Genomic DNA, 57,898 nt, shown 5'->3' with positions numbered 1-57,898 from the left:
CCAATGGTAAATGGTGATGTGACTACCTTGAGATGAATTGTAATTCGACTTTTATGCTACTGAACTGTTGCGTGTTTATGCAGCCATTCGGGAGGATGAATGGTCACCGAGATCTCATATTCCTGTGCTTATGCCTAGCCATTCGGGAGGATGAATGGTCACCGAGGATCTCATATTACGGTGTGCTTATGCCTAGCCATTCGGGAGGATGAATGGTCACCGAGGTTCTCATATTCGGCTGGGCTCAGCCATTCGGGAGGATGAATGGTCACCGAGGGTCTATATTCCGGTGTGTGCTTATGCCTAGCCATTCGGGAGGATGAGTGGTCACCGAGGATCTCATATTCCGGTGTGCTTACGCCTAGCCATTCGGGAGGATGAGTGGTCACCGAGGGTCTCATATTCGCTGTGCTTATGCCAGCCATTCGGGAGGATGAGTGGTCACCGAGGATCTCATATTCCGGTGTGCTTACGCCTAGCCATTCGGGATGATGAGTGGTCACCGAGGATTTCATATTCGGTGTGTTTATGCCTAGCCATTCGGGAGGATGGTGGTCACCGAGGATTTTATAATCCGGTGTGGTGCTTGTATTTGTGACAAAGGAACCCTATGGTGATCCCCCGATGTGACTTATTCTTGAGCTCCGTATTGGCATGTGTGACATTCTTATTCTCTTATGGAATTGTTGATGACTATCTTAATTGATCAATTTGAAAGGCATATTTGAAAGTTGTAACTTGACAAAAGACTTTATAATCGGTTTTGATAATTCTTATTAAGATACACATCGAATACTTGTTTTATATTGAGTAATGGTTTTGTAAACTTGTTTAACAAATGATATTAAGAATCAAAAAGTGGAATACAATTGTTTTTATGTCATCTTCTCGAATCGATTTCTTTATGTATTATTATATTTTATTTTTATAATATTTGTTGTCCCGAGACACCACCGAGTACCCAAAAGATGTACCATCGTTGTTTTTTGATGGTATGTTAGGTATCATCGAGGAGCAGTGTTCGTGATACGCCTACGACTTAAGAGAACTTCTTTGCTTCGAGACTATTCGGTGAGCCCACATGATTGTTCGTGGGGCACCATTCTATCTTTACTCTTCGCCTTTTAGTTTAGTTGCGTCCCGATGATTTAGACATTCATCATTATCTTAAGCTCCATAGCATACGTTCAGGTAGTTGTTGAGTTATTGATTAACTCTCGGGCACGTTATTACGTTTGACTAAGTATTTGGTGAATAAAGACTTCCGCTAATTTAATTTATATATTCATGATTTGTTACATTTACTTTATAAACTGTTGAGGTTTAATGTTGAACCGGTGGGTTCAAGTGTTATTATTGTATCGTTTAGGTTCTTCCGATGTTTTTCACACGTCGGATGCCGGTCACGTCTAGGTGGGTTTTGGGGCGTGACACTACGGGATAAGGCGTATCTTGGGCGTAGGCGTGCACATGAAATAGTCTTCGGCAATTAGGGAGTGGCTCTTTCAAGACGTTGCCGAGATACATGGCGCTCTACAACACTTCAATCATGGTACCGTTGTTGAATGGAAGCTCAAATCGAAGCCCTGGTGTGTTCGGTAATATTTTCGATTTTGTATTTTGGGCCTTCAAACCATGCATTGATGGGTTTGCTCATTGTCGGCCCGTAATATCAATAGATGGAACACATGTGTACGGGAAGTATGACATAAAGTCGCTAATAAGCATTGAATGATGAAACGGAGCTATATTCCCTCTAGCTTTTGCAATTGCGGCTAATGAGAGCATTAGTACGTGGGGTATGTTTTTGGACTACTTAAGGCAACACGTTATTAAGGATCGCATGGAATATGTGTGATATCGTATAGAAATGCGGCATATTGCACAATATGTTCAATTTGCGGGGTGGCAACCACCCTTTGTCTACCATCGTTATTGTTTAAGGCATTTAAAGGCAAACTTCCAAAAGGCATATCGAATCCCAAAGACTTTGCAATTAGATGTGGGTGGTCGCAACGCAGCATCGGGGAGAAGAAGTTTAACCCGCAAATGGACATTATTAGGCGGGCGAACGAGGAAGCCTTCCACCGGTTAAACGCAATCGATAAAGACAAATGGACATTACACAAGGACGAAGGTAGACGATGGGTATGCCGACAACAAACGGCTCCGAGTCATTCAATGGCTTGTTGAAATACGCGCGACTACCGTCACCGCAATGGTGAGAATGACATTTAAAGGTTGTGGAGCGGTTCGGCCGCAGATCAAAAGAGGCCAAAGCACATGCAAAGAAGGTCTAAGATGGATGCCAAAACCGTTAAAACTATTCGAGTACCACAAATATAAGGCTAAAACATGATCGGATGGAGTACAACCTGCCCCGGCAGAGCGCATATTTGAACTCACAACAAGTGTGCACCAAGGTAAAGGAGGTAACGTTCACACAATTTTGTGAGATTCAAGAACGTGCACACGCGGCAAGTGGCAATCATATCAAATGCCATGTTCTCATGCCTTCGAAGTGTTTTATCACAATGGGAAAGAACGCCTCCTCTTACATGGCCGAGGGAGTATACAGATTGAAAATTATGCAAAAACGTATCTTTCGAAGGTTCTATCCATTTGGTAGTGAGAATTATTGGCCACCGGATCCATTTTCAATGGTTGCAAATAAAGCATTTATCCGTAAATTCGTAAAGAATGCATACGCGTATTCATAATGAAATGGATGTTCCACCGGGAGATACACTCGAAAATGCTCATTTTGCAATTATGTTGGTCATGATAAGCGCAAGTGTCCCTTACGGCATAGTGGTCAAACTACATCTCGCGGTGGAAGTACCTCTCGGTGGAGGAAACTTTAGTGGTGGAAGTACCTCTAGTGGTGGTGGCACATCTCGCGGTGGTGGCGGAAGATCAACTCAAGAGCATTAATTGATGTATGTTAAGTATTAAGTTTTTTTCAAGAATGTTGTGGTTGTATTTTTAATATATCATGGGTTTCTTATTAATGAATTAGTGTGTTAAGTATTTTCATCTACTCAAGGTTATGAATGATGCAATTTAATTAAGTTTTTTTTTTTTTTGCATGAACGCTGCCATTTTGACTAACTTTTGATTAATTATTAATGAACAAATTTAAGTATTCGTAAAGAACTTCAAGCTAATGTCACCGATCCTCGAACGAAAATGGCGTTCGAGCACTTTTCAACCTCTAAAACGGTCATCCGAACTTTTGTGTGTCCTTGATGTGTTGATCCTACCTAATTAAACGCACAAAAATAAGTAGGGTTCTATATAAAATATTGAAATTTTGGGGTCCCGAAGCATGATTAATCTATGGTCAAAGTACGTTAAAAAGTGTAACGAAAAAAGGGTTAACCAAAAGAAAAAAAAAAACAAACCACTATAGCGCAAGCAAATTACCGCGCTATAGCGATTAATGCAGCCGTGTCCGTTAACTCTTTAGCGCAGTAATTTCGCGCTAAAGGCATTTTTCGTAACATTTTTTTTTTGTTGGGGTATTTTTGGTCGAAACTCGTTTTTTTTGGGGGCATTTTTGGTTCTAGGACCTCAAAAGTAGAGTAGCTGAAAAATATTTTTATGTTGATCCTAATTTTATAAATAAGCAGTCAAGGATAGAAGTGATGATACTAATCAACACTTTTTATGAGAAATAGCTTAAATGCCCTTAAATCTATTTACCAAAAAATATAAATTTAAGGTATCTTTACATCGAAAAGGACAATAGAGGAAATGTAATGGGGAGACCGGGGTTTTGTTCTGGAAGGGTATTTCGGGGACTTCAAAACAAATTAGGAATATAATAATATAAATCTTGTTTAAACTAAAAGCGCTTATAAGTAGAAAATTCACAAGTTATGAGTGACCAACTTATACCTTTGACTGATTTTGGCTTATAACTCTTTTAGTGTTTATTAAGTGCATAGATAAGCCTTTTGTTCGAAGTTTATTGGACATGAATAACTCTTTTTGGGTTCGTTTCATAATGTTACTCCATTTATGGAATTTGGTCTAGCTATATTACAAGCTTCTGTTTTTACGATCTTAATCTAATTATACCCAAAAAACCCAATCAACTTACAAATTTACCTTAAGACTTCTAAGCTTTTCATTTTCGAAATTTCAATTATGAGATACAGCGATAAGACTATGACCATCTAGTGGAGGGACACACCTGATACCAGGCAATCTGATTTTGTGAGCATTTCTTGAAACTAGCAAAGCTAACTTCATCAGCATCTGAAATATATTTTTTCCTTCTAAGTAACTACTTCCAAATGCTGTCCTTGAAATGATCTCTGATGTTAATAGCCTAAACTCTTCAAACACTTCAAATTCTTTATTTTCATAAATCTTCCACCTTTCCAGCATTTTCTCACAACTCATAATCATCACTGGAATCATACTCTGCATTCACAAACATTATTTTAAAAAAGTAGCACTTGGAGAAACAGATAACAAAAGGCATAATTTTGTTTCAAAAATTGCATAAGAATTTTACTTTTAGACTTTCTCCCTGAAAAACATGGTTGGCTAGTTTTCGCATTTTTGCCCATTTTTCGCCTTTAGATGACGAAACGCCGTCTCCTAAAAGCTTCTTGGAAAAGCCTTCAAGATCTATTTTGGGAAAATTGTTGTTTCTATTGCTCAGTATTTCTTTGAGAAGTTCTGGTTCAGTCACTACTAGTTCAGGTTACACTCCATACAAGTAGAGAAAATTTGCCCCTATAATGCGACAAGAGAAACAAAGAAAATATGACTTAGCCTTTTCTTATTCCAATTCTTTACACCATATAAGGAAACAAAAGGATTTAAGATATATACACTAACAGTGTAAAGATTTTCTTATGCTATTGGCGTGCTTAACCTGTGATGGTAGGTTACGTATCGTTTTTTTCAGGTTACAATTAATGCTTATCAAAAGATTTACTTGTAATTACCTTATAAATGATTGAGTGTGTAAATATCTTTTATACCATCATCGCATAGAACTTAAACTTGAAACAAAAACGTAATGAGAGAAGAAATAGTCTGAGAATCTTTTAGTTTACCGTATAACTTCGTCCAAGAAATTATATGAGGGAGAATTCTTGGAAATATCTATAGTGTTTCCATGTAGGACCTTGTATACCTTGAGATTTCATCAGAAATTGTACATGAACTGGAGTCCACCATAGCTTCTTAAAGATCCTAACAAGGATCACTGACAAAGAAATGAAAAGAAAACTTGCAACAACGCTGATCATCATCATATGATCGAAGGATGTTCGCGGTTTTTTGAATCCAAATATTGGATGGACATCATGAGTGATGTTGGTTTTCTAATGTACTTGACTAAGGTTGATCATATTAGCTCGAATTAGAGGACAAATAAATTCAGATACTGGTTTTGGCTTCATCAATAGCATTTCAAATTGGCAACAAAAAATTAAGATCACCATTCTTGTTTTGCTCTTGACAAAGATTTGAGATCAATAGACGGTGTGGTCCACGAAAGTTAAAGGTGTCAGCAATGACTACAATGGATTATTTTATGCCAAAACACAGTACAATAATTCCATATTATAAAGAGGAGATTGAAAATGAGAAGTCTCAAGGCAAGTGTGCCGAATCTTTTCCTAGTACATGCACAAGATCATTAAAACTTAAACAGATTTTCAACACGAGTTTATATAATAGTATATATGATTGCATTATGTTCAGTCAATATGACAGGTGTATTCTATGTGTTTTAGAAGATTCCTTGGGCCATATGAAGTATATGTTTGGTTTGGTTCCAACGTTTAAAAGATCGACTTAATTGATTTGGTATCCTTTTAAAGAAAACCGACTCAAATCAATAGTGAACACTCCTAGGTACAAGACAAGGCATTATTTCTAGCATTTAACTTTTATATTCCCTAATTTCATTATTTTTTCTCATACTACCCTCAATCTTAAATAACTACATAAAGTGTTATAAGTAAACAAATTCAGAGTTCCAAAGCATCATTAATAGGGTTAGTTTAGTAAAATACACCTCTAATAAAAGCTTGCTTAAGGGATATGCCAAATTAACATGGCCCAAGTAAAATGAAATGGAGGGTGTACATCAATACTATTACCTAAGATTTTCTTTTACCTTTTATTTACTCCCTTCGGATAAAAAAGAGTGTCCACTTAGCCTTTTTTATTGGGTCAAAAAGAGTATTCACTTATCAAATCAAGAAAGAATTAACCTTATTTTTTCAAAATTTTCCCTATTAAGTGCTATGATCAAATCACAATACTTATTTAATTAGGGACAATTTAGTCAAATTACTTGTTTTTTTTCTTCTAAAAATTAGTATTTTCTTAAGGAGGTGTGCAAATGGCTAAGTGGACACTCCGTTTTATCCGGAGGGAGTACAATATATGAATATAGGTTAATAGGTTATATTGTGTAATAGGTTTTCCAACCCTCTTCTTTGGCTTTTACTACTTAATAGGTTAATAGGTTATATTTAGAGTTATTTGACTATCGGTAAAAGCTAAACTAGATTAGATCCATTTAAGCTTTCTGGATTAGATCAACTCATTTTATCTTTGTTGACTGTGTCGATTACTTTAAGTTAGATATAGATGCAGGTCAGATAAATCTTTTATAAATTTAATTTGATGATATAAAGAGATAAGAACTTATATTATGTAAAAGTAGTGTGTGTGCGCACGCAGTAAGAAAGTTACATGGATCAATAGCGAGTTATAGACATGTTGGACAACACAACTCCAAGATAAAATCTGATGTTGACATCTTTCCTCTTTGTACAATGCGATACTTGTGAGGAAGTTATAAACCTGACACATATAATATATTAGACCCACCAATAACCTCTTTCAGATTGCACTTTAGTTCACTATGTAGAGGCAAATCTAAGTAATCTGAAATTGCAAATGCTTGTCTGATTTTGTAGATTTTAGTACTCCAACCTCCTTGTTAAATTCCTTAAAATCAGTGACTTGCCTTATTGCTCCTACTGTAAGCAAGGTAAAAGGAGGATCAATATATACGTCAATCTATTTAAATAGGCATAAAAACAAATTTAAAGAAAATGAAGAAACAAAGGCCTTGACCATGACACTTTCTAATTATTCGATTTAATTACATAACAACAACTGAGCGTCATGCATGCATATGAGTGGAACCAGAGAATATAATAAACTAATTACACCTAATAATATTCTCAGTATAAAGATAATTAGATATTAAGCAATTATAGGGGGAGAGAAAAAGATCAAGCAATAAGATGAAGAAGTAATAAATATAAATTTGAAGAAAACAAACCACTAAACAAATTTAAACATATAAAAGATACTCCACTGCATAGGGAAATGATGGAAAAATAAAGTTGTTGAAAATCACTTCTCCTATGGCCAAGCCTACAAGTCATAGTAACAATTTGTGAACTATACTAACCCTTGCATGTACTATCGAGTGCGTATTTGCACCAAAACTGCGATCTTTCTCTCAAACTTTATATTTCCCAAAGGAAAATACTCATATCTTTCAATCAACATTTATATTTTTTATAATTATACCAAACATAACAAAATGTGAAATCTAGATGATAGAAACTAAGCAAACACCTCACAAAGGCTTTTCTACATTAAGTTTTAATAAGAAATAAATCGCCAATCGGTCGTCTGTCTTTTTTATGAGGGTGGCATGTAATACTAACTCAAGTCAAAAGAGGTCTAAAACAAAGAGTAGGAAAAGATAAAAAAGAACACACATTTGGACCAACACTTCACGAATGCTTCTCTACATTAACTTTGAATTAAAAATTAACTTGCCGGTCTTTCTTTGTTTTAGAGACAGAGCATATTAAAGGAAATTTCAAGGTTAAATCATTTGGGCTTACGCAATTAAGTAAACGGTGCATTATTCTTTTCTCTCGTAATGATGCGTTGCCTTTTACCGAAGTGGTCAAGCGGAGTGTTTTCTGGAATAATGTCCTTTCCCGCAAAGACTTTTCTTTGTGTTTATGTAATAAGTTAAACAAACAAAAAATGGAAAATATTAGGAAAAAGGAGAAAAAAGATAAATGAGTTTCTTGGCTTTAAAGAGGGGATAACTACATGACATAGCAAACATATAGTGGGTATTGACATTTAATAGCTATAGTTTAACTTAATTACTTCTCATAGCAAACATTTGTGTATTAATGACATTTAGTAACTATATATATATATACACACAAAATAGAATACCCATCAAACTATTCATTTCCAACCCAACCCAACCCTCCCATCTCTCTCCCCCTCTTCTCCTCACTGCTCCGCCGCCGGCCACCACCGACTGCCGGAGCTCTGGCGAAATGCCGTGCCCCTCCACTACCATCACTGCCAGCCCCTTCCCCCTTTCCCTTTCTTCTCCGGCGGTACCCCTTTTTCCTTTCTTCTCCGGTGCCAAAAAGGAAAAAAAAAACTCAAATCTACGCCGGAAAAGAGCCAATACCGATGGATCTGAGCATTGTTGGAAGCAAAAAAGAAAAAAACACTAAGATCTATGCCGGAGAAGAAGAAAAAAACTCAGATCTACGTCGGAAAAAAAAAAGTCCAGATTTTCGCTGTATTCGCCGGAATTTTTTCCGGTCAGATCTGGAAAAAGTCCAGATTTTTGCTTTATTTTGTTGTATATTTACCGTGTATACAATATTTTTCGCTTGTATTTGTTGTATACATACCGAAAAATATGGCGTATTTGTTAATTTTTTGGTGTATCTATGTTGTATACAGTATTTTTTGCCTGTATTTGTTGTATACATACCGGACAATATGGCATATTTGTTAATTTTTTGGTGTATGAATGTTTTATACTGTATTTTTCGCATGTATCTGTTGTATACATACCGGAAAATATGATGTATTTGTGTAATTATTGGTATATATGTATTCAGTTTTTATTCGTTGTATTCATGACAACAATCCAATTTATGAATACAGATAGTTATTTCATGAATACAGTGGAAAAAAAATTATTGTATTCATGAATACAGCTAAAAAAAAAATTGAATACACATGTGGGAGCTAGGCTGATTTGCTACCATTAGCTATGCAGTTTGATTAAACCCCAAATGTTTGCTATTTATGTAAAATGCCCTTTAAAGAGTGCCACGTCAGCGGGCCTATGCCCTACAATTATATATATATATATATATAGATGTTTTGAAAATCTAAGTTTGACTACTAGCACTTTATGTAGTTACTTAATGATAATGATAACATTGGAAGAAAATAATTAATCTCTCTTAATTTACTAAAATGTATCAGTTAAAAAAAAATTCTAATACAAGGAACAAGTACAAAAAAAGGGAGTAGCTAAGTAATTGAGTTTTTAAAGCAAAAGATCGTTGTCATGAAAGGAGCATGAAAGTCTTATACTATACGAAAGAAGGAAAAGTGAATTAAAAAGTGAAAATATTACTACTAGTATTATCTTTTGTAGGGAAGAAAAATAAAAATAAAAAAGTAAACATGATTAAGAGCCTGTTTGGATGGGCTTATTTTAAGCAGCTTATAAGCTAAAAAAAAATAAAATAAGTTGGGGTAGTCAAACTTATTTTTTTTGGGCTTATAAGCTGTTTTAAATAAACTAAGTCAAACGGGTCAAATTATTTTTTTGAGCTTATTTTAAGCATAAAATAACTTTAAGGTGGCCAGACAAACACTCAAAAAAGCTGAAAACAGCTTATAAGCAACTTATAAGCCAATCCAAACGGGCTCTAAAAAGGATGTCGCTTTAATGACAATGCTCCAATGATGTTTCAAAAAAGTTGGGTGGAAGATGGGTCCCACATGGCAAGAGAAATAATATCATATTACTCACTCGGGTTCAAAAAGAGTGTCCACTTAGCCATTTGAATACTTAAGAAAATACTAACTTTTAGGCAAAAATAAGTAATTTGACTAAGCTATCCCTAATTAAATAGGTATTGAGATTTGGTCACTTAACACTTGATAAGAATAAATCTGAAAATATAAAATTAATTTTTTCTTGATTTGATAGTGAACAGTCTTTTTGAACAGAAAAATAAAGGTTAAGTGAACACTCTTTTTGAACAGGAAGTAGTATGAAACAAGAAAAGTTTTTTTGTGAGAGAAAAAAGTGAATCCACATCTTAGACTTTTGGGTCCACAAATTTTACGTCCACTTTTTTATCTCACAAAAAGAAGTCTCATATAACTAGTGTGAGTTGTGTGAGATATATATTAAACATCTAAGGTCAGTTGTGTAAGGCGCGTAGTAAATTTTTTCATTTGGACTAATTTTGGGGTAAACAACCAAAATTCTTTTCTTTTAACCTTATGAAAAAGGTCACCTGTCAAATTAGGTGCACTTTATTGTCACATAAGGGTAGGAATAAAAAATAATAAATAAACATAAGGCAACTTAACGATGAAGAATCAATGTGTAACTTAACGATGAAGAATCAATGTGTAAATAGCAACAAGAGTCAAGCTCAATGTCATGCATGTAAATGAATGGCCCCAACTTCTGGTCCTTTCATAAGTGGAACTTTGGAGTAATGGCATAATTGTCGTCGTATGATTTATAGATCACGGACTCAAGTCGTAAAACCAATCAGCAATGTTTGTATCAGGTCAAAATTAAACCTATATAAATACGATATACTTTGTGCATCTAACAATCCTTTTTCTTGATCCTTTTATAGTTTTCTTATTGCTTCTTCGTTTGGATTTCCCAAAAGCTCTACACATTTTCCGAAAAAGCGTGATGCCCATTTCCAGACTTGGCATATACATCTCACTTAGGGGTCGTTTGGTAGGCTGCATTAATCAAAATAGTCCTTATATTAAAATTTAGTCCATCCAATACATTATTTGGTTGCTTAATTCAATTTAATCATATCTAATACATGAATAACTTATACACCATAGGGGGCTTATCTAATACCGAGGAAACTAAGGGATTACTTATCCCAGGTTTAACTATACATGGATAAGACCCCCTAAAATGACTAAACTACTCCTCAAACCCTTCTTTAGGTTAATAAGGTGTTCTTTATGAATTAGATTAACTTACAGAAATATTTGTAGAGCTTATATTTGAATTGAAGCCAAGTTATATATTTATTATTATTATCTCTAGTAACCATTGCCATTCTTTTGCTCTTGATTGCTCTTTCAGAAGCCGAGCACTGATGGCAATGAAGGTTTTTTCTTGTATATGCTCATACCAGAAAAATGAGTTAAATAAGGTAGCTTTCATCTACTTGGTAATTGAGCAAATTTTCTTTAAAGTTCGGTACTTTTGTCTTCAGCTACGTTTTTTTTTTAATAGTTAACAAACATAGTGAGAAAATTGTTCTCTCTTAGCTAGTTTCATGAAATAGATCCCACAAAAAATAATACTACAATTTTTGTGCAGTAGTCTAATAGCTCGTACAATTAAATGAAATAGAAAATCCCACAAATATTCAAGGGTATAATTTAAAGAAGATTTTGTACTATTTTAAACCAAACACAAGCTTAGATTATACATTATTTATCTAATTTTTAATACATGAACCAAACACTAGATAAAAAATAAGCTCAGCATTACAATCTCTATATTATTAATCCCTGCATTAATAATACCTGCATTGCTAATACCTGTATTATTTGTCTTCGTACCAAACAACCCCTTAAAGTACCAGACTTCTCAGTCAACAGAGATAAATGCAAGAAGTAATGCCTTGTGCCAGCTTGTTACGATTAATTGACACTAGTAGAAAATAATTAATCCCTCCGCTTCAAAAGGAGTGTCCGCTTAATCATTTGCACATTTTTTGAAAATTATTAATTCTTAAGTAAACATCGGTAATTTGATCAAATTACCCCTAATTAATAGGTATTGAGATTTAGTTACTTAACACTTAATAAAAGTAAATTTAAAAAATTAAAATTAATTTTTTTTTAATTTAGTAAGTGAACATTCTTTTTGAATAAAAAAATAAAAGTGAAGCGGACACTTTTTTTAGACTGAAAAAAATAACTATGAAAAGATAACTCATTAATCTTTTCAAACCGAAAAGAATAACTTTGAAAAGAGAACTCATTAAATAGTCTTTCAAAAAGGAAACGTGCACATTCGTCAACTCATTAAATAATCTTTGGAAATGACTACATTACTGTTCAAAACGACGTGGCTTTGAGCAATACTTAAAAGTATTAAAATGTCCTAGTTCATTTAACTTCGAAGAATACTTCAATTAACTCTCGTAAAAGGAAAAAAACAACTCCTATTTTGAGACGGAGGAAGTAACAATTAGTGCATTTAGAATTTTTTTTTTTTATTCTCGGGCTTCGTCCCATTTTTACTTGTCACTATACTAAAAAATAGATGTTCACTTTAATTGCTTGTTCAGTTTGAAAATAAAGAGATAATTTACTACTTTATACATATTTCACGTACCCTTAAAAGTAAGTATTATAATTATTTTCAATTCATTCCTAAGTAAGTATTATAATTATTTTCAATTCATTCCTACTATATAATAACTAGGAGTGATATAATACAATTACTATTGATCTATATCTTGCTTCTTAAGGGGTGTGCTAATAAAGCATGAACAAGTATATATAGACGCGAAAACGACCGGTCCTTAATGTAACGTGTTTATTTTAGTCCTTCATATTTACACGTAATCGAAAAAGTCCTTAATGTATGAAAAAAGTGATCATTTTAGTCCTAAACCTTTAAACTTATGGTTCAAGTCAAAAAAATCTGTTAAACTTAACCAGCAACTCACGTGAGGGAAGCAAAAACTACCATTTTCCTCCCGCCACCACCGTGTACTCGCGCCTGAACAATGGAGTATACATTTTTCTTGCTTTCCTAATAACTTAGTTTTCATTCTTGCATCAAGAGACACAATTGAGTTATGATTTCAAAGGCAAAAACATACTTTAATTATTGGTTCAAGAATTTCCATTAAAGGTAGCAAAAGTTGATATTTCTTCACATCATATAAGATTTGGTTATGGCTGAAAGGTTTCGCTCCCATTTTTTATGTTTTTATACAACTCACTTGGTTAAGCTTAATATATTCTTTTACTTGCACCGTTACTTTTAAGGTTTAGGATTAAAACAATCACTCTTTTCATACATTAAGGACTATTTCGGTTACGTGTTATATATGAAGGGCTAAAATGAACACTTTTTTAATACATTAAGGACTGTTTCGATTTCATGGTATATATGAAGGATGAAACTGATACTATTTATGTTAAGTTATTTATATGTAGGACTAAAATAGTCCCAACTCCATACATTAATGGACGGAGGGATTCCGTACGTACTAAGTGACATGGTTCGGGGACCTACAGTCAACACCAAATTTTCCTATATAAGAAGCAACCACAAGTCACTCTTCCCCGTCAAAACAAAAACAAATCTAAGAGAGAGAGAGAGAGAGAGAGATAAAACTTATAAAAAATTGTTGTAAACACAAAATGAGCAAAGAAGGCAACAATTCTTGGTCGTCGAAGAACTAGCAAGTGTTAGAGGAAAAAGAAGAAAATGAGACGATAAGTGGAATAGTAACAACAGTAGGTGTTTTTGCAGCTGGTATGGCTTTTGCTGCATGGGGCATTTCTAAGTTAATTGATGAAACAACCGAAGAAAATAACAAGAAAATGATGAAAAAGCCAGGGGCAGATGGTTACATGTTTAGGGATGACTTTGAAAAAAAATCCTAAAACCTATTTCCGTGATCTTCATGGCAAGAAATGAAATCGATCCCATTTCGATTTCTACTCGATCGTATTACAAATATTCTTGTTTTGTTGTCGTATTTTCTAATTCCCTGCATGCTGCTTTAATTTAATATCGAACTAATGGTTGTTATCCCTTTTCTTATATATATAATATAAGTTGTGTACTTGTGTCTTAAAATGTCTTTGTTATTAGTATAGTAGTAAACAATATGTCGATCTTTTTGTTTCAATGGCAGCAATTTCAAGTCCTGTGTAATTTATAGGACACCAAATGAGTACCTTGACGCAATATCTATGTGGATCAAGATAAAATGAGGAAAAGCATGTTTGTGAATTGACTCTCCCTTTTATTCATAACTGATTTAGTATAGAGTTTCACCTTATATGATCAAAGATAAAATGAGAAAAAGTAAATATGCCCCTCGAAGTAACAGTGAAAGCCGTGCAGGGACATATTTGGACGACCTTTTCAAGTACTCGGGGCTTTTACGAGCCGATAAGTTAACGAATGACAAATATAAGACAAATCACAGATGTTAAGCGTATATTTGGCACTTCTCCGCTATTTTAATTTGATTCTGTGCTCTGCTTTATGCTTCCCGTGATTGTATGCACAGTGTTTGATTTTTATAAGAATTAGGCATCTCATAAGGTGAATCGAGAAAGAAGTTGAGCCAAGTGATTTTGCTAAGAGAGCATGTATAGCCTTTGTTTCTCCAATTTAGTCCTATGATGGTGTAGCATAGAAAAGAGTTGCGCATAAATTTAGTTGGCCAGCCAAACACTCAAAAAAGCTTCAGCAACTTATAAGCCAATCCAAACGGGCTCTAAACTTATAGGTAACCGTTATGTTCCATCCAGATAAATTTTCTGGTTTTGGGTTAGCGACGTAACTGATAGACTATGTAATAATGTAAATATTGTAAATCTTCCTTTCCTTATGTATTGTAATCAGGTCCTGTAATTTAGGCTAGTATCATTCTAATAGGGGATACCTACTTTTGTATATAAGAACCTTGATACATCAATACAAGTCACGGATTGATTTCCTACATGGTATCAGACTAGGTTTCCTTCCAAAACCCTAGCCGTCCACCTCTCTCTCTCTCTTCTAACCCTAACCAGGTACTCAGGTACTCTCACGTCTTATTTTAATTTGAGCAATAATTCTGGAATCATTGTTGGTAATGGTAGCACTATTCCAATTCGAGGTTATGGTCATACATCCCTTCCCCCACCTAATGCTCAATTACGTCTCCGAAATGTCTGCATGCTCCAAAACTCATCAAAAACCTTGTTTCCCTACGTAAATTCACTAAGGATAATAATGTTTACGAGTTTGATCCTCTTGGGTTTTTCGTGAAGGATTTACCGACGGGGAGCCGCCTAATGAGATGTGAGAGCACCGGGGAATTGTATCCTCTCAATGCCACGAACGGTCCACTCCACCATCCACCTTCCTTGCCGCATCACCTAGCTTGTGGCATTCCCCGCCGGCCATCCGGGAAAATCTATCCTTAGTTCTCTTCGTAGTAATGCCTTAATTGAATGTAATAGGGCTCGTACTTCTTTTTGCACCTCTTGTCCTTTGGGGAAACATGTTAAATTGCCATTTTATGATTCGTTGTCGTTTACTACTATGCCGTTTGACATCATTCATAGTGATTTATGGACATCTCCTGTTTTAAGTTCTAATGGGCACCGCTATTATGTTTTCTTTCTTGATGATTATAGTAATTTTCTTTGGACCTTTCCTATCTCTAACAAGTCCCAAGTGTATTCTATATTTCTATCTTTTAAGGCATTAATACAGACTCAATTCGAAAGAGACATTAAAAACATTCAATGTGACAACGGGCGGGAATTCGCAAATGGGCAATTTCAATCTTTTTGCGCCTCCAATGGTATAAATTTTCGGTTTTCTTGCCCACATACATCTCTCAAAATGGCAAAGCGGAACGAAAAAAAAAATTAAATCCATTAACAACATAGTGCGCACTCTTCTTGTCCACTCCTCCGTCCCCCCCCTCCTTTTGGCATCATGCTCTCCAAATGGCCACCTACCTCCTCAATATACTTCCCACCAAGGTCCTTAGGCATAAATCACCAACGCAAGTTCTCTATCAACGAACCCCCTCCTATTCTCATCTCCGGGTTTTTGGGTGTCTATGCTATCCACTTTTCCCATCTACGACTATTCATAAGTTACAAGCAAGATCCACCCCGTGTGTTTTTTGGGCTATCCGTTGAATCATAGAGATATAAGTGTTATGATTTGTCCACCAACAAAATCATCATCTCACGGCATGTCCTCTTTGACGAAACTCAATTTCCCTTCTCCAAATTGCACTCCCCCACCCCAACGTCCTATGAATTTTTGGACCATGGCATTTCCCCATATACCTTGCATTTTCTGTCTCCACCTGCTCCTCCCGTCGTTCCCTCGGTCAACCCCTCCACCGCTGCTGCACCGCAGACACGGGCCTTCTCCCCCACCGCCCCACCCGTCATCGCCGCCAGTCACCACCGGGGACACGGCCCGCCAGCCCCTCCCCCCACCGCCCCACCCGTGATCGTGCCCCACTCCCCCCCCACGGTCATCGCCGGCGCAGCCCTCCCGTATGGTTACTAGAGGCCAACGCGGGATTTTCAAACCCAAACAACCGTTCAACTTAAATACTTCCAGCCCTCTCTCCATCTCGCCTATCCCGCGAAATCCTGTCAATGCTCTAAATGACCACAATTGGAAAGCTGCCATGGTTGATGAATATTTGTTAATTAATAATAAGACGTGGGAGTTGGTTCCACGTCCCCCGATGTGAACCTTATTTTTATGTGGATTTTTCGTCATAAAAAGAAATCCGATGGTTCTTTTTGAGAGGCACAAAGCCCGTCTTGTCCGTGATGGCAAGTCTCAAAGTTGGATCGCGACGAGACCTTCGGGTCCGGTCGTCAAACCGGCTACTATTCGCACCGTTCGAGCATCGCACTTGCACACTCTTGCCCATTCATCACTGGACGTCAAGAATGCTTTCCTACACGGTAATCTTAATGAGACCGTTTATATGCATCAGCCTATTGGGTTTAAGGACCCACGCATCCCCATCATGTCCGGTTTCTTGAAGAAATCATTGTCTTAAGCAAGCTCCCCGTGTATGGTTCCAAATTATGTCTCCATGTGGTTTTTCACATAGCGCTTCGATCACTCTCTCTTTATTTATTGTGAAACATTGCTTACTATATGTTGATGATATTATTCTCAGCCTACTTCCTCCGATGCTCTCACGGAAATCCATCATGTCTCGCTAGGTGCCGAATTTGCTATGAAGGATTTGGGCCCTCTCGCCTATTTTCGGGTATCGTTCGTTACCCGGACTTCCCACGGCATGTTTCTCTCTCGTAAAAAAATTATGCACAACATTATAGAGCGTGCGGGCATGATCCCCGCCGACACCGGCCGACACCAAAGCCAAACTTGGTGCCACGGCGGCCTCCTTCGACGATCCCACCCAATATCGTAAGTTGGCCGGCGCGTTACGCACCTTACATTGACATCTCCTATGCGGTTCAACAAGTATGCCTTCACATGCATGATCCTAAGGTTGCCCATTGCATGCTCTTAAACGCATAGTCCGATACATTCAAGGCTATTGACTTTGGTCTCTATCCGTACAAGTCCTCCATCGCCTCTCTTGTCTCTTATCGATGCGGATTGGGTGGTTGTCCGACACTCGCCGCTCCACATCTGGTTACTGTGTCTTCCTCGGCGATAACCTCCTCTCCTGGTCATCCAAACGGCAGCCCACTATGTCTAAATCGAGTGCCGAGGCCGAATACCGTGGCGTTGCTAATGTAGTATCTGAGTCCTGTTGGCTTCGCAACCTTCTCTTGGAGCTCCGTTGTCCAATTCGGTCAGCTACATTAGTCTATTGTGATAATGTTAGTGCCATATACCTATGTGTAATCCAATTCAAAGACCAACGCACTAAACATATTGAGATGGACATACATTTCGTACGTGAGAAAGTTGCCCGTGGAGAAGTTCGTGTCCTTCACGTCCCGTCCCGTTACCAGATCGCAGATATCTTCACTAAAGGTCTTCCGCGCGTGCTCTTTGATGATTTCAGGGACAGTCTAAGCGTACGACAACCTCCCGCTTCGACTGCGGGGGTGTGATAGACTATGTAATAATGTAAATATTGTAAATCTTCCCTTCCTTATGTATTGTAATCAGGTCCTGTAATTTAGGCTAGTATCATTCTAATAGGGGATACCTACTTTTGTATATAAGAACCTTGATACATCAATACAAGTCACGGATTGATTTCCTACAGTAACCCTTTTTTTTTTTTTGGGTTGCGAATGGCAAAAGGTGCTGGTCCTGCTGCCAATTGGAGTGATATGATCATCTACGATCCCAAATGTGTGTGTTTTTATAAACTGTACTGTTACATTTTTAGTTCTACTCCTTGCTCTTAATTATGATAATCATTGTTGTTGTTAGTACAATAACTACTATTACTTCTCTATCTATCCCCCGAAAGTTACATTATAGCTATTTGAAAAGACAGTTTTTTTATGCTTAATATGAAGCATATACAGTACTCTCCAACTTGCACAAAAATCCCTTTTACACACCTTTTCTTTGTGCCTATCCTTTTACACACCTCTCTGAATTATTCCTTTGGTTGCTTTACGCGACCACTCTTTCTTGACACTAGCAGTCATGGAGGTATAGCCAGGGCCGGAGGGAGAAAGGGCCAAGGGAACCCCTTCGGCGGAAAATTATCCTGTTTATACATGGTTTAAATTATTTCTTATGTATATATAGTAGACGTTGAACCCTCTTTGATTTCTCCGTGTATTTACTTTTTCATATTTTGAACCCTTTTAGTGAAAATCCTGGCTCTGCCACTGGTTATAGCGTCAAAAAGGTCTGAAATATTAATGTCCTTCAATTTGGAAGACCGTTTCTGCTAAATCTTCACTATAAGAACTTTCAGCCAATTATAAAAAAATAAAAAAATAAAAAGAGAGAAGAAAAACATGCGAACCATGCACCAATCACAAAAAAGACAAAGAAGGATTGAAATGGATACATATATTCATATAGCTGCACTAATTAGTTCGGAATTGAGACTATTACATAAGCATAAGTCGTTACACAATCAAGTTACTATGTTTAAACCTTAGCAGAATAATTTGTATGCAACTATACAAAGGGAGCAGTAAAGGAAATTAACTCAAAAGACACGTCAAAACAATACACGTGTTTATTTGCTTGGACAATTATAAATATAATAATATATGCTTCAGACTAAACCAATAATGAAGTCCCCGTTCATCTTTATATACATCAAGAGACCCCTAAATCTTGTGGAGAATGACTTTAACTCCATGCTGTGGACGAAGCATAAAAAGCTGAACAGGAGAGTGAACGTAAGTTGGTGAAATAGTGAACATGTAACGTTGTAGAACCATTGAAAGCGTAACTTTTGCTTCAATCATGGCAAAGTTCAAGCCTAAACAAGTTCGAGGTCCATAGCCAAATGGCAAGAATGCTACTGGATTATTGTTTGTAGCTTTGACAACCCCTTCTGTAAATCTTTCTGGTTTGAAAACATGTACATCTTCTCCCCATATTTTAGGATCATGTTGAACGGCTAGTGGTGATATATAAAGTTGCATTTGAGGTGGTAAAGTTAGCTTCCCTAGCTGAACTTTCTCAACAACTTTCCTTTTGATGAATGGCACTGGAGGGTACAATCTTAGAGATTCTTCTAGAATCATGTTCATCTACATTGATAAAACAAAGTAAAAATTTCTTAGAGCATGTTTAGCTTGAAAGTAGCCGATGAGCATTACGCAATAAACAAAACTAATTTATAAATGCACAATTATGTATTTCAGTTGAAATTGATAATAAGCTGTTGATGTTTAAGCCATTTTTCTATTAAAATGACTAGGATGCCATGAGAATTATCAAAAACTAAACACTAAAAAGGTGAAGGAGAAGGACGAATGACATAAATAGAATGGAAAGGGTGTTAGGGGTTTTGTTTTGAGACGGGTATTTCATTACAAAAGATGTTAGGACTAAATAGTAAAAAACTTGTTCAAACCAAAGCACTAATAAGCAGACTTTTGGTTGATTTTGGTTTATAAGCACTTTGGTGTTTAGCAAACGTATATAATCCAAAAAGTACTTATAAGTTGATAACTTACCCAAACTCCATCTTAGTATATACTTAATATGCATGCGACATCTATAGAAATATGATTAATCCTAGATGCTTACGATTTTCAGTTTTGATAGGCCATCTGCAGTAGGAACTTTCCGGTCATATGATTCAAGAACTTCTTTTCTTGCTTTTTCTTGCCAGTTCTTGTTTGTAGCTAGCAAGAAGATTGTCCATCCAAGTAAAGAAGTTGTTGTCTCGTGACCAGCAAAATAAAATGTCTTGCACTCATCGACTATATCTTCTACTGATATTCTATAATCTTGATAAGCCTCTAAGAGTTTCCCAAGGAAATCACTTCCAAAGATAGGTCCTCCCCGATCTTTTCCTGTTTTCTTTTCTTTATTATTTGAGTAATGCTGTCACGTATGCCCTGCTCGAGTTTCTCTGACTCTATTTCATCACAGCTTTTCCATATTTGACTACACAAAAGATAACAAATATGTTGCATAATTTGGTATTTAAGCTAAAAGCTTAAAATGCATGTTAAGAGCCCATTTGACTTAACTGATCAAAAGTAGTAGCTAAAAAGCATTTTTATATGCTGATCCTGTTTTTATAAATAAATAGTCATGGACAGAAGTGATGATACTAATCAACACTTTTTATGAGAAATAGCTTAAATGCCCTTAAATCTATTTACCAAAAAATGTAAATTTAAGGTATCTTTACATCGAAAAGGACAATAGCGGAAATGGAATGGAGGGAGAGTCCGGGGTTTTATTCTGGAAGGGTATTTCGGGGACTACAAAACAAATTAGGAATATAATAATATAAATTTTGTTTGGGCAAAGGTGCAAATATACCCCTCAACTTTGCGATTTAGAGCAGATATACCCCTCATTACAAAAGTAGTGTATATATACCCCTGTCCTTACAAAATGGTATATATACCCCTGCCGTTACAAAATGGTGCCAATATACCCTTTTCGCTAACGGAATTTAAAAAAAAAATCATTTAGGTTATTTTTTAATTAAAAAATGTCATGTGACTTAAAAAAAAAAGTCTACCCATTTTTTTTTAGTAGACATACTTTTGTAAAGACACATAGTAATTTTTTTCTGGTGGGTCGGGTCTGGTTCGTTTAGAAAAATACTTTGTGTCTTTAAAAAAATAAGTCTACCCATTTTTTTAAAAGATCCGGCCCCAACCCACCAGAAAAAAAATTACTATGTGGCTTAAGAAAAGTATGTCTCCTAAAAAAAATGGGTAGACCTTTTTTTTAAAGTCACGTGACATTTTTCTTAAATTAAAAATAACCTAAATGATTTTTTTTCAAAATCCCGTTAGCGAAAAGGGTATATTTACACCATTTTATAACGGCAGGGGTATATTTATACCATTTTATAACGGTAAGCTTATATTTACATCACTTTCGTAACGAAGGGTATATCTGCTCTAAATAACAAAATTGAGGATTATATTTACACCTTTTCCCATTTTGTTTAAACGAAAAGCGCTTATAAATGGAAAATTCACTAAGTTAGGAGAGACCAACTTATACCTTTGACTGAATTTGGCTTATAACTTTTTTAGTGTTTATTAAGGGGCGAAAATCATTTTCGCCCCCATCTTTGCTTTAAAGATCAAACTCCCCCCTCAACTTTAAACAATAGTCATTCTCCCCCTTTAAACCTATGCAATGTCTGTTTCGTCCTTATTATTTTCAATCCTCCATTTATATAATACATTTTTATATTATATGTAATATTTATTTTTTTTAACTTAGGTATTTATAAATTTATTTAAATTCATTAACATATTAAGTGGAATAATACTTTTATGAATTTGTCACGAAATCTAATGCTATTTTTTATAATTGTTAGCTCAATTTTTTTTTTTTTTTTTTGTAACTGGAAATTTTATTATCAAAGTATAGTAGTAATATTTATAATTATGCATTAAATATATGTATTTATAAGCATGTCTATGTATAATTAAATTTAACGTCTCTCTTATTCTCTATTGTCCATAAAAATAAACAAGTTTTGGTTGTAATTAATGGAATATTTCTTAAATTATAATTTAAAATTCATTTACAATATAAATAAATAATTTTTAAGAGTTCGTCTCTATTGTATATTTTTTTTTGTTTGTATTATTTGCATTAAAATATATTTATAAAGTTATTATTACTTATTATTTTTAGTTATATAAATAGATATTAGAGTTTTGATTGTTATTAATAAAATTTATTGTTTTATTTTGCTAATTTATTTCATTATAAAACATTATTAACTTATATACTCAATTAATTTTTTCGACTTTTTTTCACCCAGAAGATAATATTTATTTTTTATAGGAAATTTGTTACATAGATTAAGAAAAATGAAGAATATCTTGATTCTAAAAAGTACAAAAAAAAAAAAAAAAGACAAGTTGATAATGTAAGGATAAATTAGGAATTTAACAAAGTCAATTAGAATAAAGGGAGGAGAATGACTATTGTTCAAAGTTGAGGGGGGAGTTTGATTTTTCAAGTAAAGTTGAAGGGTGTAAATGATTTTCACGTGCATATATAAGCCAAAAAGCCCAATCAACTTACAAATTTACCTTAAGACTTCTTAGCTTTTCATGTAAAAAATTTCGATTATGAGATACAGCAATAAGTCTATGAACATCTAGTGGAGGGACACACCTGATACCAGGCAATCTGATTTTGTGAGCATTTCTTGAAACTAGCAAAGCTAACTTCATCAGCATCTGAAATATATTTTTTCCTTCTAAGTAACTACTTCCAAATGCTGTCCTTGAAATGATCTCTGATGTTAACAGCCTAAACTCTTCAAACACTTCAATTTCTTTATTTTCATAAATGTTCCACCTTTCCAGCATTTTCTCACAACTCATAATCATCACTGGAATCATATTCTGCATTCACAAGCATTATTTTAAAAAATTAGCACTTGGAGAAACAGATAACAAAAGGCATAATTTTGTTTCAAAAATTGCATAAGAATTTTACTTTTAGGCTTTCTCCATGAAAAACATGGTTGGCTAGTTTTCGCATTTTTGCCCATTTTTCGCCTTTAGATGACGAAACGCCGTCTCCTAAAAGCTTCTTGGAAAAGCCTTCAAGATCTATTTTGGGAAAATTGTTGTTTCTATTGCTCAGTATTTCTTTGAGAAGTTCTGGTTCAGTCACTACTAGTTCAGGTTGCACTCCATACCAGTAGAGAAAATTTGCCCCTGTAATGCGACAAGAGAAACAGAGAAAATATAAATTAGCCTTTTCTTATTCCAATTCTTTACACCATATAAGAAAACAAAAGGATTTAAGATATATACACTGACAGTGTAAAGAATTTCTTCTGCTATTGGCGTGTTTAACCTGTGATGGTAGGTTACGTATCGTTTTTTTCAGGTTACAATTAATGCTTATCAATAATTTACTTGTAATTACCTTATAAATGATTGAGTGTGTCTTTTACACCATCATCGCATAGAACTTAATCTTGAAACAAAAAGGTAATGAGAGAAGAAATAGTCTGACAATCTTTTAGTTTACCGTATAACTTCGTCCAAGAAAATATATGAGGTAGAATTCTTGGAACTATGTCATGTGACAAGTGATCCATGGCTTTGCTTATGGAGGCCTTTCTCATTTCCACAATATCTATAGTGTTTCCATGTAGGAACTTGTAAGGAGGACCTTGTATACCTTGAGATTTCATCAGAAATTGTACATGAAATGGAGTCCACCATAGCTTCTTAAAGATCCTAACAAGGATCACTGACAAAGAAAGGAAAAGAAAACTAGCAACAATGCTGATCATCATCATATGATCGAAAGATGTTCGAGCTTTTTTTAATCCAAATATTGGATGGACATCATGAGCGATGTTGGTTTTCTAATATCCTTGACTAAGTTTGAGCATATTAGCTCGAATTAGAGGACAAATAAATTCAGATACTGGTTTTGGCTTCATCAATAGCATTTCAAATTGGCAACAAAAAATTGGATTAATCGTACATTAGCTATTGTAATATCTAGGATCACCATTCTTGTTTTGCTCTTGACAAAGATTTGAGATCAATAGACGGTGTGGTCCATGAAAGTTAGTCCATGAAAGTTAAGGCGTCAGCAGTGACTACAATGGATTATTTTATGCCAAAACACAGTACAATAATTCCATATTATAAAGAAGAGATTGAAAACGAGAAGTCTCAAGGCAAGTGTGCCGAATCTTTTCCTAGTACATGCACAAGATCATTAAAACTTAAACAGATTTTCAACATGAGTTTATATAATAGTATATATGATTGCATAATGTTCAGTCATTATTACAGCCTAATTCTATGTGTTTCTTGGGCCATATGAAGTATATGTTTGGTGCAAAATAAAACATTTTGAGGATGTCCTCTACTTCAAACCTGAAAAATCACTACAAGAAAGTACAACAATGGCAACAGCTCTTTTGACAACAAAAATAATATAGTTGACAAAATTCAATATTTGGCAACAACTTAGTTTTATTGTTGACATATGTGATGAATCTTTTAAAAATATATATATTTTTTTTGTTGCCAAACAATTTAATTTTGTTGCCATAGTATGGACTGTTGTTGCAAAAAGTACTTTTGGCAACAACAAAAAAAGTTGTTGCACGTTGTTGCAATAACTGTCGTTGGGAAAAGTTTATGCAACAACAAAAAAAATATTGTTGTTCAAAAGCATTTTAGAAGAATAGCCTATCTCTCCGCAACAAAAATATTTTTTGTTGGCTAATGTCTTCTTTCTTGTAGAGAATAGAATGTCAATTTTCATGATTTCATGCTTGGACCACATAAATATGTGTATCTTTTTATTAGAAAATGATCTAATTTCATATTTTAAAAGGTATTTCTGATGGCTATGTAAGGGAGACATCATGTTAAGTTGATTAATGTGTACTTCTATTCATAGAATATCATCTGATTTTCATATCTTGAAAAAATTACTGATGGCTATGTGAGGAAGGCATCATTTTAAAATCATCTTGATTTGATATCCTTTATCTTTAGTTTATCTGTATGCTTTCACAAAGAATTTAATAAAAGCTATGATAATATGAAATCAATCATCGTGGTACTTGTTAATATTGGTGCTTATGCAAGTACCTTGTGTCCTTTAGCTACGGTAATATGAAATCAATAATGGTACAGTTTGTTAATATTGCTTATTGCAAGTATCGTGTGGACCTCTTAATGACATTTTAAGAACCTTAGCTTTCATGCTTGATGTATGCTGCTAGTTGGAGATATTCGAAAGGTAAAATTACAAAATTGCAATTAGTTATTGAAGTAAGAAGTCTTGCCTTTATATAATATGAATTGAATTTCAAGATATGATTTTGAAATCAGACAAAGATAGTGTAGTTAATACAAGAGGAAGTTAATTATATGCCAATTGACCTACCGAAATAAGTTTGATCTCTCGTGAATGCTCAGTATTCTAATCCCAATCATGCATAACGTAATTATAGATCAGATTCATTGTAACTGTTAGACGATATACTTTTCCTTCGTCAATTGTGTAAAAGTTTCAAATTTAATGATTCTAGTTACTCCAAATAGTTTCAGTAAATACTGGAACTATTTATTGTGATCAGGGGGTTCTGGAAAAACAAAGAGTACTTCTTTTGCTAAAAGCAGCTCTCAGAAGCCTCTCAAATTCTAAAAGAGTAAAACAGCAATGTTAAAAACTCAGATCCTTCAAAAAGTTATATTCATCTTAGTTAAACTTAATAGTAACTCTTTAAGAGCTAATAAATCTAACATCTCTCTAATAACGGCAAAGCTGGTATCTATATGTGTCTGTCTTTATTTCCAACATATTGATTACCTACTTTGAGTAATGTAATCTCTAATAAGACACATCATTGTCACAAAATCTTGTTTAAATGTAATCACAGAGTTAAAACAGAAATACATTTCACTCAATTCTCAGATCACAACTGAATAACCTAAATATGGATTTAGGGGGAAGTATCTTTGTCTTCTTTTTCACTACCCTTTGGTTCTATCTCCTATGGACACTCATAAAATTCCTTTATTCAGTATGGTGGATGCCACTTCAAATACAAAATAAAATGATCTCTCAGGGAATCAAAGGTCCCCCTTATAGATTTCCTCGTGGGAATACCAAAGATATCTCCTTTATGAGAAGCCAAACTATGGACAAACCCATGGTAGATATTTCTCATGACATTTTCCCAAGAATTCAACCTCATGTTTACTCATGGACAAGGATTTATGGTAAGAAAAATACAGATTAGATTTGATGCACACAATAATTTATGGATTTAAGTTATATCCGGACCATGTCAATATTTCTTATTATGTCAGTGTAGTTTAATCTGTGATAACATGTAAGTTACTATTCTTATCAAGTTATCTATAATTAGGGATGGAACTAGAGGGTGCATGGGGGTTCGAACCCCCTTTGCTGAAGAATTACGCTGTATATATCAGGTCAATTTTTATTTTTATTTTGTATGTATATATAATGGAAGTTGAATCTCCTTGACTTCTTCGAGTGTTTACTTCTATATAATTTGAATCCCTTTAGTGAAAGTCTTGGCTCCGCCACTCCCTATAATTACCTTATAAGTGACCTGATTGTGTAATTGTCGTCAATTTATAGGGCTTAAACTCATCATTTAATTGTTTGTTTGGTGATGACAGGGAGGAATTTCCTCACTTGGCATGGCTCAAAACCGTACTTATTTGTCACCGAACCAGAGCTTATCAAAGAAATATTGGCCAACAAAGAAGATACTTACCCAAAAATGGACATGGAAGGCTATGCTAAGAAGCTATTAGGGGAAGCACTTATAACAAATGAAGGTGAAAAATGGGCAAAAGTAAGAAAACTGGCCAACCACACTTTCCATGCCGAAAGCCTGAAAGTAAGACTTCTAGCTTTACAATATCACTATTTCGTCTTTAAGATGATAAACTCTGACCTTAATATGAATGGATGAAATTATGCACAGCGTATGGTACCAGAAATGAGTGAAAGTGTTCAAACAATGCTAGAAAGATGGAAAGAACATGATGGAAAAGAGTTTGACATGTTCAAGGATTTTGGACTGTTAACAACTGAAGTAATTTCCAGGACAGCATTTGGAAGCAGCTACATGGAAGGCAAACATATCTTCGAGATGGTGGCAAAATTGACCGCAATAACTGTAAAGAACGTTTATACGGTCAGATTTCCTGGAATCAGGTAACCTGCATACTAGGAATCAAGATATCACAGTAATTGATGGAATTTCTGAAGATAATTGTAGGTCCTTTTTTTAATTTTGCAGTATGCTAATAAGAACAGATGATGAAATTGAAGCAGAGAGACTTGAAAGAGGGATCAAGAGCTCCATTCTCGAGCTAGTAACGAAAAGAGAACAGGTTAAAGATGGAATATTTGAGAATTTTGGAACTGATTACCTAGGGCAACTAATGAAGCTTTTGCACGAGCCGGACACAGACAAGAGTATCACAATAGATCAAATGATCGACGAGGTCAAGGCATTGTTTGGTGCTGGACATCTTACAACTACAAGTTTACTTGGCTGGTCTGTTTTTCTCTTAGCACTTCATCCTGAATGGCAAGAAAAAGCCAGAAAGGAAGTGTTTACATTCTGTGGCCTTAAAAACCCAACTTCTGATGCAATCGCAAGACTAAGAACAGTAAGCAAAGCTCTCAATAGTGAATTACGTGACCATCTCATCTGAAAGATTAAGCTATTAGAAAGAGTACTTTTATTTACTTAATACTCCTTCTATCCCAACTCATGTGGCACCGTTTGACTAGGCACAAAGTTTAAGAAAGAAAGCAACACTCTTGAAAATTTGTGGTCTAAAACAAATCTTAGATATTTGTGTGACTATAAATTATTTCATTACGCGTACAAGGAAAATTCTAAAGTTAAGTTATTTCTAAAACATTCTTTTGAGAGAAACTGAAAAGGAAAGGGTGCCACAAAAATTAGGATGGAGTGAGTAATATCTTCAACACACTCCTTCAAGTGTTGGCTTGATTCCTTTTGATGTACTAAGTGTGTGGAAATTCTTTTAGATAATCCGTGGGTGTGAGACTTGAACTGTCTGCTCTGATACTATATTGAATTGTGTGATCATCTCAACTAAAAGTTTAAACTGTTAGTGAGCACACTTTTATTTATTATATTTTCAACCGTTTCCGTTTTTTTTCTTCTTGCAGATGAACATGATACTTAATGAATGTATGAGATTGTATCCTCCGGTTATAACAGTGACAAGGAAAGTTGAAAGAGAAGTCAGGCTAGGGAACATGACACTTCCTGCTAACATGACGATTTTCATGCCAATTCTGTCACTGCACCATGATCCTGGAATATGGGGCGAAGATGTTCACGTTTTCAAACCAGAGAGGTTTGCAGAAGGGGTAGCTAAAGCAACTAACAACAATGCAGCAGCATTTTTCCCCTTTGGATTGGGACCTCGTACTTGTGTTGGTCTGAACTTCACAACCAATGAAGCAAAGATTGCCCTTTCGATGATTTTGCAGCGTTTTAAGTTCACTCTGTCACCTAATTATGTGCATTATCCATCTGATGTTTTCATTTTAACTCCCAAGGATGGAGTTAAAGTTGTCCTTGAATCCATTTAGGTATATCTATGTCTCTAAATAATGTAACAATAAATTAATGTAATGAAAACCAAGCTTCCAAATTCATGAGTTCATTGGGTTCTCAATTTAATATTTGTAAATATTGAGTAGATTTTTTAATATATATACAGGGTTTGGACTAAAATTACTGGATTCGATCGAAACGTAGGTAAGCTTCTAACTCCGCCCCCCACTCCTTTAGCACTCACTTAAATACTTTAGTAATTGCTATCTGAGTGAATAGGGATGGATGGAGTAATTAGTTTCCTCATTTTTGCCCATTTTTCACCTTTAAATGACGAAACCCACCTCCTAAAAGCCTTCGAGATCTATTGCAGGTTGCAGTCCATACTATTGATTGTCTGCATAGTTGCCCTTGTATTATGACAAGAGAAACAGAGACAATACAAGTCAGTTTCTCTTTCTGAGTCAGGTTTTTGTAGGCCATGAGAGCAAATTAAAAATGCACCACTGAAAGAAATTACTATGTGATATTTACCATCAAAGGTTGTGGTGCGGTGGTAGTTCAGGTTCTGGAAATGAAGTCACCTTTGAATAGCACACACTTTACCCCAAAGTAGGAATTTCCGATGGAATCCTTAATTAGTTCGCTATTTTTCTGAATTCAGATATCGGATATACTTGAGCGTCTATGGTTTTCTAAGGTACTAAAGTTGAGAATATTAAGTCGAATTAGAAGACAAATACTGGCTTTGGCTTCATCAATAGCATTTCAAATTTGCATTAAGATCGCCATTCTTGTTTTGTTCTTGATGAGTAGTTGGTGTGGTCCATGAAAGTTTAGGTGTGAACATTGACTACTATGGATTATTTCATGCCAAAATGCAGTGCAATAATTCCATATTATAAAAACAGATTGAGAGTTAGAAGAGTCAAGACAAAAAGGATATAATGATCTCTCTCTCTCTCTTTCCTATTACATGAACAAGATTACTAAAACTTAAACAGATAATAAAGATTATTTAATTTTATAGTATATGATTGTGTTTTAGATGATTCCTTGGGCGTATGAAGAAACATGTTTGGTACAGAAAAAAAATTCAGGATGTTGTCTATGCATTCGTGTCAAATCCTTTAAATATTAGTATGCATTTTCGTATGACCTAACACGAATACATCAACATTTTTAAAGCATCCGAGCAACATTCAAGCAGCTATGCCAAGAGGAGAGCATGGAAACGATGGACACGATTTTCTTATTTGATTGTTCCTAAAGACTAATCATGATGGTAACTGGAGAAAGGGCTCGCGAAGAGCTTCGCGTCCAATATGGAACTGAAGTTTCTACAATTAGTGCATTTAATAATACAACACAAAAGGTTTAAAATAACAATCAAAGCTAACATTTTACTTAAAGTAACAATAGAGGACAATAAGAATAAGAACACACAATCCAAACAGGGTGTTAATGAAACACTAACTAAGTGAAAGTTTATTAGTACTAATTATGATACTCGATAATTTTACAGTGGATTAAGCAAGATCTGGACTTCCTGTTTAGGCTGGAGGTTGAGAATCACAGCGGGCGAGTGAGTGTAGTTTGGTGAAAGAGTGAACTTGTAGCGCTGCAAGATCATAGAGAGTGCTATTTTGGCTTCCATATTTGCAAAATTCATGCCAACACATTTTCGAGGACCAAAGCCGAATGGTAAAAAAGCCATCAACTGGTCCCTTGTTGCTTTAGCCACCCCTTCAGCAAACCTCTCCGGTTTGAAAAGGTGAGCATCTTCTCCCCATAATTCACAGCTATTCTGAACTGATAAATGGGGAACATACAATCCAATTCCTTCCGGAATTGTAAGGCCCCCCAATTTTGTGTTTCTGGTCGCTCTTCTTAAAATATAGACCACCGGTGGATAAAGCCTCAGAGTCTCATTTAAAACCATGCCCACCTGCAAAGGCGAATTCAGAATCTAAAGTCAGCGAATGAATATGGGTTATAACTTTTGGGGTGTTGACAAGAAAGGACAGGGGAGGATGTAACCTTCTTGGCCGTTTATATAGGCTACAATGTTTACGTGAGCGGTTAGGATGGAGCAAAGGCAATTCAGAATAAAGTCGGTGGATTCAGAATAAATGTTCAGAAGAAGAGTTTATCATATATGTATGTTTCTTTTTTTCTTTTCTTGCGCATATATATACATAGTTCGTGCGGAAAATAAGTTCAGTTGAACTCATGAAACTCATCCTAGATCCGCCTCTGTTAGTTCATTACTAGTAAAAAAAAAAAATAGAAATTAGTGACGGACAAAGTTTGTGGCTAAACAGCAAAATCCGTCGCTAATCCTATTTAGCAACGGATTATCAAAAAAGTTTGTTAGCTACGAGCAATTTAGTGACGGATTTTGTAGCTAATTCCAGTTTTTTTTATTTTTTTTATTTTTTTTAGTGATTGTGCATGTGTTAAAGATATGGTCAGCCTAAGAATTATTCGGGGAAAGAAATTCAGGTTCTTACAATGTGTAGTCTTGAAATGCTATCTGTCTTTGGATTTTCTTGGCTGTAGAGTTCAAGTACTTCCTTTCTTGCTTTATCTTGCCAATCTGGATGGATTGCTAGGAGAAGAACACTCCAGCTTAGTAGATTGGTGGTTGTTTCATGTGCAGCAAAATAGAATGTTTTACATTCGTCAATGATGTCATCCACTGAGATTCTTGTTTTCACATCATGGTGAGCCTTCAAGAGTGATCCAAGAAAATCACTTCCATAACTCTCTGCTTGTCCTGTTTTGACATTATCTTCTCTTTTCTTTAGCATTAACATGATCGAGTCACTAAGAGCGTCTCGAAGCTTGCCAGATTCTATATCCTCAGATGTCCTGAAAAGTTTCCTACAAAGGCAGACAAGTTTAATGATATATAAATGAAGTGTAAATTGACGTAAATTAAGAGTTGTGTTTTTAAGTCATACTTGATTCCAGGAATCCTCGTCTTTCCCGAGGCCATGTAAATGAGTAGAGATAATTTGTCCAACATTTGGAATATATGCTTCCCCTCCAAGTAGCTGCTTCCAAATGCAGTTCTGGAGATGACCTCCGCGCTCATATTCCTGAAATGTTCATACACTTCAATTTCTTTACCTTCATAAGATTTCCATGTTTTCAACATTGCTTCCGCACTTCCTATCATTGCTGGAATCATTTCCTGTAGGAGTGGCAAAATCAGCTCATGAAAACATGTGTGTGTTTTGTGTGTGTGTGTGTGGGGGGGGGGGGGGGGGGTTGTTATTTTGACTAATTCAGCCTATTTAAAAGTTGAGCTGATTTGAGCTAAATATATAGCCCAAATTGTCCCATGAAAAACTTTCTCAAAATATTTTTTAGTTTGATAGGTATATATAACAATAATAAAGATTTTTTTTAAAATTAGTTTTGCTTGTTAAACTAAGCAAATTATAAGAGAAATAAAAAATAAAAACTTGTTAACAGTTGAGCGGGTTGGGTTAGGGCCCATTGTTTAGCCTATTTCAAGTAACCTTTGGACGGGTTAAGGGTCTAACATTTATTAACTCAATTTATTTTATCTCGCCCAAATTCAGTTCAATCTGCCGATTCACCACCTCTAATCTTCTAGTTTACCTGGATAACTCTAGGTAATATTAGGCTTTATTTTTAGCTTTTTGAAACTATATCAACTACTACAAGAAGATTTAGGAGTTTCACCTTCAAGCTTTGTCCATGGAAAGCATACTCAGCCACTTTCCGAAGTTTTGACCATTTCTGTCCTTCTGAAAAAGGAAGTCCATTCCCAAATAAATCCACTAAAGGACCATCAAATTCACGCTGAGCTAATGCACCCTCCTTGTTGCTAAGAATTTCTTTTATCAAGTTAACATCAGTTACAACCAATTCTGGCTGAGAACCATACCAAAAAAGAAAAGTTCTTCCTGATACATAAATTCAGAAGTCGGTTAGGTTAATATTAAGCAGCGACCAAATTTAGGATTTTAAGAAGATGAGTGCACTATTACCTTTAAAATAGGCATTCAGTTTGATTATTACTTTATCCAATTTCAAGTGAAGAACCTTTTATTATACATTTGATTTGGCCAAGTGAGATACTTTTTATGGTTACGATTTTCTGGCGGAAAATATCCCAATACTAATTCCTCTAAACTTGAACAAAATCAGAAAAAAAATATGTCGAGAAAAAACCAGAAATTAATAAAGATTTTTGTCCGAAAAGAACCTTTCGAGAAATTAAAGAAAACCAACATCGTCATTAATTAAGCTAACAACTCGCAATAGCTCAAACCAAGTCCACAAATCAAAAAAAAAAAAGTTTGCGAAAAAGAAAAAAGATTGATAAAGAAATTAGGAAAAGGTGTATGACCTTTAATTCATTCATAGAGATTGTTGGGAATCAAACCCATTACCTAATATGTGATGGTGCACACAACCACCAATGCACCAAGCTACTTCTCTAAACATAACATAGCAGGGTAATACATAATCTAGAGAGGGAAACATGAATTCACGTGAACCATACCCCTCCACGCTGATCCACCATCAATATTAGGCAACAACAACAACATACCCAGTATAGGCCCACAAGTGGGGCCTGGGGAGGGTGAGTGTATGCAGACCTTATCTCTACCTTGAGAGGTAGAGAGCCTGTTTCCGATAGACCCTGAGCTCAAGAAAAGCAACTCCGAAAAGTAGAAAAAAAAAAATAACGGAAGTGAAGAAGTCATATCAAAGCATATGAAACAAGGAACAGTAACTACAAGAAGTAATTTTACAAAAAACAATAGATAATAACAAACATCAAAGGACAAGAAACTACATGAGTAGTAATAAAAGAAAGGAAATAATTACCATATAGCTTCATCCATAAGTGGAACTGAGGCTGCAATCTTGAGAACATGTCATGTGTGAGCTCCATAGGAGCAGTATTAGATTTCATTACTATGTCTCTAATTTCTGTGTCATTCCCATTAGGAAACTGGTAAGGTGAACCTCTGATCCTTGTGATTTCATCATATGTTGTAAGGAAATTGGATACCACCATGATTTGTACAAATACCTTGAAAGAAATATCAGTAGTAGGCCAAGAAAAACTAAGAAGAATGTTATCATTATTGCTTAAAGTCTTCTTGGATCAGTGAGAATATAATGTCAATTTAAAGCTGGTAGGGTGAAAATAAATACTTTTGGTTGTTTATGAAACTGTTGAATTCTCTTGACATAAGATGAGATTTTAATGTAGTAGTAAAAGGTGTTCATAAACTGTCTTAAGTGTACACCTAGTATTTTTCTGAATCACTTTATATGAGTTTCTACAAAAGATAAGGATGTACACTCATTTAATTAATTAAATTGCCCCTGTTGTGCATGTTCTCACCTACTATGCTGATCTAGTATAAAACAAGATGATCAATTAAACTAATATATGTCATGGTTAGTTGGCCTTTATTGAAATCACATGGAGCTAAACCTTATATTAGAATTATAACGGAATCTCTTCCAAGACAGAGACAAAACATTCCTCTTTTACCAATGTGAATTATGGAGGGACGTCCCTCGACAACAAAGCTTTACCTATGGGTCTTAGATTCTAGAAAAAGAAAGTTATCGAGTTATTATTTATACATATTAAGTGAATTTTTTTAACATAAATAAAAAGAATGCGCCAAAGATACTGAACTCTGTCGAACCCATAAGCGGAATTCTAGCTCCGGCCCTATCCATGACATGCACAAAGTAGAGCACGAAAAGGAGATGGGCCTAATTAATTAAACGGTCTATGATGTGCATGTTTTTAACCTGGTCTGCTGCTCAAGTATAAAACAAACCGACAGATTAAACTAATACTCCCTCCGGATCAAAAAGAGTGTCCACTTAGCCATTTGCACGCCCCTTAAAAATACTAATTCCTAGAAAGAAATAGGTAATTTGACTAAACTTCCCCTAATTAAATAGAAATTGGGATTTGATCACATAGCACTTAATAGGGGCAAATTTGAAAAAATAAGGTTAATACTTTCTTGATTTGATAAGTGAACACTCTTTTTGACCCAAGAAAGACACTCTTTTTTATCCGGAGGGAGTATGTCATTATTAGTACTAATATGTCATTATTAGCTAGCCTTGGCTCATTAAATCACATGGAGCTAAACCTTAACTATTCTATCCATATATACCTGCATTCTCATATTTCACAAACAAAAAGCCACTTTGTATGAAGGTCGTTAGGTTTTCTATTTCTATTTTTGCTCGACTCCTCTTTTATTCGAGGTACAAGAGTCCAATGGTTCACTTATTACATAATCTCTTTTCTTTACATTTTCTTTTTGTCCAATTTTCTAACAATTTTCGGTCAGAGACAAATATGAAAATATTTACCAAGAACAAGTGAACTAGAAAACAATTTATCAGGTAAACGTTGTGTCGTGGCAACAAGCTGTTAGTGCTATGATTTTAATGATGATAAACTATTTTTATGTAGGTACAATACTCAAAGGAACCTAAAGATGCAGCAAGCCCACTGGACAAATAAAACCCATTTGACAAGTAAAGCTCAGTCGGCTACAAATGGAAACAACCACGAAGTGCAAAGAAAATAAGCACAAGCTTATTTATGAGAATAAAGTACCAAATCAAGCCAAAGTTTCTATCAAGTAAGATTACAGAATCTTACGCTATGTCAAAGGAAAGGAAATCAGTCAAGAGATCAATCAGTGTCAATCATGAAGATTGCAAGTTTAATCAAATCAGGATCAACAAAGAAACGAGTACCAAAGTTGAACCATTCCAACAAGGCAAATACTGGCCATATGAAGAACAAGGAAAGAAGTCGTACAACATTAATAACTCTTGCTTTTTTCTTGGAAATTAGGATCCTCAATATTCCTAATTTACAAGGATCAATTCTCTTGGGTTGATATCTCTGCTGGAAGAGTCTAACGGCTACAAAATTGAGGAATATAAATACAAGACTCCAGAGACGAAGAAACTTATACCTTTGTCTCATTCTCTGCTTTACTTTTCATAAACATTGTATTTCTGAGTGATCTATAGTGTGAACAAAAAAGAAAGGAGAGATATAGTATAGTTTGTGAGGCACTGTATCAAAAGATTACTAGTGTTTTGAGTGTAGTCGTAGGAGCTCCATTCAAACAATGTGCCAAACCTTTCACAAAAGAGCTGCAGAGAACACCCCTGCAACCCAAGGGGACTGAATTAGGATTCACATTAAATCTGAACCAGTATAAAATATCTGGTGTCATTTAATTTCTGCATTACTTTAGAGTCGACTAGTTTGTTCAGATAGTCGACCCCCCCCCTTCTTGCACTTTCACAAGCCACTATCTTGAAAGAAATTTCGGTCCGATTAGGGTGCTAATTGATTAGGCCGATCTCTCCCCAAGGTTCTATAGACTTCCAAACCCATGCACACGTGGCTACAATTTTGGGATTTTGTTGCTCCCAAACGCACACACAAGTATACGTGGTCGTACAAGTAATATAGACTGTTAAGTCCAGATATCGATCCCACAGAGACTTAGATTCTACTGTTAAATTAATTCAAATTCGGATGAAACTATTCAAGAAAGTGAAAATCAAGATGTTTATTGTACTAAACTAAAGGCGAAAAGTAAACAATTTGTGATGAGTGTTTTTGTGGTGGAATATCTTGACAAAGATTGTAAGAATTATCGATAAGAGAAAGATCTAGGTCATGGCTTTCGACAATCCGGTTGATCTTCGGACAATTCCACCTATTTTATTTCCTGGATTACTAGTTGACGGGTTAATTATACTTTATGATATTCTCTCGAACTACTCACAAGCCTGTAGATGTTACTATAACGCCTATATCTCTATGGTTATCAGAGGTAACAAGAACGCATTTATTTCTCCATATTCAACTAAGTAGGGGTAAAGGGTATATCTCTATCCTCAGTAGCGAAACGATTAAATCGAACAAACTCTATTTATTCTTATTACGTATGTGAATTCCCTTTCTCAAGTCCAATTCGCGCACCGCGGATAGTGTCTAACTTATTGGCCAGATAATCAAACAATTAAGATCAAGAATAAATAAGCAACCCAAAATATGGAAAATCAATAGATAATAATTGTCATCAAACCAACTTTCAAGTCTTTCACCACAACCCTAGAATTAAGAAGTTTAGCTACTCATGATTCGATCATAGACAAAAGAATTCATGAATAACCTAGGGTTGAAAACGATGAAAAATAAAATAAACCTAGAGAGAAAATAGAACGGTGGCTTACAAGTCTTTGAATAATCCTTCGCACACCGTTTTGACTAATAAAACGTCTATATATAGTCTAGGGTAAAAACAAAAAATAAGTAAACCTAATCCTAGTCGAACCGGGAAAGCTTGCGCAGAACCCCGCTTTCCTTCCGCGATGTGGATGGATAGCGCAATGTACTGAGGCCTCCCGCTTTCCTTCCGCGATGCGGAAGGAAAGCCTGATGGTAATGCCTGGAGCTGGTTTTGTCCGCTTTCTTCACGCGATGCGGAAGAAAAGCGGACCCTTCAGTCGAATTATTTTCCTTTTAGTTCATCCTTTGTGGTCTTCGACTCGTCACCTCGTCTAATTGTCATATGCTCCAAAATCAATCACTTTAAGCTAGGGGTGGGCATAAACACCGAAAACCGAAAAATCGGACCGAACCGAATTAATTCGGTTTTGATTTTTCGGTATTTCGGTTCGGTTTTCGATTTTTTTTAATAACAATTTCGGTGTTCGGTTCCGGTTCACCGGTTTTTTGGTTAAACCGAAGTTTTTTTTTTTTTTTGAAAATTTACTACATGAATACAATTTTTTTTGGGAAAAAAATATAAGTAGACAATAATATTATAATATTTACATACTCTTAGCAACTAAATGTTATTAAACATTACATGACAAGTTAAATGTTTTATAGTAAATCAAATTGCTATATATAAGGAAACCCTTCATACGTGAATAACTCCAATACCTATTTGTTGTTCATAGTATAACTGCTTTTATACAATTTCATACTTCCTCCTTATTCTGCAAGATTTTTTTCCAGCGTTTTTTTCTTACCTTTTCTACTTCCTCCTTATTCTCAACTTCTTTCATTGTTCCATAAAAAATAAAATCTCAGTTTTCATTTAACACTACAGGATATTGAATATAAGTATACTAATAATTTGAGTGTTGATTTTTATTATATATAGTATAATAAAAATGTTATACATAGAATAATATTCATATAATTTATTTCACCTATTATAATAAATTAGATATAACTCACATAATTTGATTATACACTATATAAAATTTTATATACCTCGTATGATTTTATTATACGTTGTATAATACATTATATTTTGTATATAGAAGATATTATCTTGTATGTGTGGATGATCACTATGGTTGGATTCTAAAGTCATCAAACCTTCAAACATTTAGTCTAGCGTAAACCTCCGTAACTCGAAACAATCAAGAAGGAAAAATGGAAATAAATGGAGAGATGTGTAATTGCTAAAAAAAAACGAATTAAAAAATCGAAACCGAACCGAACCGAACTTCAAAAAACCGAACCGAACCGAACTAATTCGGTGCGGTGTTTGGTGTCCACTTTCAAAAAACCGAAACCGAAAAACCGAACCGAACTTTGAAAAAACCAAACCGAAAAACCGAACGCCCACCCCTACTTTAAGCACAGTTTTCCATCGTTTGTCATCATCGTACCTATACACATGAAATATAACGACATAAGTTCAAATACGACGATTGCATCATGAATTAAGCGATAAAAGTCATAAGAGTAGGATGTAAAATGACACAAAACATGATATTTGTGTCAAATATCAGATTTGCACAAACAAAATTGCCTAGAAACAAAATTGAGAAGAACTATTGTAGAATGTAGAGAGAATGAGAGGAATATTTTTTGTGTACCATTAATTGTATTGACTAACTTAACATTAGGAAAGGTGCGGGTAACCAAAAACCAACTTATCGGATTAAGACTAGGGTGCAATTCATTTAGACCGGTTGCTTCCTAATGTTCCACAACACTCCCAAACCCCCAAACACGTGCACTCGTGGCTGAAAATTTAGAGTTTGCACAGAAAGACAGCCTAGAAACAAAGCAGAGGAGAAGTATTGTAGAGAGAACGAGAGGAATATTTTCTGTGTAACTTTAATTGTATTAATTAACTTAATGTTGGGGCGGGGGCCCAAATATAGCCTTTGTTTGACGTTGAAATCTGACCATTGCCAACGGTCAATTTTTTTTTAATTTTAAAAATGCTAACATTTGGGTCATGTTGAGCTGGTAACCAATCCAAAACTCATTCCGATCTCCTGGGCCAAAAATTGAGGCCGGCCTAGGCCCCTTGCTCCCTTATCAGGTCTTTAACGGGCCCGAGATGGACCATTTCTAGATGGCCCGACCCGTTTGACACCCATATTGACACAAACCAACACCAAGATTTCTACTCTAAATATTCTCTCCTCATGTTAACTTATGGTGGAGAAACTGAACAGGCTAAAGCATAAATCAGGGGCTATCAAATAAATGAGAGAGAAAAAGAACACAACAATCACGCTACAACAAATTGGTTGCTGTTTAAATGGGACTTTTCATTGATGCATTTAACAATATAATACCACGTTCAAAATAACAATAGAAACAAACATTTTATTTAAAGTAACGATACAATACAATTCAACATTTAATAATTTTGCAGTGGATGAAGCATGATCTGGACTCCGTGTTTAGGGCGGAGGTTGAGGATCACAGTGGGCAAGTGATTGTAATTTGGTGAAAGAGTGAACTTGTAACGCTGCAAGATCATAGAAAGTGCTATCTTGATCTCCATAACTGCAAAACTCGAGCCAACACATTTTCGAGGACCAAATCCGAAGGATAAGAAAGCCATCAACTGGTCCCTTGTTGCTTTAGACACACCTTCAGAAAATCTGTCTGGATTAAAAATGTGAGCATCTTCTCCCCATACTTCACGGTTCTTGTGAACTGATAAAGGGGGAATGTGCAAGTCAATTCCTGCTGGAAGTGTAAATTCTCCCAGTCTTGCTTTTCTTGTAACACTTCTCATGATATATAACGCCGGTGGATAAAGCCTCAGAGTCTCATTTATTATCATTCCTAACTACAAGCAATGACAGAGAAAGAATATGTGTTATAACTTCAGGCGTGTTGACAACAGGGAAGATGAAACCTTCTTGACCGTTCATATGAGATACAACAACTACATGAATGGTTGGGATGGAGCAAAGGCTAATTAAGAATAAAATATCAGTGGATTCTGAATAAGTACGATCATATAATTATACATTTTAACTTTTTTGTGCATATATTAACATAGTTTGTATTATCTCTTCCCAGTGGTAGAGCCAGTGGCGGAGCCAGGATTTCCGCCGAGGGAGTTCAAAATATAAAAAAGTAAACATACGAAGAAGCCTAAGGGGGTTCAACATCTACTATATATACATAAAAAATAATTTTAACCTTGTAAAAACAGTGTTTTTTTCCACCGAGGGGGTTTGGATGAACACCCTCGGCATAGTGTGGCTCCGCCACTGGGTAGAGGATGGTATAAATATTATGCTAGCACTATCTTAATCTTCAATTTTATTACTATTGTTGTGCCTTTCTTTTACTTTGGTTATCTTTATTATTTTTGCTGACAGTTTCTTTTTCAAACCTATTCTGAAGACCGTATTTCTTGAGCTGAGGGTCAATCGAGAATAGCCTCTCTACCCCATAAAGGTAGAGATACGGTATGTGTACACCCTACCTTCCCCAGATCCACACTGGGTATGTTGTTGTTGTTGTTGTATATAAACATAGTTCGAGTTATGAAAATATATACAAATTATTTGGGGATAATTTGGGTAAAGAAATTTGGATTCTTACAATCTTTAGTTTTGAAATGCCATCTGTCTTTGGATTTTCTTGGCCGAAGAGTTCAAGTACTTCCTTTCTTGCCTTCTGTTGCCAATCAGGGTTGATTGCTAGGAGAAGAACAACCCAACTTAGTACAATGGTTGTTGGTTCATGCCCAGCAAAATAGTGTTGGAAATCTTACGGAAAATACTTCATCACGAACACTTGTAGGAACTTCTTTTACACTTGAGGAAAATGCTTGATCACGAACCCTTGCAGAGAAACTCTTGATAGCTTGAGGCATGTCAATTAAGACACTGTCCTTAAGGATATTTCACCCAGTATGGGTGTATTCCCCAGGATTCAACAAGCTCTTCTAGTACAAAACTAGGAGCCAGAATCTAACAAAGATTTATCTCAAAATAAAACGCAGCACACAAAAATATGGGAGGAAGAACTTTTCTTGATGTATCTCTTTTCTACAAGGAAAATATGTTTATGTCTCTCATAGAAAACCCAAGACTACAAAATGAGGAGTATATTTTTCTCCGTTTTTCCTACTAAAAAAGATCAACCCATAATGTTATATTATATATTATTATATAGCTAACTTCTAATCATCTACTGTACAAAGATTTAAGAATAAAAGATCATAAAGGCAATTGGTCAAATGACCGGATTTAATTTATAAAACCGTTTTGCAACGTCAGAAAACGAATTCAAGAATAATTATATTCTTAATAATGGCTAATAAAAGTGAGGTGATTAATGGCTAGTAAAAGAATAAAGATATTTCTTTTGTATTAAAGCCAATAAAAACCTTAGAGATAATCCTTTTATTTTTGAGATATTAAATAGAAAATAATATTTTCTAACAATCCCCCATATATCTCAAAAATAATAAAATAAATAAAATAAGAAGTTTTGCTGGGTTTACATATATGAGTACAATGCGTCGAATCTGGTGTCTCGTAGACTATGAACCATACCTAGATAAAACAAGATTAAACTTACGAATAATTGGTGAAGTTTACAACTTCTATGAACCAAAAATTCTTTTATAAGCCTAGGGTCTTATTCTATCACATTATATTTGCACAATCTTTGTCGTTATCGCGGTTTTGCGCTATGAGGCCGTGCGCGTGTCACGGTATTCATGAGTGCTCTAGAAATCCGTCACAATTTCATAGAAGCGGCACCACTCCACACTCATATAGGTCCAATCATCAAGTGTATTCTGCAGAGCAATACACTACCTATAAAGGATATGAATTGGATTAAAAGTTTATAACTCAACCTCACTTTGCCTTGCAAAACTGCACTATATTCAAACATCATAGGAAGGGACATAATTTTATAGTGCACACTTGATCAACTAACGACTTGTTATTACCCATATGAACCTAATTCATGGGATCTCCAATCACATAGGTTGGGTTACCATCATTGTTGATCTTCTCAAATTGACTAAAAAATTCCATTCCCTAGCAGCTGCTCTATCACATTATGTCTATTTTTGCCAATAAAATGTACGAATTGATGTTGGTTTTATTCCAATAGAATACTTACACCTCCGACTTCACATAATTTACATAAACAATTTCATCTCATTAGAGTTTTAGAGTTGAAAACGGAAGGTTTTGAACGAAAATGGTTGATCCACTTCGGGCCGCTCTATCACATTATGTCTCAAATGAATGAGTCTATTTTTGCCAATAAAATGTTTATTTTTCATTTCGTGCAAATCCGTTGGGAATTTGAGGAAGCTTCCTTGATGAAAGTTATTATGAGTCTTGAACAGAGTTACGTAAGGAGAAGTTATGCCCAACCACAATGTATGGCCCGCTTCGCGGAGAGACACAAAAGTTGTTGGTTTTATTCCAATAGGAATACTTACAAAGAGGTCTCGTCACCACTTAACCTCATCACCAATCAACCCCAAAATAGTAAATTCCATTTATTTGGTTTTCATGTTATGGCATCCCACCAAGAATAAACACATAACCACATGTAAATTTTGAGATCCACATTGTGTTCTTAATATCATATTATCTCTATAAAAACCCATATCTTGTATTCCATCATATTATCTCTCTAGTACAACAACAATTCACAATAATTAATTCCATGATATTGTCAACAATAGAGGAGTGAAAATCATCATCCAAAGATTTCTTTGAAATCATCATTTCCTTTCAAAATCTCATGTGATGCAAGCACCACCATGATGCAAGTTATTGCTCGTATCATGCATACATTATAATTAAAAATCTTAAAACTTATTTTTCTTTTCTTAGCATCCTTTAGCATAATCTTAGCAAGACACCCCACACTTTCAAATATTTCAATCTAAATATAGTATATATAGATGAAGAACACAAATAATGTTATTTCCGCAATCATGTTTAAACAAGTATTTTTATTAAGTATTTTACGTTTTGTAAAGGCTCATTATGCATTCACGTTATATTTCGCTTTATGTTATGTATCATGATGATTCTACGTGGTTCGCTCGGTCACACGCATGTGCACCGAGTGCAAGATGGTTCGCTGGGGCGTGACACAACCCCAATATAGCAATTGACTTTAATGATTTTAATGGATCAAATGATTAACATTTTAGTACAACAACAATTCACAATAATTAATTCCAATATTGTCAACAATAGAGGAGTGAAAATCATCATCCAAAGATTTCTTTGAAATCATCATTTCCAAAATACGTGATTATATGCAATTAAAAATCATTATTTTTCTTTTCTTAGCATCCTTTAGCATAAGCTTAGCAAGACACCCCCACACTTTCAAATATTTCAATCTAAATAAATCATATCAACTAATTTTACAAAAGCCTTCAAAGACCTTGTCGTTATATGAAAGAATAGAAAAATCATATATCAAAGACCTTGTACATATTTTTCACCTCTTTGAATTCAAAGATACATCATTATGGTTAGATAATAAATCGAATTTCAAAAACATTCAAATGATCGGTTATATAAGAAACATATTCAAACATATGATTAATATAGCAAAGATCCATTAATATAATATTTAAAGTAATAAATCTAGACAAAAACTCTGCAATATCAACTTTATCTATTTCAACAAGAGAAACTTGAACTTGTATTTTCTTATATAAGAAAAACTAATATATCCAAGTCTAACTTACCATAAACTAAATGAAATAATCATGTAAACACAAGTACTAGCATTTCCACCTTGGAAGATATTAGGCACAAACAAATCATGATTACAAAATTCTTTGCCAATAAAAACATTGTTTTTGGTTAACACAATTATCGTGCTCAAAATAAACTTTCACCCCCACTTTTCCTAATAATCTCATAGAAACTAAATTGGTTTAAAAATCTTAGGAACATGCATGTACCACCTCAGTTAATGTCAATGTTTTTCCAAATATGTGTTCAAGAAGAGAATTTTCCATTCCAAGAACTTGAGTAATTCTAGAATCACCAACATAAACCAATCATTCTTTTTCTTCAACTTGGGTGTAGAACAAAATTATTTTAGCACAAATATGCTTAGTAGCACCAAAGTCTTAACACCCAATCTCTCACACTAGCCACAAGATTCGCTTAAGAAATGACCACAACAATTATATCATCCGCTTAGCCACACTTATTTTACTTAGCGGGATTATCATTTCTCCGAATCTTCTTTTACATTGAGAGATATAATGGCTTAGTTTGCCACACATGTAATTATAGTTATTTTCACAGAAGATTTTCTTATTGACTTTGTGTCAACTAACCACGTTTTCTTTTCTCCAAATATAAACATAAAATATTGTCATACCTTATTAGCCTTTCCAAGACATGCACATATAAAGTTCTCAGCCTCTTCTTGGTACTTCCCAAACACGGGTGCATGGTTACTGACATTTCCCTTGCCTTAGGAACTTAGCAACAAGAGTCTCGCCAGCGACATACTTGACGTCCCAGCCAAACTCATCGTGGACCAACCGATTCCACCAAGTGCATCCCCATTGTCCCCCAAGTAGTTCAAGTAATATTATCGCTAGATGCCTTGTTGGAAATATTATAAACGACATTCTCCGTAAGAATAGAGTATATAAATATCCTTAAGATTGTTGGAAATCTTACGGAAAATACTTCATCACGAACACTTGTAGGAACTTCTTTTACACTTGGGAAAATGCTTGATCACGAACCCTTGCAGAGAAACTCTTGATAGCTTGAGGCATGTCAATTAAGATACCGTCCTTAAGGATATTTTACCCAGTATGGGTGTATCCCTCAAGATTCAACAAGCTCTTCTGGTACAAAACTAGGAGCCAGAATCTAACAAAGATTTATCTCAAAATAAAACGCAAAGACACAAAAATATGGGAGGAAGAACTTTTCTTGATGTATCTCTTTTCTACAAGGAAAATATGTTTATGTCTCTCATAGAAAACCCAAGACTACAAAATGAGGAGTATATTTTTCTCCGTTTTTCCTACTAAAAAAGATCAACCCATAATGTTATATTATATATTATTATATAGCTAACTTCTAATCATCTACAAAGATTTAAGAATAAAAGATCATAAAGGCAATTGGTCAAATGACCGGATTTAATTTATAAAACCGTTTTGCAACGTCAGGAAACGAATTCAAGAATAATTATATTCTTAATAATGGCTAATAAAAGTGAGGTGATTAATGGCTAGTAAAAGAATAAAGATATTTCTTTTGTATTAAAGCCAATAAAAACCTTAGAGATAATCCTTTTATTTTTGAGATATTAAATAGAAAATAATATTTTCTAACAAATAGAACGTTTTACATTCATCGATGATGTCGGCCACTGAGATCCTTGTTTTCACATCAGAATCATGATGAGCCTTCAAGAGTGATCCAAGAAAATCACTTCCATAGCTCTTTGCTTGTCCTGTCTTGACATTATCTTCTCTTTCCCTTATCAATAACATGAACGACTCACGAAGAGCTTCTCCGAGCTTGTCTGATTCTTTATCCTCAGATGTCCTGAAAATTTTACTACAGAGGCACCAGAGAAGCTAAATGTTAAAAAAAAAATGGATACGTTTAAAGTATAAATTGATGCAAATCAAGAATTGTGTTTCGAATTACTCGATTCCAGGAATCCTTGTCTTTCCGATGTTCATGTAAACGAGGATAGATAATCTGTCCAACATTTGGAAAATATGCTTCCCCTCCAAGTAGCAGCTTCCAAAAGACCAAAAGCAGTTTTTGCGATGTTCTCTGAGCTCAACTGCCTGAATTCTTCGTACACTTCAATCTCTTTACCTTCATAAGATTTCCATGTTTTCAACATTTCTTCCACACTTCCAATGATTGTTGGAACCATGTCCTGATTTGCAGGGATAAAAATAGGAATTAGCGACGGACAAACTCTGTAATTAAACAACAAAATCTATTGCTAATCCTGTTTAGCGACATAATATTAAAATTTCTGTTATCTACGAGCTATTTAGCGCCGAAGTTTGTTACTAGTTCCAGTTTTTTTGGTAGTTACTACTATAATACTATAATTATACAAGATTTGGGAGATACTCACCTTCAAGGTTTGTGCATGGAAAGCAATTTCAGCCACTTTTCGAAGTTTAGACCATTTCTGGCCTTCTGAAAAAGGAAGTCCATCCCCAAATAAATCCTCTAAAGGACCAGCAAGTTTATGCTGAAGAAATGAACCCTCCTTGTTGCTAAGAATTTCTTTGATCAAGTCAACATCAGTTACAACCAATTCTGGGTGAGAACCATGCCAAAAAAGAAAATTCCTTCCTGATACATAAATTGATCATAAGTCGGTTAATACGAGGCATTTGGAAAATATTATTTTCGCCTTTGACCAATATTTTAAGATGAATTTTGTCACCATATGATATGAGAAGACTTGCCACTGAAAGTACTTATTGTAGTATAGTTTTCAAATATCTAAATTTTACTTTTAAAAGATTGAATAAATCCAATTCAGCTCGGAAAATTAGTCAAATTGCCTCTCAAGAAGCAAAACATGACAAATATTTTGGAACGAGAGAGAAGTAATATATAGAAGAAATGAGGAAATGATTACCATATAGTTTGATCCATGAGTAGAAATGAGGCTGTAACCTGGTGAATATTTCATGTGTTAGCTCCATGGGACCAGTGTTTGATTTCATTTCCATGTCTCTAATTTCTGTGTCATTCCCATTTGGAAACTTGTAAGATGGACCTCTAATTCCTTGTGATTTCATCAAATTTTGTAGGGAAATTGGATACCACCATGATTTATACAAGAACTTTGCAAGAACCAGTAATCCAAGAAAAACTAAGAAGAATATTATCATGTCTTCCAGTGAACAGTAAAATTATAGGTCAAAGTGGACTGTGAAATTCAAGGAACACTTCTTAGATAAGTATGCCAATTTAAAGATATATAAGGAGGTATACTCATCTAGTAATTAATTAAACTACCCATTTTTGTCCACGTTGTTCACCTGGTGTGCGCAACAAGTTTGAAATTGAAATAATCGATGGGTTCAACTGGTGTGCTGATCAAGTATAAACAAAATGATAGATTATACTATTAAACAAATATGTCATTATTAGTTGGCCTTGGCTCATGAAATTAATCACATGCAGCTAAACCTTATTAGAAAAACAATGGAATCTCTTCCAAGATAGAGACACAGTTTGTCTGATTCCATGACTTAGTCAATCTATCCATATATACCTGTATTCTAATATTATTATTATTTTAAAAAATAGAGGCTTCTCTATTTCTATTTTATTTTTGATTCGCTCCCCGCTTTTCTTTTCTTTTTAAATTATAAAAGTCATTCTGATCAATTATTAGTCAAATAAAAAGTTGAATACATCATGAATCAAAGATGGGGATCTAGTATCCATTCCGTGGCATCAAACATAGAACCTGAAGCCGGAGCTAACAGATGGGCACACTGGTTCGCTGATCTTAAGTAAAGTCACACATGAGTGTTTGGCTCCTCCTCTATTCGAGGTACAAGAGTCAAATGGGTTCACTTATTTAGTCTTTACATTTCTCTTTTCCTATTCTGGACCAATTTTCTTTACAACTTTCAAGATAGAGCCACGAGAGCTTGCTGGAAGTTTGTTCAATTCCATGCCCTTGATATATCCATATATACATGTATTCAATTGAAAGAAAGGGATAATTTTAAATATTGAAAAGAATGTTATATTTAAAGTGTATATTGATGTAAATTATTAAGAGTTGTGTTTTTAGTCATACTGAATTCCAGGAATCCTAGTCTTTTCCATGTTCACATAAACAAGTAGGGATAATCTGTCCAACATTTGGTATATATGCTTCCCCTCCAAGTAGCTGCTTCCAAAAGCAGTTTTTCGATGTTCTCTGAGCTCAACTGCCTGAATTCTTCGCATTATTGTATACTCTTTCATATATAGAGCGCAACCCAATTTTTATCTTTTACCTTTTTAAAAAAAAAAAAATGGAATCTCTGAAGTAGATGGTGGTTGATAAAGAACTCTTTGATCAAGATCCATGATACAAAAATCGAAATCAGAATAACGAAGAAAAAGACATCGTGATGTAAGTTTATTATTCCTTGCATTATAGGTGTTGCTGCGTCTTGAGATCCTAATTGCCATGGTTCCGCATACACTTTGATATCTTTACCTTCATAAGATTTCCATGTTTTCAACATTTCTTCCACACTTCAAATGATTGTTGGAACCATGTCCTGATTTGAAAGGATAAAACTATTTAGACATACATATTGTCTCTCGAATATATATATATATATATATATATATATATATATATATATATATATATATATATATATATATATGTACTAAAAGTGGGAAGAGTCTAAACCAAAAGTTGAATTACGAAAAAGCCCATCAAAAGTTGATTGACAATTTTTCTCCATACAAAAAATGAGTGAAAATATTTTATATATAATAAATAATAGTACTAGATAAAATTAAGGCACATACAAATATTATGTACAGATGATGTACTTGCTTGCTTGCTTTTAATTTAATGATTACAATTCCAACGTAGCTATTCAATTGGGAGTTACAATGTTGAAACTCATGTATTTATTTGTTCATTTATTTTATTTTAATTGCCTACAAAGTCTCTGAATACAATTTATCAACTTTCCCCCTTCCTCAAACTGTTTCTTTAACAGATACGAGTCTGTTGGCTTCTCCTTTTCCCTCCAATCAGAATCTTCTTAGATTAAAACTAAATTTTCATTATTTTCTTGTAAATGTTTTATATTTAATAGCTCCAAAAATATCTAATTAATTGCTTCTTTTTATTGTCCCTTATTTAAGGTCTTTAATTAGTCAAGAAACTGATCATGAAGACTAAAGGTCAGGACAGTCTGATTGATTGAGGAGAGTAGGAAGATGGTGAATCTTTTTTTTTTTTTTTTTTTTTTTTTTTTTTTCCCCTCTCAAAAATTTCTAATAGTTTAATACTTTTCAGCTTTCTTTACCTAAATTTACCTATTTAAAGTGACCTATGAAGGGCAAATTAATCTAGCTCTTCTTATGCAGTTTCTCTTCGTTTTCCTTATGTGTTTTTCACTTTCATTTTTGCAATTTTGACCACACAAATGGCCCTGCTCTTTCAACTATAAGACAAAATTCAAGTTAAGGGGACAAACTCTTGCATGGTTGATTCCACATATGTTTTGCAATTGATGGAGCGAAATGGCTGGTATTCATGGAGCGAAGCACTAGGTTAATTTTTTTTAAATTGTTCACATGTATTATGACTTTTTTAAAATTGATATACTGCCAACCGTTTGTTTATATATTGTTGTTTTACATTCTTTTCATGTCTAACTTTTGGCTTGGAGTTCTTTTTGTACCTCAACAAATTTCACCCCTTCACATAGGTGCAGTTCAGATTGTGGTACGTTTGATATGGGAAACTATAGTTTGAGAAAATGCTTTTCTTAATGAGTCGTTTTCTTTTGTTGCCCTAAATTATTATAAATGTATTGTTTGTACAAACTGATTATTTAGTTTCATAAGAGTTTAAATTTTGAATTCGTGCAAGTCTTTTAGGATGCTAGAACTATTCAATTCACCAATTCTCTGTTGAAAATTTGCTCATATATCCACCATCCTTTATTTCCTTCTTTTGTTGTTTAATTTTAGGCAGAATTATTTTATAACTAAAACATAATTTTCAATATAATATAATTTTTTAGAATTTGAATTCATGAAGACGAGGTACACGCGCAACGCGCTTACCCAGAGACTAGTACTACTAAAAAAAGGACTTAGCGACAAACTAATTCTGTTGCTAAACAACAAAATTCGTCGCTAATCCTACTTAGCTACAAATAATTAAAAAAAATTTGTTAGCTACGAGTTATTTAGCGATGAAGTTTGTAGCTAATTTCAATTTCAATTAAAATGGCTATGATTTGCATGTTGTTCACCTGGTGTGCTGATCAAGTATAAAACGAAATGATAGATTAAACTACTATGTCATTATTAGTTGGCTTGGCTCATGAAATCACATGGAGCTAAAACCTTATTAAAATAATGGAATCTCTACCATCCAAATTAATAATTGTTGTCTGGCTCCTCTAAAAGATTCGAGGTACAATTAAGAGTCCAATGGTTTCACTTATTAAATAAACTGTGTCCTTTACATTCTTTATTTTGGCCCAATTTTCTTTACAATTTTCAAGATAGAGCCACGAGAGCTTGCTGGAAGTTTGTCCAATTCCATGCCCGTAATATATCCATATATACATGTATTAAATTTAAAAAGGATATTGCTAAAGACCTCCTCTTAGGGCAGCATTCGTAATTCAGAGGCACAACTAGGATAATCACTAAGAGTGTTCAAACTTTCAAGAACTAGGGGCAGCTATACCGCTAGGCTTTTTATTCAACATGGTGCAAATGTTACAATTGCATATACTCAGGACAACCTAAGAACTTCCTTAGTACAAGAAATCGGCATAGAACAAACAATTACCTATGTCCATTGCAATGTCACAATTGAATTGGACGTGCAAAATGTTGTAGATACATCAATTGCCAAATTCGGTAAGCTCGACATAATGTTCAGTAACACTGATATACCAGGTAAACCAATTCTCAGCATCTTAGACATAAATTACGACACAACTAAGGATGTGCTCGATGTGAATGTTGCTGGCCCCTTTTTTTGCACGAAACATGTTGCTCAGGTGATGATTCCTGCCAAGAGTGGGGCCATTGTTTTCACCACTAGCGTGGCGACAGATGTCTATATATGATGTGGTCCCCCAAGTGTACGTGGCCTCGAAAAATGCGCTTTTGGGCTCTCCAAGAATCTTGCAATTGAATTAGGGAAGTATGGAAAGAATAAGAGTTAACTGTGTTTCTCCTTACACGATAGGCACTCCATTGGCGGTGAGTGGGCCTGGGTATGTGGCGGATAGAGAGAAGGCGAATGAGTTGTTTTCAGAAGTGGGAAATTTGAAAGGAGCTACTCCTATATAGTTGAACAAGAAGTGGCAAAGGCAGTGTTGTATTTGGCAAGTGATGATTCCAAATATGTAAGTGGTTTGAACCTCATTCTTGATGGTGGTTCTAGTACCACAAATTTGGCCTTGACAGACGCTTTCAAGACATTGTTTTCACCAACTTGTTATCAATCTACCAATTAAGGAATGTTTTATTTTTGTTATTTGGGTGGGTGGGTGTTTAGAGTAGCGTCAAGGGCCTAAATGGCACCTTGTTTAACAAAAAATTACGAAAGGGGTCCTGGGCTACACAATAAACCAAAACGGGTTTATCGTGTACCCCTAAATGATTTGCCTCAAAGTAATTTTTTTTTTTCACAGAGGCTTTTATATCGTGCCTCTGTGCACGTTTTGAAGGATTTCTATAATGGTGGCCTTTTTTCTAACTCACTGGATTTCTATAAATGTGTTTTTTTCATTATTGTTTACTTCCTTGGGTGAGTTTTCCAAATTGAAGGAGACACAAACCAATTAAAGATTTAGGGCAAAACGTGCACACAGGCATGAACCATATAATACTCCTAAGCAATTGCTCCAACTTTAATATCTGTCTAGTCTATCAGCTCCAAATTGGTTATGAAATAACTATGCTTCTCTCTCTCTTGCAGAATGCGGTGAATTCAGCTACATATAAAACTTCGAAACTTACAAATTGGGTTCCTGATTGGAGAGTTAAGGAGGTGTTTTTCTAGCTGCCTTTTTAGGTTCTCATCTATCGTACCAAAGATTAATGAGTGATAAGCGTCTTTTGAGACTGATGTTTTCTAGTTATGAGAGGAAGAAACAAGCCTTTGTAATAAATGACAAAGAAATAAATATTGAATTAGATGATATATATTTTCTAATAGGGCTACCCATTAAAGGTGAAGTAGTAGTCGGCAGAACCAACCAAGTTGCTTACACATGAGAGAAGTTGTTACACCAAGTTCCTCCACAATCTCCGCGGTCTCTGAACCTTGCTATAATTTAGACCTAGACATTAGGGCGTACTCTGCCCCGTGTCCACAAAAGATTTTGTAATGGTTGAATTTTCATATGCATTAGAGCACATAGAAAAAGTAAATGATTATGCGTGGGGATTAGCAGTTTGGGTCCACTCTCTATTTGCTTTGGAAGAAAAGAGAGGCGGCACTAATCTTAGTCATCTACTAATCCAAGTAAGAAATATTTTTTTATGCTTTGTACGCCTTCCTTTTAATTTCAGAATTTAACTTTTTTGTTGGCTTTTCTTTACAGCTCTTGGCTCTAGAGCATTTACCATATATATATGGCGAACTTATTTTGAAAAGGATGATCTAGCTTTTCCATGTTCCCGTTGCTAAACAGTGGTTTGAACTTTTGGACAATTATCATGCAAATAGCCGTAAGGTGTTTGAAAGTAGAGACACGGACAAGGTATTCGCATATAATAGTTTTAATTTGAATATTAGTGAATAAGTATATAAGAAACATTTATTAGATATTATATTGATCTGAATATTGCAGTTTTAATTTGAATATAGGATTTATGGGGCAATTACTTAGAAGTACATTTTGTGCTACAGCCCTTCCTATTTGTGATAATATTGATAGTTTTAATTTGACTATATGTGTCGTGTTTTTTTTTTTTTTAATTTAATGAAGTAAATGTAGTATTTCTGGCATCACGAAGATGCAATGGTTACAAAAGGTTAGGTTAGTTCCACAACAGTAAGCTCTAACGCACAGGAAACTAACCAAAAGCAAAATAAAATGTATTGTGAAAATGATGAGAGATTAATGTTCAAATTATAACAAAGATATTTGATATCTAGGATGGTGAAAGATAGTAAATACGTGAAAGAATAGTTGAGGTATATATAAGTTGGTCTGAATATCATCGTTATAAAAGATTTATCGCACTAGTTTAAGCATTTATTTTGTTGAAACATTTCGTGATTTTAGATGAAATTCCTAGTTATTCCTTTACGTTTTCTTGTAAGGTAATTAGATGTAATACGAGTTAAAAAAAAAATATTAAACAATAACATACAAACGTAGACAAAGAAAGAATATAGAGCTCAATTAATAAGAAACCGTAGAAACAGGATCAGCCTAGTTCCTTGCAGGTTTCTTATTTACTTGCATTACATTAATTAAATAGATTTTTTTTATTTTATTTTTTGGTTTTTATAGGCTGTCCTGCTAACATTTTCAATTTTTTTTTTTTTGGTAAGTATCTTTGTATTCCTAAAAGATTGACGGGATTTAAAGAACAAGAATTGGAACATTGGATTTTTGGTATGAATTCGAACAACAATTCCTCAAAATTTATGTAAAAAAAACATTTACATACTTAAAAAATTATATCCATAAGAAAGCTATAAATCATAACTTTTATGATTAAATGTGTCTAAGAAATAATTGAAAAGTCGTACTGAAAAGTAAATCTTAAATTAATACGAACTGATGCCAACCTCCTGCAATTTCTCCCTCAATTACATTTTTTGTTTTGGTAATCAACAACGTATTTATTTTTGACTAAAGTACCAACAATATTTCATAACATAACCAATCACTTAATAAATATTTGTTTGTGATAACCAAAGTACCAAAATTAATTTATCTCTGTTTCATAGTTCTTTCTAAGTTCCTATATAACTCATGGTAGACAATTTGTAGCCAGAAAATTGAGCTTCTCATTTTTTCAGTTTTAACTCCGGTATGCAAAATTCACTAGCTCGACTAACCGGATCACTAAACCTTCTAACATGGGTAAAGGGTTCTACACTGATATGATCTTCAATTTTTATGGCTCGAATCCGAAACTTTAGGTTAAGAGTAGACGGAGCTCTACCATTCCTCCACACACATCGGAAGTCGGAGGAAATTTAGTTTCTTACTCCCTCTGTCTCAATTTATGTAGCAGTGTTTGACTTAGCACAAAGTTTAATTAAAAAAAAAAAAAAAAAGGAAGACTTTTAAAATGTATGGTCTAAAACAAATCTTTGTGCACCAGTGATCCAATATTCCATGTTTAGCTATCACAACATCTTTCCATAACCCTGCATCCTCCAAATTGAATCTCCAAAGCCACTTCATCATCATGCTTTTGTTATGGGCTGCAAGGTCCTTAATACCAAGACCTCCTTGAAATTTTGGTTGAGTCACCTTCTCCCACTTGACGAGATGGTATTTGTGGTCCTCACTGTTGCCTTCCTAGAGAAAATCTCTCCTTAGCTTGTCAATTTGCTCCAGAACGTCAGTTGGGATTTGAAACAGTGCCATATAATAAGTAGGTAAGTCATCGAGAACACGTTGATTAGTGTCGACCTACCACCAAATGAAAGATATTGCATTTGCCATGTTGCCAATTTCTTTTCGAACTTTTCAATGATTCGTCCGTATTTCGGTGAGATTTGTATTTAGCACCCAAAGGAAGACCCAAGTAAGTGGAAGGAAATGATCCAATCTTGCAACCCATGATATCCGCTAGCTCTTCCATATTTGGTACCTCGTTGACAGGATAAATAGTGCTCTTAAGCATGTTCATATACGAGACACTGAAATAGCTTCAAAAATAAATAAGGTTCGGTTAAGCTTTGTCACTGTGATCGCTCGGACCACAAAAGATCAAAGTATCGTACACGCATATAACAAGTGAGAGACATCGGTTTGAGGTCTGGGTTCCTTCCTATCTTAAATGGCACAATCCATTGCAAATGGCTAGTTGTCCGTAACATTTTGCTAAGTCTTTCCATTGCCAAAATGAACAAAAAGGTGAGATCGGATCACCTTGCCTAATGCCTCTGCGGGGGAAAAGAAACCCACGTGTCCCCCGTTAACCAAAATGAAATATTTGACAAGAGAGATGCTATACTTTATCCACCTTATCCTTTGTTTCCAAAGCCCACGTGACTCGGTAATGTTAAGCACATATGACCACTCACTTTGTCGAAAGCCTTCTCTATGTTTAGCTTGAATAGCAACCACGGTTCTCCACTCTTTAGTCTCCAATCTAGAGCCTCATTGGCAATGAGTGATGCGTCCGTGATTTGCCTTCCCTAACAAAAGCATTCGACTCCCCGACACCAATTTCCCGATCACCGTTTTGAGTCTTTACGTAAGTAACTTCAAAGCAATTTTGTAGACACTACTAATTAGACTGATTGGTCTATAATCCTTGAGTTTGATTGCCCCTTTCTTCTTAAGAATCAAGGAAATGAAGGAAGCATTGATGCATTTGACCATGTGACAGTGGTGATGGAAGTGCTTCAAGGCATTGATAATCTCATTTTTGATGACCTCCCAAGCATGTTGAAAAAAGGCCATAGTAAAGCCATCCGGCCCTGGTGCCTTATCTGGAGCACAATTTTTAATGATTGAATGAATCTTATCTTCTTCAAACTCCCTTTCCACCCAGATCTTTTCTTCGAGAGATTCTAGCTAGATTATCAAATCTAACCGATGGTCTCCAAGGTTCATTCTCTATCTGTTGTTGATAGAAGCTCAAAATCTCCTCTTTGATTTCTTCTTTGTCTTCGATAGTGGACCCCTTTACTTATAGCTTATCAATGCAATTATACCTTCTATGTGCATTAGCCATGTTTTGGAAAACTTTGTGTTTCTATCCCCATCCCCGAGCCATAGACATCTTGACTTTTGTCTCCAAGATATCTCTTCAATCCTTGCTACTTCTTCTATCCGAACTGCAAATTAAGCAATTGAATCTTTTCATCTTCCGTAAGGATTCTACGCCTTGAGATTGCTCCGGTCTTGAAAGTTCATTTAGAGCCTTGCTTCTTTGGTCTTCAACTTCCCAAATACCTCTCTGTTCTAATTGGAGATATCCTTTTTCAAAAGTTTAAGCTTCGTGTTAGAATGAAATCGGGACTACCCACAACCTCATAACTATTCCACCAAGCTTTTACACAATCAAGAAACCCCTCCGTCTGTGACCACATATTTTCAAACTTGAAGCAAGATGTGCTAGAGTCCCGATCCCCACACTCCAACATCAAAGGCTTATGATCGGATTCCACTCTCTAGGGAGGGCTATCTGTTTTATAGCCTTAAAACAATCATTCCAATCGGGAGAGAAATCAAGAATTTGTCTAATCGTGATGCGCAATTGTTCGGTTCCTCTAGACCAAGTGTATTGAGCTCCCGGAAGAGGCAAATCCATGAGACCCAAATCTAGTATAGTATCGAGAAAATTTTTATGGTACTTGTCCTTTCGTGACAATTAAATTTCTCATAATCAAATCTACACACATTAAAGTCTCCTCCCAACACCCAATAACCATCCTAGGTGCCCACCTTATAAATAAGCTAGTTCATACCAAAGATCCTCCCTTTCATTGTTGCTATGTGGACCATACACCCAGGTGAACACACCCGAATTGCTGCGGACTCTCATTTAAAGCCGAATATGTTCCGGAGCTCAACGATGATGCTTTTCCACACCTTTTGTCCCGTATTATTATAATTCCCCCTGGTTCCACTAGCTTGTAAAGCGCCTAGCCAACTAGCCCCCATCTATTACCCCAAAGAGAGCCTACAAGTTGATGTGACCAGGTCCTTAATTTTAGTCTCTTGCAAACAAACTATATCGACCTTCCAATTCATCAATAGAGATTTAATGGTACTTTTTCGACTTTCGTTCAAACCCCTAACATTCCGACTTAAGATTTTTAATTTCATCTTGACCGAGCTTTGTGAGACCTACCCTCAACCTTGATGGCTCGGCATCCGAATTAAACTTGACGATAATCTTTTTAACTCGATTTGCCCTTTCTTCTTTTTAGGCTTTGGCCCGCCCTCTCGAAGATACCATACGTTGTTCGTTTTACCTCCTTTGTTCCATCCTTATGATCATGTCAAACGAGTTCATGTTCGATCGGGCGACATTAACCCCAAAAGCTTTGCAAGCCTTGACCATGATCAATTTAGTCCAATTAGAAGGAGAAATAGCCGTGGGGTTTGGACACGATGGTTATGTACATTGTCTTCATACCAAGGAAGTGATGGGAACCCGTTACATACAATAGAAGACTGGTCAGAATCAGAAGCAATTGTAGGATTCATCTGCGAAGGAATTCCAAGTGGATGTTGAAATTCTCCGATTCCAGATGCAGTTGCAGGATTCATCATCTGCGAAGGGTTTCCAAGTGAACTAATTTGTTGAAATTCTCCAATTCCAGGGGGTACCAATTGTTGATACTCTTCTCCATCTTCTCCTTCATCATCAACTTCACAAATGCTTGGACAAGCATCGTCCTCTTTCTCTGAAACTATGCATTTAAGTTCGAGAACCTGAAGCTCAGTAGAAAGAGGATCAAGAAAATCACGAGGGGGTGATATTCGAGTGTTAAAAATACATGGGTCTTGGGCCCTTGGCTTCCGTATACTTTTACCCTTATTTCTCCTCCGATATGGGCCTTTGTAGAGAGAGCCCTTGTTTATCGATTTTAATTTCGTGGGCCCAACTATAGAGGAAGATCCAACCTCAAATGTTTTAGCATTAGGTTTAAGTGTTGGGCCCAATACGATATTACGTGGCAAATTTGAATTAAAGTCGAGACCACGAAATTTGGCCGTACTGGTCCGCACTGCATTACGTCCTTTTCTTTTCTTGATATCTCTCCGCATCGTCTTCTCCTACCAATTTTTTTCCTTTGCCACCATGCTCATCTCCGCGACCCAAATTTTTGTGTGGGCATACGGAATCACCCAAATTTCATAACTCAAATCGGCCACTTTGAGTTCTAATTTGCAAGGAGATCTCTGAGGTCTCCTTGATGCATATTCTTGCCCATTGCATTAGATCTTTTCTTTGTGTCCTCGTCGATGTCCACAAAGCCTCGCATAAATCTCCGATCCTTTGGA

General features: G+C 35.1%; 3 protein-coding genes and 3 pseudogenes across 3 annotated transcripts; 2 read left to right on the top strand and 4 right to left on the bottom strand.

Annotated features, from left to right (window-relative positions):
• Positions 1-4,146: 4,146 nt before the first annotated feature.
• LOC132066223 (cytochrome P450 CYP749A22-like) lies at positions 4,147-16,275 on the bottom strand. The gene is made up of 2 exons (XM_059459577.1): positions 16,168-16,275; positions 4,147-4,431 (listed from the first exon to the last, which is right to left on the bottom strand). The coding sequence occupies exons 1-2, from the start codon at positions 16,273-16,275 to the stop codon at positions 4,147-4,149; spliced, it is 393 nt and encodes a 130-aa protein (XP_059315560.1).
• A 2,245-nt stretch (positions 16,276-18,520) lies between these two features.
• LOC132066795 (cytochrome P450 CYP749A22-like) lies at positions 18,521-24,010 on the bottom strand. The gene is given in 6 exon segments (XM_059460001.1): positions 18,521-19,560; positions 20,063-20,313; positions 20,316-20,425; positions 22,643-22,875; positions 22,970-23,193; positions 23,513-24,010. Coding segments are annotated over 6 exon segments (1,521 nt in total). The 5' UTR covers positions 23,787-24,010; the 3' UTR covers positions 18,521-19,131.
• Positions 24,011-25,909: 1,899 nt separating this feature from the next.
• Positions 25,910-28,759, top strand: LOC132066794 (cytochrome P450 CYP749A22-like). Its single transcript, XM_059460000.1, has 5 exons — positions 25,910-26,241; positions 26,671-26,894; positions 26,982-27,214; positions 27,300-27,675; positions 28,208-28,759. The coding sequence occupies exons 1-5, from the start codon at positions 25,956-25,958 to the stop codon at positions 28,634-28,636; spliced, it is 1,548 nt and encodes a 515-aa protein (XP_059315983.1). The 5' UTR covers positions 25,910-25,955; the 3' UTR covers positions 28,637-28,759.
• A 1,071-nt stretch (positions 28,760-29,830) lies between these two features.
• Positions 29,831-33,880, bottom strand: LOC132066793 (cytochrome P450 CYP749A22-like; annotated as a pseudogene).
• Positions 33,881-39,233: 5,353 nt separating this feature from the next.
• On the bottom strand, positions 39,234-46,872 carry LOC132066792 (cytochrome P450 CYP749A22-like; annotated as a pseudogene).
• Positions 46,873-47,384: 512 nt separating this feature from the next.
• Positions 47,385-51,196, top strand: LOC132066222 (short chain aldehyde dehydrogenase 1-like; annotated as a pseudogene).
• The last annotated feature ends 6,702 nt before the right edge of the window (positions 51,197-57,898 follow it).

The sequence above is a fragment of the Lycium ferocissimum genome, chromosome 8 (assembly GCF_029784015.1).
Source record: "Lycium ferocissimum isolate CSIRO_LF1 chromosome 8, AGI_CSIRO_Lferr_CH_V1, whole genome shotgun sequence".
Classification (NCBI taxonomy): domain Eukaryota; kingdom Viridiplantae; phylum Streptophyta; class Magnoliopsida; order Solanales; family Solanaceae; genus Lycium; species Lycium ferocissimum.
The sequence above is the reverse complement of the archived record's forward strand: the minus strand, read 5'-3'. Positions and strand labels throughout refer to the sequence as shown.

Coding starts and splice junctions, on each gene's coding strand:
- LOC132066223 (XM_059459577.1), bottom strand. CDS start 16,275: ATGACGGGTGGGGCGGTGGGGGAGAAGGCCCGTGTCTGCGGTGCAGCA. Junction 4,432..16,167: donor GTGGAGACAGAAAATGCAAG/GTATATGGGGAA, acceptor TTGTGAATGCAG/AGTATGATTCCAGTGATGAT.
- LOC132066794 (XM_059460000.1), top strand. CDS start 25,956: ATGGATTTAGGGGGAAGTATCTTTGTCTTCTTTTTCACTACCCTTTGG. Junction 26,242..26,670: donor CTCATGGACAAGGATTTATG/GTAAGAAAAATA, acceptor TGGTGATGACAG/GGAGGAATTTCCTCACTTGG. Junction 26,895..26,981: donor TCCATGCCGAAAGCCTGAAA/GTAAGACTTCTA, acceptor AATTATGCACAG/CGTATGGTACCAGAAATGAG.